The sequence below is a fragment of the Diadema setosum genome, chromosome 3, assembly GCF_964275005.1.
Source record: "Diadema setosum chromosome 3, eeDiaSeto1, whole genome shotgun sequence".
Lineage (NCBI taxonomy): Eukaryota > Metazoa > Echinodermata > Echinoidea > Diadematoida > Diadematidae > Diadema > Diadema setosum.
Window position 1 is genome coordinate 32077098 of NC_092687.1, and position 72089 is coordinate 32149186.

Below are 72089 nucleotides of genomic sequence, written 5' to 3' on the forward strand. Positions count from 1 at the left end.
AGACCTCTCTCCATGTGCGATCTGGCAGATCCGGGCGAACTATACAAGCAGTGATGGGAATCGGCCAGTACCTGTGTGTGTATAGATGCGTGTGTGTGCGTGTGTGTGTGTGCATTTATGAGTGTCATTTCATAGCTCTTCTGCTATGTCAGGAAATGTTTCCGCACACACATGCCCGTTCAAATACATGCTGTCACACTCGCCTTTGTTCTTGTGTTCGCACAGGCGTGACGTTCCTTTTGTTGAAAACGCAAGCAATTTATTGCTTGTGCGGGACAATTTAAGCAAAAGGTTATATAGTAAGGGTACTAGGTCTCGCGCAGGGACGTAATGATCGCGCATAGCGTAACTGCGTATAGCAAGCAATATTACGCGTAGGACTAAGCGCAAAATTTGCCGATACGCCCATGGAATAAAAATACCCGACAACCGCTAAACATGAGAAGAAAGCAGGTAAGAAATTTTGATTTCAAACAAATTTTGCACCAAATTTCCCATTTTTTGGAACAAATTTTTCACTAAATTTCAAATTTTTTACATTATGATTTACCTACCTTAGCTTAAAATCTTTTTTTAAGGATGTTGTAGCCTAGATGTGTCGTCTCGCTTGTCTCGTTCGTATGATCGTAGCCGATAGAATTCGTAATTTGTTCGATCGATCGTTGATAATATTCTACGAAAGCCGAAGCACGCTACAGCCGCAGAGAGGGGCAGACACTTTCACGCATGAAACTACATAGGGCAGCTGCGCGATCTTTACATACCCCGAGAAGGTGAACGCATAAAAAAAAGTCCGACATACAAACGGCGACAGCGCACTACTCCGTCATCGTATCATCAGGAGATTTTGGGAGGTGATTTTTCTGCATTTTCGTGATATTCATTGAGAAATTCAGGTACGATTATGGAATAACTTCTATTATAAGAGCATTTCAAATTTTCGTGCGCGATATCTAGACCCCTTAACCATACATATGGATTTTAGCAATTGTTTGAGCTAGACCTTTTGCTGGACGAGCTTGCGCTTTTGCTTGAAGCAATTGCTTACAAGCAATTGCTTGTTTTATGCATTCGGCCCAATGAGTGCACACTGCTAGTGTAAACATTGTGACGTCAGGCCGTGCATGTTAGTGAGAAATTAATGCACGCACTCGTGACTCATTTCAGCGCTTCCAATTTGGCTACATTCTTGAACCCATTTTATAAACCCTTATATTGGGCCGAATGCATAAAACAAGCAATTATTGCTTGTAAGCAATTGCTTCAAGCAGAAGCATATTGTAAGCTCTTCTAGCAAAAGTTCTAGCTCAAGCAATTGCGTAAATCCATATGCATAACCTTTTGCTTGTGCTTATACCATTTGCTTGTCCCTTACAAGCAATTGCTTGCGTTTTCAACAAAAGGGAAGTCACACCTGTGCGAACACAAGAACAAAGGCGAGTGTGGCAGCATGTATTTGAAAGGGCATGTGTGTGCAGAAACATTTCCTGACATAGCAGACGAGCTATGAAATGACACTTCTAACGGAAAAGTTTCTTACACTATACTTAGGAGTAATATGTTGTAGATTTATACCACTCCTGCACAGGTGTGGTCTTTCTTTTATGAATATGAAAATGATACTTAATAGGGAACGTCTTAGTTAAACAAAAGCTTACATATATGAAGAGTTTGTTTGCAAAAACCGATAAGTCCATTTTTTAAGATTTTGAAGTACGGTCTCTGTCATAAAGTACAAAATAATACCTTTTAAATGATATATTGGTCACTACATATAAAGGTATATTTTTGAAGTTATGTTCAAAAGAAGCAAAAAAAATTCTTATCATTCTCTTTATTTTTCTTGACCTTTCATTGCAAATATCTCCATTTGACAAATATGGACTTATCGGTTTTTGCAAACAAACTCTTCATATATATATATATATATATATATATATATATATGAAGAGTTTGTTTGCAAAAACCTACTTCAGAATCTTCAAAAATGGACTTATCGGTTTTTGCAAATAAACTCTTCATAAAGATATATATATATATATATAAATTATATAACCCTCTACGGCTCCCGACCCAGCTCACCACCCTGGGCTGGGGCTACCAGCGAAAGGGGATAAGCTGGGCTCGCGCCCGGTCTGTGAAGACGCGAGGGGATTTGGTTAGTGCACTCGTACTCGCAGACTCACCTGCCACATCATCATCAATTAGATAAGTTAATCTAAGGAAAAAAAAATGTTACATCAAATTCATAAAATTAATTGCCTTTTATTTAAGAGAAAAATCTCCTCTTATTCAATTAATTTCCATATGTGCTTACATACAGCTTCGGGTGCAAGTGCAAGGGGGGGGGGGGGGTTAATAGGGAAGGGAAATTGTCTGCGATTTACACCGCAACCATTCACGGAAGTCCTTCCTTCGCTCAGTCCTTATCGCTGGCGCTACTTCGCTGGTGGCCGGCTGCCTTCGTCGCCTTCGACCCGTATACCGCTTCCGCCGCGCCGGTGGCTCGCCGCAGCATCTCCCCGGCGGCTGGTATACGGCTGCGTCGATCCGGCTGTCCGGGCTCTGTTTCACCTTGGACTCATCGGGGTTATTAGTGGCGTCAGAGGTGGGGTTGTGCAACAATTCACAATTACTTTTAACACGTCAAAATCGTGCGGACAGTGGCACAAAAAGGCGTTCCCATTTGAATCAGATTCCGATTTTCCGCTAATCAAATTATCAATTCAAAGCTGCAAGCCGGTCCCTACATCAGAAAATTAAAGTTCTGCCCACGGCTTTCTCGTGGATAGACGATCTGACAGGGATCAATCATTGTTCAAGACGACACACCACCATAATTCAATTCGGTCCACATATGTGTTGCCAAACCCGGTCTTCCCCCACAAAGTCTTCAAAAGTCTACAATTATATTATCCAATCATTTCAATTAATTTCTCCCACCTGAATTATTGACAACCCCCTTTCAACCAATCCGCTTACCTGTCCCCAACTTGACCCTCTCCTCTCACCTGCGTAACCTACCTGCTTCTCGAACCCAACCTGACACTCTCCCTTCCTCCTATTATTTATAAAACAAAACCTAGCTTCGCTACGATCCTTTAACTTACTCCTCCAGCAAAATTTCCAATTTAACTCGCACTACCACAATATTCTCGTTAAACACCTCAACTCCTTGTCAAATATATACTCCTAACATCCTGCCGGTTCTATCTATTTCTTTATCCCCTTAAAAATCACCTGCATGATGTCTATCAAATGTACTTCTTCTTTATTCCCTTTGTCTGATTCCCTACAATGTCCTACCATGCCCTAAGCCCGCTGTCTGAACCTTATTCCTCCCCTTTTATTCCCTTTATTCATTCACCCTATGCTTTGCCCAATCTACTTCCTGAACCTCTAGTTTCTTATTATGGCCCTTTAAAATTCCCATCCTATTCGGAAACCCCCTATTTTTCAGCTCGTTTTATATATATATATATATATATATATATATATATATATATATATATATGAAGAGTTTGTTCACAAATACCGATAAGTCCATTTTTGAAGATTTTGAAGTACCGTCTCTGTCATAAAGTACAAAATAATACCTTTTATGTTTTAAATGATATATTGGTCACTACATGTAAATGTACATTATTGAAGTTATGGTCAAATGAAGCAAAAATTTTCTTATTATTCTCTTCATTTTTCTTGACCTTTAATCGCAAATATCTCCATGTGGAAAATATGGACTTATCGGTTTTTGCAAACAAACTCTTCATAATTATATGTATATATATATGAATATGTATAATTATTCACTTGTATTATATTAACCCTGCCAGTTAAGACGGTCTGGCAAAATGTTGCTCGGGCGTCGTCGTGGTAACTTTTGCCAAATTTCTGCCTTAGCCAGGTATATAGGGTAATTACCGCGACATTATCCCCTGACATGACCGAGACATAAATATCATGCAGAAAACCCTTCTATCATAGAACGCACCCGTGGTAACATTCCTTTGATACACTCAACACGCATGCGCAACTTTGCGGACAGAGAATGAATTAAGGATTGTAACCACTGATCTTTGTAGTTGCTCGATTGTTTGCTTTCACGATTGATAACCCTCGCTCTCTTCTGCTTTATAGTAGACTTGCTAAGGGGGTAAACGCTGCATTTTTTAGTACAAATGTCCTACTTGGCACAGATGTTCCCTAGGGCAATTGAAATATTTTCATCTAAAGAGACAATCTGTATCTACGCAAATAAGCCTTAATTTGCATAATTTATGCAGATAATACATAAAATATAAAAAAGAATATTATTATGTGCATCCAGCAGAAATACCTAATTTTTCAGAAGTATTTGATAGAGTAAGTGGAATTAATTCCTGCAAATGTTGATTTCATACCTACGTAAATAAACAACAATAAACAAATCTGCATTTTTGAGAGAATTTCTAAACTATTAAGCACTGGATCTTTTAGTACAAAGTTTGAACCTCAGATGGATGTTCCTTGGGTCAAAAGTAAATGATTCATCTGAAGAGACAAACTGTCTCTATGCAAACAACCTGTTATTTGCATATTATGCATATCAATACCTACGCATCTATAGATAATCAGAACAAACAAAAAGCCTTAATGTGACATGTCTTAAATCGCTTTGAAATTAATATCCAAAAAGTTAAATGAATAAGCCAATATTCTCACAACAACACTTTTCAGTTGCATAAACTGTTTCCATATTATTTATTTAACTTAGGCATTTTATGCATAAATTATGTAAATAAGTACATCAGACGTGAAATTTCGAAACACTCGATATCAATCTTTGAAATAATTTTTTCTATCAATTTTCCCTTTTGCATAAATGCATAAATAGCAATCGATAATGACACTCTTTAAATATGATTATGCAAATCTAAAATAGGGCCTACATATGAACAGATGCAAATCGGAACAATATTGCTTACAAAAGGACTGTTTTTCTCTTGTAAACAGTACACAACTGAGGTCATGGTTAGAAAATCATTAAAAAAATAAAAATACTACCATAGTAAAAGTGTGAATTCTGATTTTCATTGTGTTTTGTATGCAATCAAGCGAATAAGAGTCTTTTTACATCAAACTGATTATAAACGTGTGCAAATTATATGGATGCAAGGGTATCTTTACACAATACGAACTTACAAGCTTGTTAGAAGCAAAGTCTGTTTCTGAAAAAAAAAAATGTTAACTCCGTATACTATAAGCTACTATGGCATGGAAACTATGCTAGGAAATCTATGCACAATAACATTTTCATAAGGCAATAATTTGCAAAAGTTGTCATGTGAACAATATAGGAGATGTTATACTTTAAGTCAAATAATATCAGTCTCTGACTTAACATCAGTCAATTTCAACCATAAATCAAAGCAGAAATAATATGTTCATAGTCATGAAAGAGTATATTTGATGGCTCTTACAATTACTAGGATGTGATTTGTCAACAGATCGTCACAGGCTACTTTTTACGAGGATCGTAAATGGGATAATGTAACTCCCTGGCGGTCAAAAAAATGTTATATTCCACCACATATGCAGCTAATACCTGTATAGATGATCATGACCTACATGATCTTGAAGCTTTTTCCAAAAAAAAAAAAAAACATGATTATGTTAACTGGTTTAGTGTATAAATGTCAGAGGTAAAATTAAAAGAAATACACAGGTAAAAATGTAAAAGGTAAGAATGTCAGAGGTTGTACATTGTGTGCATCAAAATTAACTTCCATGCGACCCATACATTAATGTAATGATGGTGAAGACTATACCATGTCACTGAATTCCATGTCCTTTCCTACTTATCAAGAGGAAACAAAAACACTTGAGAGGGGAGGGCTTAACATTTTTTCGATAATCAACAAAGGTACCACTGTCAGGTAGAACATGCACAAATATGTACTTACTAAGTTTCATGATACCTTGATTCACATTCAAGATATGAAAGAAAAAGTGAAATATAGCACTTTCATCAGAGCTTTGACATCTTGGCAGGAAATTTCTCAGAGAATATCAATTAGGTAATACATGTATATGATTATTAAGTTTCAAGAAAAATCATACAAGCATTGAAAAAAAAAACATGAGGGAAATAGTGAAATTTTGAGGACCCAATTTACCTTGATCTTTGACAAATGACCTTTGACAAATGACCCCTAAATTCCCTAGAAAATCCCTGCCAGTACCAAGTTCCATGAAGACACCTAGAACCATTTGCGAGATGGTTATTATTATTACATGTATTACCCAATTAAGATTCTCTGGTGAAAGTTTGGGTCATGAGGTGAAAGGTCAAAAGGTCCAGTAAAAATATTAAAACTTCACCTTTTTTGTCTGTACCTTGGAAATTGTTCAAGGTATCTTCATGGAACATAGTATATAATATACATGTACTGACTGGCAGTGATTATCTAGAGAATTTAGGGTTCATGGGGTCAAAGGTCAAGGGCAACACTTAAAAATTTTACTATTTCCGTCATGTTTATGCAATGCCAGCAGGATTATTATTATTTTTTTTTTTTTTTACACTCGGTGTATGCATGTATAACCTAATAGAGATTCTCTTGAAAGTTTTTTTTTTTTGCCTCAAAGGTCAAAAGGTCAAAGATCAAGTGAAAGTGCTGAACTAAATGTTTCCTCCATATCTCGGAAGTGGCTCAAGTTATCTTGAAACATACTGCATATTTATGCATGTTCTGCCTGACAGTGATTATCTTATGAATTTTAGGGTCAAAGGCAAAATGAAAATGGCAACAATTTACTATTCAATACAGAAATTGCATTTTTTCTCCATACCTTGAAAATGACTCAATGCATAACGTATGAATGGGTCAAAGGCAAGTTTAAGTCCTTGAATCCCAATTACGTATGCTCTCCTATTCATCCAATTAAACCTAGGTCATGGAAGTTGAACATTCAACACATTTGTGACAAACTTGTCATTTTGATATTTTGCCAATTTTGTGAAAATGTAATCACACAATTTCCACATGTACTATCTAGACCTATTAGGAGAATCATGCATTACGGCGGAGGCATACCAGTCGCCATAGTGACATTTCTAGTTTGTTCTGATTATCTATAGATGTGTATAGGTCTTGGTATTGATATACCATTATGCAAATAACATGTTGTTCATAGAGACAGTTTGTCTCTTCAGATGAATCATTTACTTTTGACCCAAGGAACATCCATCCCAGGTTCAAACTTTGTACTACAAGATCCAGTGCTTAATAGTTTAGAAAGTCTTTTAAAAATGCAGATTTTTGCACAATAACTTGCGTAATTATGCAAATGTTATGTTTATTTACATAGGTATGATATCAATTTTTGCAGGAATTGTTTCCACATACTCTATAGAATACTTCTACCAAATTAGGTATTTCCACTGGATGCACATATATTTTTTAATAATTTTTATAAGTATTTTTGCATAAATCATGCAAATTAAGGCTTATTTGCATAGATACAGATTGTCTCTTTAGATGAAAAAATTCCAATTGTACAGAGGAACATGTGTGCCAAATAGGACATTTATACTAAAAATTGCAGCGATCACCCCTTTTTTCGCCCTTAGCAAGCCTAATAGCTGTTTTATTGCTCGAGGCGAGGAATTTTGTTCTTCTAACGTTGTACTTGATGGGAAGAAGAAATAAAAGAGAAAAAAAGAAAAAGGAAATACAAGAACGCAAAGAATAAGAAATGAGTGAAAAAATAGCATGTAGATAAAGACGTATACGAGCTCATTATCTAGAATCCAGTTCATGACGAGTTCAAAATGTAAATACTGATGTAGTGCATATAGTGGGAGCAGATATAGAACAGAGGTATTAATCGATCATACACTGCAGGTCGATCCAAAATACACTGAATGGCCCGAATTCACGAAGGTGGTACAAATGAAACGATTGTTTAACCATAGACAAAAACCATGGAGCGCCAAGTGTCGCATGGAATATTTCTTTACGAAATCCGTCATTTCGTATATTTTTTAACAAAATGACAACATTTTGTAACTTAATGAACATTTCGTCCACGAAATGATAATCGGTCATTTTGTCGCCGAAATATTCCTTGCGACACTCGGCGTTCTATAATTGGTTTTTGTCCACGGTTTAAACCATGGTTTCATTTGTACCATCTTCGTGAATTCGGGCCAATGAGGATACTGCAGATAACACATTAAATTTCTAATCAGGCAAGTTATATTCAGTAATTTACATTGATTTTCATATTTTTCTATGTAAACATACAAGATCATTTTGATTAAGTTTGCGGGAAGTATTTGAGTCCGGTAAAAACATTTTTTTTTTCTTTGAGCAAGGAGTGTGCTAGCAATTAGTCCACTTCCTGGACTGTATTCTATGCAGTGTGCCCGCGTATGTACGGACGTACGTTGATGGTGTCTGTATGTACACTGTACAACTCAAGATCACCCCTCCTGAATACAATTTTTTTTTTTTTCGGGAGTACCAAATTGGTGGAGTGTCGCAATCAGCGGTTGGGCGCATTGTGTGGGTGCATGCATGTGTATGCGTGTGTTAGTGTGGGGAATGCGGACGATTAAAATCGTCCAGTATCTGGACTAGCTAGTAATAATTATTATGTGGAAGGTGCAAATGAATCTCTCTGTGCTGTGCCTAAGTTGTATAAAAACAAATCAGCAGCCTAAAGGAGTCTATATTCAAGGAAGAAATAATTCGTGTGCCAGTAAAAATCGGCTAGATTGACTACGAATAGCCCGTTTTTGTATTTTGAAAAAAAAAAATGTTAATGTGTGATTTTGCCCAATTTCCCCAGGCAAGTACACCGTTACTGAGATAGAGTAATAATAAGCGTTGAATATAATTTTTTCAAACTAATACAAATGGGAAGATTATTTTTTTTTAGCTGAATTAAAATCCCAGTATTTCTGGAAAGCATCTTAGATAAATAATGTACGTGATATTTCCATATCAATCCCTGGTCAATATAAAGACGTAAAAATTTAGACTGTTAAACTTTAATCACACAATTTAATTTTTACATCGCCAGGCAAGAGTGAGTTACAGATTTACTAAATAATATCACGGTTTTGTTTACATTATTGAGAGACAGCTGTTGTTGATCATCAAAGTCTGTCAAAACCATCGAATTTTAGTTTTTGGAACAATTTTCTAGTGTAACAGTTTTTGTTTTGTTGTTATTTTTTATCATCATCTGTTGAAATTTCGAAGGTAAATGATCAAAGGAAACGCTAGAAATTAGCGGTGTTTTTTTTTTTTTTTTCTGGGCCATGATTATCCGACTTTCAACGGAAAAGAAACGTGTCCGGAGATTTGGGATTTTGCGCCGGAGAATAGACTACGCCCCTAGCAACGTACGGTTAACGGAATGATCTAATTTGTCAGCAAAGAGTATAGAAGCTAGTGCTAAGAGGGCTTATTCACGCGACTATTTCGAGTAGAAGTACGCTCATGGGCGAAATACCGGCGCCATTAGGTAACAGACCGATAGAGGGCGTATATTACGTGATCATCCGCATGGTACTGATTTCTGTCTCCCTTTCATTTTTCCCTCTTCTTAGAGGGCATACAGGGGAAGAGATGTATTTAGGACCTCGTCTTGTCATACAGAAGTATCATTCCTGTCTAATCATGAAATGCAATTGAAGAAATGTCAGTTATTTTCTAATGTGCAGTCCCACAAAGTTTGAGCTAAAATGGCCTGAGAGAGAAAGAGATAGACGGCAAACACAAACTTTGAGGGACTACAGATTGAAAAGTAAATTACGTTACTTCAATTTTTTAACATATCGACAGAATATATGTTTCTGGTGATATTTTGAGGTATGAAACACAATTTTACCGCTGTGTGCCTCCTTAAAATGAAGAAAATGTAAGGAAGGCACAGTTCGCTCCAAAGCCTTACTCGTGTTAAGAAGCTGGCGTTATCATTACTAAAATGGCCGCCATTGGGCTCCATGTGGGGCTCCATGGCGCCTCCATGGCGCGTACCCCGTTTGCGTGCGAAATCGCAAGAGTATACGCCGAGCGCCCTCTTAGCGCTAGCTTCTTGCCTATACTCTTTGTTTGTCAGTGCGTTGCATCCTGGTTGTGGGTAGACCGCTGGCGATTAGCTTGATAAGTTGAATGAACATCACGGACAAGGGCGCCGGAAGCGGGGGGGGGGGGGCAGGGGTGGCACTTGCCCCCCCAAACAAAATGTTGGGGGGGCAAAACGAGTTTTTGCCCCCCCAAAGTGCCCCCTGTAACAAATAATTAATCACTGATTTAAAGACCAAAATGAACAATAAAGGCATATTTCTTGTCTAAATGTTGTAATTTCCTAACTGAAAATGCAAAATTTTTCGCCCCTAACGGGGCGAAAGTGCACTAACAACATACATTATTGTATCTATACACTAATAATAACTTATGAGTAAATTTTGTGCATAGATGTTAGCCTCGTGTCCTCGAGTGTGCCCGCTGAAACATACCTTTAGTAAACCTTACATATTTCATTTTCTTCTTTGCTTTCTAGTAGTATAAGAATATTTTTCATTGTTCGAACGATGCGATCACGTTTAAGCTTTTAATGAGTACATTTCAGATAAATTGCAAAGTGAAAGTGGCTCGCTCTATAAAAGCGACTTTTATACTCTGTTTTTACAAAAAGTCCCTACCGTGGGAGGGGGTATCCCCCTCCCACACCCTCCCCCGCTCGGTCGCTTCGCTCCCTCGACGAGGATCTCACAACATCACATAATATACCCCCGTATGTTATTCATTTTCTTCTTTGCTTTCTAGTAGTATAAGAATATTTTTCATTGTTCGAACGATGCGATCACGTTTAAGCTTTTAATGAGTACATTTCAGATAAATTGCAAAGTGAAAGTGGCTCGCTCTATAAAAGCGACTTTTATACTCTGTTTTTACAAAAAGTCCCTACCGTGGGAGGGGGTATCCCCCTCCCACACCCTCCCCCGCTCGGTCGCTTCGCTCCCTCGACGAGGATCTCACAACATCACATAATATACCCCCGTATGTTAAGATCATGGTCCTTCCAACTGATTTTTTTCAATATGTTAATTCCATAGAAATTTGCTTTTAAATGTTCTATAAAGGCGACTTTTATACTCTGTTTTTACAAAAAGTCCCTACCGTGGGAGGGGGTATCCCCCCTCCCACACCCTCTCCCCGCTCGGTCGCTTCGCTCCCTCGCCGAAGATCTCGCACCATCACATTATTAATGTACTCCCGTATGTTATGATCATAGTCCTTCCAACTGATTTTTTTCAACATGTTAATTCCCCAGAAATTTGCTTTAATTCTCTATAAACGCGACTTTTATACTCTGTTTTTACAAAAAGTCCCCACCGTGGGAGGGGGTATCCCCCCTCCCACACCCTCCCCCTGCTCGGTCACTTCGCTCCCTCGCCGAGGATCTCACACCATCACATTATTATGTACTCCCGTATGTGATAATCACAGTCCTTCGCACTGATTATTTTCACCATGTTTAATTCCTTAGAAATTTGGTCTATAAACGCGACTTTTGTACCCTGTTTTACAAAAGCTCCCTACAGTGGGGGGAGGGGTATTCCCCTTTCCACCCCCCCCCCCGCTCATTCGCTTCGCTCACGCGCCGAGGATCTCACATCGTCACAATGTGCCCCCGTTGAGATTTTGCCCCCCCAAAACCAGAAGTGTTCCGGCGCGCTTGATCACGGAGGTTGCTATGAGCATACCTGCTTTTGTCAAGAAGTGAGAACTGCCTTGCCTCTTTTAATCACAATAAGTTGCATTTGAAGGAAAACTTTGAAGGCGGTTTTCGCGAAACGCTGATTTCCTCCACCACTCGACATGCTCTCATAAAACCATCGATAGATATCCGCAATCAAGTAATGTTATGAGTCGTACTACACATGAAATTAAAGCGGAAGAATAAGGGGATTATTATGCCATTTTCAGAAAATTGACCTGCAACTTTCGGATCCTTTTGTTATAGCGAGTCATTATATTCATTTATTTTCACTTTCAACAAACATACAAGAATGCAAAACATATCATGCCCCCCCCCCCAAAAAAAAAAAGAAAAGAAAAAGAAAAGTCTGCCGCAGATCTCCGGCAGACTTAACGCACGTCTGCAGCATACTTTTTAGTCTGCGGCAAGAGTAAGCGGGAGTATGCGGCAGAACCAAGCTTTGCTGCAGACCTGCCGCATACTAACTGTTAGTATGCGGCAGGAACAGTCGTGGCAGATCTGCGGGAAGGCTGCCACAGAGAGGAACTTGCGGCAGACTTCTCGCATACTGCATACCTGCATGTGTAGAAATCTTGCCGCAGATCTGCCACAACCTCTTCCTGAAATTGTACTTATGAATATTCATCATTAACAGCCTGCTGCAGATCTGCCGCAGATCTGCCATAGATAGTTTAGTAACCGTGCCATAAAACATAACGATTTTTTGTGGGTATTATAATTATATAAGTCATGTGAGGCATTGCAATATGTAGAACTAGCCGAGTCTACATCTATACATAAATAGGCGTCTGCTGCAGAATTGCCGCTGACTTGCCCCAGCCTTCCTGCTTAGTCTTACTGCATACCGGTAGAAATCTTGCCGCAGATCTGCCACAACCTCTTCCTGAAATCATACTTAATATGAATATTCATCATTAACAGTCATGCCGCATAGATCTGCCGCAGACTCTCCAGTCTCCCTCACTGGCCTGGAAGATTCTGCGGCAGCAGCTAATTTGCATGTGAAAATGATGCCTGTCTGCGGCAGATCTGCGGCAAGGCATCCGCAGCATATGCGGCAGGCTGATTTCTTTCCTATGCCCCCCCCCCCCAAGAAAAAGGAAATAAAGCAATGTAGACCGTCCTATCAAATATTTCCCGCATTTGGATCAAACTTGGTTCCTGCATCTATGTATAACACTGACTTCCTTCCTGAATGCCACTTACTTCCCACTGATTACACTACTTACCAGTCAATGCATGGAACAAATTTCGCTGTTTTGAGTGGCCCACATTCCTATGTACAAGCTTGTTCTTTACGTGGGTCCCCCTTTTTTTTTTTTTCGTTAATGCATATTATTTTCAACAACTATCTACATTATTATCTATATGCATAATTCCTTTGTTGTAACACATTTTATACGTTTTTAGTTTGTGTGTTGTTGTTGCTTTTTTTTTGGGGGGGGGGTGGGTGGGTGGGAATCAGCTGTATCGATTACAAACATGTGTCATTGGAAATGAAATTTCAGTTGAATTATTGAATTGATTTTTATGTAACGTTCGATTATAGGCCTGCCACTTAGTGTCAAGGGCTTGTGATACCCTTCAGGGCGCAAGCTTATACCAGTGCTCGTGATTAATGGATTTGCCATTGGGAGTATTTCCAACTGGTTTTTGTATTCCTTTCAATAGCCTATGGATACCTCGGCACCGTTTCATGAAAATTGTCAATTGTCAGCCTTTGACAACTTCAGTTAAGTCCTCGGTTTTTATTGGCTGAGAAGTTCTGATCACTGACTGTTAATTATGGTAATGATTGTGAGAAACTGACAACTTGTCAGGGCTGACAACTTTCATGAGACGGTGCGGCCCATGTGATGCAGTTCAGGGAAGAAGCCTATTTGCATATTTCAGTCAAACCTGTCTTAGCGACCATTTGTCTATAGCGGCCACTAAAAAATCCTCCGCACGAAATTACTGTATTGTAGATCCTTGATACAGCTGCATGTCCTGTCTAATGAGGCCAGGGACCACTTTTTTTTTTTTTTTTAATCCCGTGCCCTGAATATCTACCTGCGTACATAGCGGCCACAAAAAATCTAGCTGAACCGTTAATTCAGCCATGAATCTGTTGGCTTTATAGGGATTGTATCATTATAGTGCAGATCGGGATTCAGATTTTAATTTTTGAGATATAATTGGAAACTACTTATAAAAAGAGCATATTACTCTGAGAGGAAGCAACATTAATGTTCATTGACGAAAAACGTTTTGAAATGGCTGAGATCAGAGGCCTTAACAAAAGTTGGGACCCACCTTTTATTGGGACCACTTTGTATTACTGTGTTTTTGGAAATCTCAGCCATTTCAAAACCGATTTTCATCAAATAAACTTTTGGTTCCTCTCAGAATTGTATGTACTTTAATATTGTCATTTAGGTGGTTTTTAATTATCTCACAAAAAGTCAAAACCTGAATCCCTATCCCAAACAAAACTATGCCATCCCTTTAACGTTCATTGCGTGAATTCTACCAAGCCTATAGCTCAGTCGCAATCACACAACATAAAAAAGTAAAAAGCCGTCTTACCACTGGGTCTCTATACCTTGACTAGATCTAGTACTGCTGCGCTGGATGCAACAAAGGCAAAGACATTTCCTGTAGCATTTTTGAATTTTACTAAATTGCCGACATATTGATGATGTATACCGTTGATATAGGACAATGGGATACTCGTCTTGTCTGGGTATTGTTTGTTGTGTGTTGTCAGTAACATTATCGATCCCCTATAGATCTCGCTCTTGAAAACCAGTGAATGCAAAACCGTTACGAACTATTTCATCAGGCTCGAAATGTAATTGTAAAAATCAAAAGAACAGAAGCATTAGGTTAAAAGAACGTAGTGAAATGAAGTGAATTGTACCAAAAAAAAAAAAATTGTTATTTTTGTTTTAAGAATAACACACGGTGTTTGATGTTATTGTATAATGCATGCATGTACAGTTGAACCTCTCGTATCCGGACAAGTCGGGACCGGGGCTCATCCGGATAAGGGATTTGGCCGGATAAGGGAGACTCAATGCTTTTTATACACATACACATGTACTGATGTAGCCCATTGTAGTACCACATGTAGTAATGTGTATACTGCAACCTTTTCATTGTTACACTCAGTAACAGACCCCAAAATAGAGGTTCGTGTTTGCAAGAATGAAATCATTTTCTTTTATAAATTCTTGGGATGATTTACCTAAATAATTATTAAGAAATGTATCAAGTATAATACATGTGTGTTTGTGTAGGAGTTCTCAAGGAGTTGGGAATCCCCTTTTCCTCCCGTAATTATTAAAAAAAGATAAAAAAATCACGGCGAGATTGCGTCCGGATAATAGAGAGATCCGGATAAAGGGAGGCCGGATAATAGAGGTTCAACTGTATTGAAATTCAAAATGACCACTTTTATTTCGGTTTCTCTTGGGTGGCCGCTATGGAAAGGACAGATGTATATTTCTATCATGCCTACCATTTGCCATTAGCATTACTATTTGACTATATTTTTCTCTTTATGGTCCGAAAAGAAGGAGGAAGTGATATCGTTTTTTTAAATAATGTCTAATATAGTGATGATTTACTGTATTATCCTTCCCACAGACCACTTTCGTATTGTGTTCATTCCTTTCCCGTGGAAGTGGTCTTTTATCACAGTAACATTGTTGATTTGCTGGTTTGTTTCGTTTTTTTTTCCTGTCAACAATGATTCCGAGGTATACTCTTTCAAGATTTTTACAATAGCTAGGTTAGCTTATGCCTATATAAGCATTACATTACCAGTTCCGTCACATGACAATTTAGCCAGTTTCTGTCATTATTTTGTACGATGAGACACAGGGCAACTATGGAGCGTGTGTGTGTGTGTGTGTGTGTGTGTGTGTGTGTGTTGAGAGAGTGGGGGGGGATCGAATAGCACGATCCTAGGATTCCTATTTGGACCATTTTCCCCAAAAATGGTGAACATCTGAAGAGTTTGTTTGCAAAAACCGATAAGTCCATTTTTGAAGATTTTGAAGTACGGTCTCTGTGATAAAGTACAAAATAATACCTTTTAAATGATATATTTGTCACTAGATATAAAGGTACATTTGTGAAGTTATGGTCAAAAGAAGCAAAAATTTTCTTATTATTCTCTTTATTTTTCTTGACCTTTAATCGCAAGTATCTCCATTTGGCAAATATGGACTTATCGGTTTTTGCGAACAAACTCTTCATCTGTTGGTTTTATTGGTCGGTTACATTAGTTTTATTTTCATTATTATTGTTATTATTATTATCATTATTGTTACTATTTATTATAGGTGACTGCAAAATTATTATTTTCACATCTCAATAAAATCTATATTATTTTATCACCATCACCATTTATTGCTCCAAAAATAGGTCATCTTTCTTTTTTGTTTCGACATATATCTAGCCAATATCTGATGATTTATAATTTACCTACATATCATTAATTTTGTTTTAATCTATTTACACATCGGAAGTATGTACTTATATATCTTTAATTCAGTTCATTACTATAATTCTCAAAATCATATTGTCAGTAATCATATAATTTGTATTTATTTTTCAATCATTATTATATCATTGACATTAATACTTGATAATGATAATAATAATAATAAGAAGAATAATGATTAAACAATTAATTGAAGACTTTTAAAAACCGACCAATACTACCGACTGATGTTCTGGGGGAAATCGAGCAAATGTGATCATATATCATAGTATTCCATATTACCCCCTCCCCTCACGCACACACACACACACACACACACACGCTCCATGACGCCGCCCTGTGTCTCATCGTCCACTAATGACCACCTCCTTAAAATGACAGAAACCGGTTTAATTTCCATTTGAGGAAAACTATGGTTTAGTAGAAATCCAGTCGAAACACTCTCAGTCTTTTGCTGTTTTTAGCAAAAATAACGGAACAACGGTGTAAAAATAATAATAATGATAAATAAATAGATAAATAATAATAAAATAAAATAAAATACACGCTGCCCGGGATGAATATTACGCATGTAAATACATCCTTTTTGCATTGCTGCTACTAGAGCAATGGATGAGTAGCATGTTATGATTCTGCTCAACTGCAGAATACGCACCCCCAAATTCCTCTGCTTGTTGGTTCTGTATTGAGAATGGGAATATTTTTTGTCGCGCATAAAGAAGAATTTTATTATACAATGTACGTACCATTCAATGTCTGGGAAAAGACTAGGTTCTTCGCTTGCGTCATAATTGTCCAATCAGCACTCTGCTTTCAGCCGCTGAGCGTGCAATCATTACTCACCGCGCGCAAATTCGACTCATTCATTTCGTTCCTTCCGGGATCGCAATAGACTTTGCACGCAGAATGTCATGACAGATCTGAGGTTGAAGCCCTTGGCTGCTGGCTGGAGGCGCCCTACGTGTTTTACGTTTATGTGCACTCATTCATTCAGCAGCCGCCGCCTAAACAATAAAGGGGACGCCATACAATGAAAGCAGGAAACTTGACTGTCCAGGAACGCCTTCTGTTCAACTTCACGTCATAGTTGAAAGACGGATCTAGTGGCATCGCTTTGACAAAAAGACGATCTAGATGTCGACACTAAAGCTCGAGAGAGTACTCTACATATGCCGCGCAAGCTTTACATGAGTTTTCGACATGTTTTCCCGAAAACCAAATAGGTAAGTCGGCTGATGATTTGACAACTATGCAGTGCACAATTGCCGATAGAACAGGCTATAATTTCGATCGAGATCGAGCGAGAATGGGCTCTAGACGTGGAATCCTGATCAGTCATGTATGATTTGTACGTAGTAGGCACGTAAAATTTCTACATTTCCGATTCTGGTGCATAATATTGTAGATCTATGAGACTCATAGTATGAGTTTCTAGTGGCGGTGGCTAACAACACACGCACTGCACTAAACAGGGCTGGAGATCACTGGAGTGGATATGAAACATTTACACACTGGTCACTGTGCCTTGGCTTGTGGAGATGTAGACAGAAAGACCTCGGCGTAGGGTTCTATAATATCCAGTCTTTGACGTTGCTGAGTATCCACGTAGGAGTAGAAGAAGATCCGTCTGTCCGGAGGAGTCTTTTATTTTTTGCCATTAACGCTCCCCTCCGGGGATCCGTGAAGCCAGACGCAGTCTCCGTGGAACATTCCCCGACGGACAGATACAGACCGATCTTTCAGTCAAGTGGAGATGTTCTTTCCTTTTTTATCAATAGCACTAACAACAATGCTGTAGCCTGTAGCTTGCACTTGAGCTTTGCGGCACTAGTACTGGGTACTGCCCGGTAACCTAAACCATAGCCTCGACATTGGCTACCTGTGATCCAAATTTTCTTGTTTTCTTTGGCACACATAACGTTAACTTGACATGGTGGCAATAATGCCTCATAAGTTCTGCCAATATGGCAGTAGTGCAGAATTCTACAACATTGAAACAGCAGAATCTCTCCTTGTCTTAAAGACATATAATTAAAGAAATGCGCTGATCTTCAAACACGGATCTTCAAATACAGAAGAAAAAGAAGAAGAAGAAGAAGGGAGATTGATTCTATTAAATTCAGAGTCACAGAGAACCAATGTCAAACAAAGTTTGTTTTCTTTCCATGTAGATTCTGTGTCTGTATAGCTCTGTGGACGCCTGGTCTGACTCATCATGACATTACTTCTTTCCCAAGATGTGGTGTGGTGGTTGCGTACCTTAACCTAGCAATGTACAAGCATGTAGGCCCTACTTTGTGGAATCACTGCTCTGTCCTTTTATCAAGGAAAAAAAGAAATCAGAGAATGAGTATGTCTCATTGTCATCAAGAATACATTGATGTGCATGTATCATTCAATTCATTCATTCATTGACTGTCCCCTCGCCCTCCTATTAATCTACAATTGTACATTGTATTTTGCATAGATCACTTCCATGGCTAGACAGAGAGTTTTTCTTCACTTTCTCTCTCCTAAATGTGCTTCCTTTTTTGTCTGGTTTGTGCTTCTTTACCAGTGAGTACGAGGAGACAGACAGCGCCAGCGATGGCGAAGACTACACCGACCAGGAGATGAGCGACTCCTCGATGTCCTCATCGTTTTGCTCATCCAGGAAGGAGATCAGCCGATCAAGATGGACCAAGGATGAGGTGAGTAAGAGGAGCAGGGAAGGGAAGTAAATTGTAGTATAGTGAGGTGCCCGTACCTTGTCAGGGGCCTGAATACCGTCACCCTGCTTAAAATTGTTTTGAGCGCACTAAACAAAAATGTATGCCCGGGACTGTGTTCTGTACCCTTGAATCTTGGCAGGGCTACCACAACCAAGCAAATTGTGATGAAAACCGAACTAGTTTTTCACGAAAATCTGAAATTTTTATAGGGCTATAGGAATACGTGTTATAAGTCACCCGCACGCATCTTTTACGTGTATGTCTATGGGAACATCATGGTCATTGCGGGCCCCTTCCTTAGCGCGCAACTTTTTCGCATCGTTCGCGTTCGACGCCGATAGCCGGTGAACTTGTGATTCCATTGGAATTTTCAGCATTTTTCCTGTATGTGAATTGGATTTCAAAGAATTTCAGTGGCGAAATGTGATTCAAATATTGGCAAACATTAACTATAACGAGGTGCGGGTCACCCAACTATACCCCTCCCATACATTGTATATCTCTGGAGCTCATTTGTAGTGGGCTTCCCTGAAAACATCAATTACAGTATCCTTGGCTTACTCTGGTAGCGTACTAATCAGAGCATTTTTTTTTTTTTTTTTTTTTTTTTTTTTACATGACTGGAGTGCCAGATTAACTGGACATCTCATTTCATTCACAATGCAGCTACCACATGATAATCACACACCTTTCTGCAGCAGATACACAGCACACAGTACATGTACACATCACTTTACAAACTGTTACAGTTGTTCTTAGATCACAAAATATCCGTAGTTTAAGCGTCTGCAGCTTAATTTTGCCTGCAGTCCATTTGTATTAGTCTGTGATGGTCTGTAATACAATATTACTTTATTCTGAGTATCAACTGAATTGAGCTGATGTCTTAATGTTTAATAATAGAAATTTATTTCTCTATGTGGAATTTATGATTTTTTTTTCTAGCGTCTTAGCTGTTCCATTTGACACCAATAAACAAACATTTTTTTTTTTTTTTCATTTACTGAAGTTGATCTTGATCTTGATGGTGTACGTTGATCAGCCCTGGTAGAGCAACACTCAACTTTTAAGGTGACCTATGCAACAGATTGCTTTCATACAGGTTTCCTGATCCCTGTAATCTGTATAAATGTCTTCAACTAAAATCTGAATTATGCACACATAATTCACGTTTGACGGTGCCTCATCTTCGTAGGACGACCAGTTGAGGCACGTCATCGAGCTGCACGGCACGATGGACTGGAAGGGCATTGCGTCCTTCTTCCCCAACCGATCTGAGTTGCAGTGTTACCATCGGTGGCAGAAGGTCTTAAATCCAGACCTGGTCAAGGGACCTTGGACAACTGAGGTATGAATTGTTTGGGTTATTATGTTTTGGTATATGAAATTTAAGACAAAATACCAACATCAATGTTCAAATTTGTTCAGACAATCCATTTATATATATATATGTATATATATATGTGACCCGCTACAACAAAATGATCCTAAAGTCGGGCGAGGTCGATTATTTGAAAATTGCATGACATAAATCCCTAATCCTTCTGCTTGAAATTGGTATATAACACATCATATAAAAATAATCGGCTGCGGAGATATCGATGTTTAAAAGAGAGCATGTCGATACGTCTAGGAAATCACTGTTTCGAGAAAAGCGCCCTAAAAGTTCTCCTTGCGACGCAATCACGATCAAAGCACACGCAAGTCAGTTTTCACCTCCGAACAATAGAAGGTAAGCCCTAGCAACCCCCGAAATGCTCATTCAAACACAGCGTCGGCGGTCTCCTCACCGACCAATCAGTGACCAGGATGGCAGGAGAAGCGTCTGGGCATAGCGCAACCCGCCAGCACGCACCTGGCCCAGTCGACTGGGCAGTGTGCGAGCTTCACGCTTCGGTAATAGCGGCAAGCAGCAAACTGACCAATGAGATCACTCCGGTCGTTGTTAGGGGCGGAGCCTACAGTATGTGTGGCGCTCACTCCAAAATTTGTTCGAACCAGTTTCTGCTTCGTTGAAACACCAAAAACATGGTCCGGAAAAACGCTATTTTTTGGTCTTTCCTTTCATCATTTTGCTTCAAAATTTCGACAGATGATAGAAGACATGTCAGACTCTGATAATATGTCAAATTCAGAAAATCGTAAGTTTTGAACAATTTTGATGCTCTGACTTCAAACTCGATTTTCACGGCTTCGACCGTGCGCGACTTTAGGACCATTTTGTTGTAGCGGGTCACATATACACTTGTATACACACACATATATACAGGACAAACAAACACAGAACTTTATTTTGTTGCTGTTGTATACATTTTACAGGCTCTCCTTTTTGTGGACACATAATTTTTTATACTCTTTACATCATGCCCTTTCAAATTTATTTCAAATTATGTCCATTTTCCAAATGCAAGCTGACATTGTAACATCTGCTTTAATGTCGATTTTTTATTTTTTTTAAAGCAAATGCTCAAGTGTTCAAACATAGAAGATAAGGAGGGAATTTGCTACAATTTCCATCACATGTGCCTGCAGTTAATGTTGAAGGTGAAAAATAGATTTAGCGGACACAGGGTGAGAACAGATACCAGTATTTGTGATGGGAGCATGCTGCTTTTGTAGTTGTTAGCATGACCAGTGGCATATCAAATGATTTTGGACTGGAATGTGACAAATGGCTAGATTGCAAGGGCTTGAAACTTATTGCACCAAATTTTAACACAATTTAAGACAAAGTTTTGAAATTAAGGGTAAAAGGGCCACTTGGTATGATTCCAGCTTATCTTTAGACTGTTCATGACACATCTTGAACAGCTTGCATAATATCCTACCATGTGAGAGAGAGGTAGCTGCAATGTAAATTAACACTTGCAGAAAGATAGGTAGCTGGATAGATGCTCACATGACAATTTTTTGATCCAGGTGGTCTATGAGAGTTTTTGCATGTCACAGCAAGATACTAAAACTTTGTGACAAACATCCTTTTACAAGGGAAAAAAAGAAGGTTTTTTTGTGTCATGCCAAAATTTATGACATGTTGGAATTGTTTGTTTAAAAAGGGGACACTTTGATCATTATACAGAGTCAAACATTAAATTGGAAAAACTGCATCTGGCTTTTGTCCAGTGATATCGCAAACACTACATTTTAGTACACAGTATGATCCCTGCATACTATTTACTAGTGCACATGTAGATTTGAGGACATGTCCATAGAATGGAGACTGGTAACTAGTTTCTCACCATATCAGGAGGACCTCTTAATTAGGGAGCTAGTGACGGAGCTAGGCAGCAAGAAGTGGTCGATTATCAGTCAGCACATACCTGGTAGGATAGGGAAACAGTGTAGAGAAAGGTGAGGGTGTCTTCTCTCGATCCCATCGTTCTGTTCACTCACAGTTGTTGAGAGTCAACATGTTTAATGACTTTCCTTGGACTGTGATTGTTTTGTTTGTTGGTTTATGTTACAATGTACGTATTATTAATCAGTGTTTTTGTTATCGAGACGGTACATGTGTTTTCTCTGAGATGGAGTTTTTGTTAGCCATTGCAAAGAGTCAGTGATATGTCACTTTGTTTTGTTTCTTGTTCATGTTGTGTATTATTTAAAGTGTTATATTTGATTTGTTTTCACCATACACTGTGGAAAGGTGAGGTGTTTTCTGCTCATGATTGTCAATAGTCAACCTTTTGTTGACTCTTTATTGAATTTGCTTCTTTTTGTGTGTTTTTTGTTGCTTACGTATATTTGAAATGATATGCATCCATCCATCCATGTGCTCACACTGTTTGGTTGTCATAATTTCGATTTAGATTTGTGCTTAGAACTCTACATTTTTAATAATCCATAATTGATGGACGCCACTAGTCCACATGTTTTCTTGCTTTGGGCAGTTAAGTAAGTGCTAGAGTGGGATGAACATTTAATACAACTCCATCGCAATGCAAAGATGGCCAGAGCTAAAAATATAGAAACAGACTTATCCACTGGTTACAGAAACTGCCGTTAAAACTCACTGCTTCAAAAGACGTTTGAATTCAAGGATATTGTCACTTTTTGTCTTTTCGAAGTGTAAACCACTTCCCAAATGCACAAAGCAGGGAAAATATTTGTTGTAACTTCCAACATCATACACTGGTTCCTTGGCCACCGTGTGGAAGTTGGAGCTAAAGGTTTTGTGGCACATTTTCTGTTGACAGTACCATAATAGAAATAGACGTCTTTGAGCATATATTTAACTACTTCCAGTTCCTCTGTTTTGTTTGTTTGTTTGTTTTTTTTTTTTGAAAAAAAAAGCAGAACAGAAAAGATGTAAAGGTGTGTTCTTCATTGTGTTGATTGGTTCGTATCACTGTTCTATCAGTTCTGTATTATTTAGCAGTTCTTGTGTTGATTCCTTGCATTTACCCAATTCATTATTAAACATAACAACCCATGTTCTACCTCGTTCTTGCATGCTACGTTACGCCTTGTTGTTTCTGTTTCGAATTGCGCCCTCGCGATTCGGACCCACAGGAGGATGAGAAGGTGGTGGACCTGGTCCAACAGTATGGACCGAAGCGCTGGTCCCTCATCAGTAAATACCTCGTGGGCAGGACGGGCAAGCAGTGCCGGGAACGGTGGGTCAGACGAGAAAGTCCATGATAGAATCCAAGACTACATAGAAATTATGAAGAAACGAGAACAATGAACGGCACCATCAACCTCAGCTCTACCCGAAAATTGAACTCGCGCATAAAAACATGCAAGAGTTGGCTCCACATGCACTTTACACGAAGCAAAAACAAAAATGAAACACAGCAAAGTCCCCTTTCAGTACCACAGTAGTCCATTTGAGAATTAACATAGATATGCCTAATATGATAATATGTTACTAATGTATATTGCAGAATAGGGTGAAATCTTTGCACATACTTTTTCCCAAAAGCACAAACATTAAGATTTCTGTGACTACGTGTACTGCAATTTGTGACTCCTGCATGTGTACTTTAAATATGGAATATGCTGGGATTAATTTGCTCAATTACTCTGACATGAGTTTTGAGTATACTTTTCTCCCTACCAGTTACTGTATGATACCCCTTTTACTCAACACAGTTTATTAATGTACTGTTTTATATTTTAAACTGTTTCATCTTTCTTTTCAAAAGCCTCATCTTCATGCAAAGTTTGAATCTCCTATGTTCTTGATTTTATTTGATTTCATTATTGTGCACATGTTGAATTGTTTTGTTGCTTTAGTGGACACATATGTTCTGAATAAGTGCTGTTTTATTTTCTGTACATGCAGACATGCAGGTAGGCATCTGCTTTCACTAAATATTGAGCATCAAAAACAAATAAGGAATATCAGTGATTGAAGTTTACTAAGTGTACTATTTGACTTCATGTCGATGGGATTCATTGCTACCCCGTTACCCAAAAATGAAACCAACCAACCAACGAACAAAATACAAGGCATTAGGCCATAGAAAAATTTGATAAAAATTATGTATCTCCAGCAAATCTTTGTGGAATTATGAAAGCACACATTCCACCCTACTAATTTGATGTGCGTGTACATTTTATTATAGCTGTTGCTTTCAAACCACATGTACATGTATGTTGCAAATTTTAGGAAATTTTGTACTGTCTTCTTCTTCTTCAGCCATATCTTGATTGCTATTGTCTTGTTTTGCTCAGTTTTCAAATGTTTATCAATGTTATGTAAACAATGCTTTATTTGTCATGTGTAGATTTTTATTATTAGTGTTACATGTAGGTTTGTTTGTTTTAGAAATTTTCATATTTTCGTTTTCCATTTTGGTTGGCAGGTGGCATAACCACCTCAATCCAGACATCAAGAAATCAGCCTGGACTCAGGAGGAAGACCGAGTTATCTACGAGGCTCACAAGAAACTTGGAAACAGATGGGCTGAGATTGCCAAGCTACTACCGGGCAGGTATGGTTATTATAAGATTTTGCAGTGTACATTGCGATATGACTTGTTAACCCATTGAAGACAGACTGACATTCCTATAACAGGCATTTCCCAATCACCCGTGCCAGAGAATACTGGGGACTCGTACTCAGTGGTTTAAAAGCACATCTATAGCAAACTTTTGGTAAGGTAAGTTTCCTTGCCTCGAAATGTATAAACTTGCTTTTGTTTTAATATATTGTTTGAAGTCTTAATATGAACAGCAAATGTTGGATATTACCATGAAGTGATTTCACGGATCCCTATTCCTACAATTTGTATGATTCTGCTATACTGAGAGTTCACATCATCGGTTGCTCAGTTGTGGAACATATTGTTGGGGGAGAATGAATATAATCACCCTGCCACCCCCCCCCAAAAAAAAAAAAAACAACAACAACAACAACAACAACAACAAACAAACCAAAAAAAAAAAGAAAAAAAAAAGAGAAATTCAAAATTGCCCTATTAATAAGAAAGGGAAAAAAAATTATTTATATCCACCCATGCAAGATTTCAGAAAAAAAAGATCGTCCCTGTTTTGATAATGGGTTTTCAGATTTGTTTATATGGAAATGCCAAACTCTTTTGCAGGATTTAAAACCTTTCTAATAGAGGCCAAAGATACTCTGATGGAAACTGCTGCTCTTTTGCAAAAAAGAACAGGAATATGCCTTGTCAGCCCTATGAATCCTGTGTTTAGTTATGTATTTACTAGGTTGACATTTTTGAGGCAACTCACTATTAACCCGTTGAGGATGGTTTGATTTTGCTACAACACGCATTTCCCATAGACACCTGCCCGAGTATACTCAGGACTCGTCCTCAATGGGTTAAAAGATCAAGATGTACATTGTACATATATGTATCTTTACAACCAGATTGTCCTAATGAGAGGTATGAGAAAACTGCCCCGATCTGTGGAAAAAAAAAAAGAAGAAAATTGTAATGCATGCATGATACTCACAATTGTCTCTCTGATAGCTCCTAGGAGCCTCCCTGGCTTTGGTGTGTAAATTTTGGCGGCCCTATTAAGTAACTCTGTGCCCTTGTAACTCTACAGGTAGCATGTTCAATAGCTGTGAGCATTCTCTCTCATTTGGTGAACGTGGACCCAAACTGTCTTCATGTAATATCCTCTTTTGTTTTTGTTTTTGTTTTATTTTGACAGGACGGACAATGCGATAAAGAACCACTGGAACTCTACGATGAAGCGAAAAGTGGAGACGTGTAATCCGTACACACCCAACAAGGCCCCTGTCTTTACACAATTGAATGAGAGTTTGGTAAGTGATGCCTGTATAATGATAGTTCGTCTGAATTTAAACTTTTCACCATTCCACACACTGATAGGTTATATGCTGCTTTAGAATCTACAGTGTGATTTTTATACAATATTGTTGGGTTTTGTTTAGATTTTGTGTGATACAGTTGGTACATGTGTAAGTTCAGAGCTATGTGCCAAGGCAATGTAGCTTGAACCCATTGAGAACAGACTGATTTTGCTACAAAGTGCATTTCCCATAAACACTTTACTGAGTATATTCCAGACACATCCTCAACTTGTTAAGCTATGCCTGACTAAAGCCTTTTCATTGGCTTTTTATTGATCCCCCAAACTTGACCTTAATAAAAGCTAGACAGACCGTTCAGGATCAACAATGACTCTGCCTCAGTCCTACAGGAAGGACAGGGTGACACAAAAGGGATTGGGGGATAGGAAGCCATTCTCATAGGCATAGCATAATCCTTTCCAGACATACCATGTATGTGCCTATTGATTATAAGCAATTAAGTACCACAGCAGGTATGCTCATGGAATGAGCAGGAACTAATCGGGTAATTAACCCATTGAGGATGGGCTGATTTTGCTACAACACGCATTTTCCATAGACACCTGCTGGAGTATACTCGGGACTCGTCCCCAACAGGTTAAGAATAAAAGCACTGTCAGATGTATTGATTAGTTGGTGTTAAAAGGGATCGTATAGTTTTGGTTGAGACCTACCTTCAGGTTTCTAACAGTTGTTGAAAATAAGAAACCTCTCACAAATTTAATGTGAAAAAGCATAGATAAAAGGTAATTCCAAGAGGACTTGAACGTTTGTTTGATGAAAATTAGTTTTGAAATGGCTGAGATATCCAAAACAGAGCCATCCTAATAAAAGTGGGATCCAGCTTTTATTATGATCGCTTTGTTTTACTTGGTTAAAGGATGTCTCGGCCATTCCAAAACTGATTTCCATCAAATGAACTTTGAATTTATCATAGAATTGTATGCTTCATAATAATATGTGTTGTCATGTCTCACAGAAAGTCAAAAGCCCAATCCTCATCTCCACCAATGCTAAACCATCCCATTAAAAGTTATTTTTGATTTTTGTTTTTGTTTTTTTCATTTTCCTTCTTTTCTTCTCAGTCATCGGGAAGCTCCTCAAAGATGTACACCCCTGACAGTGACTTCATGAATGCTAATTCTATACGAGGTGAGTTCAGTGGTTGTGCTTGGTGAGAACACTATTAAAGCAGAATACTTGGCTTTGAGAAGGCTATCCACATTGTAATCATGGCTAACAACAAGGACTTAGGGTGAGGGTTGTGATAGGGTTTTAAGTTTAATTTGATGTGAGGATTAGGAGTAGCTAGGGTTTTGGTTATATTTGTGGGGAGAATTTTGTGCCTGGCTTTGTCAAATAGCTTTCAGATATTTCATGGGAGCAGCTGGTTGCTGCAGGAGCAAATGACATGGAACCAGTATTAGCATGTATCACTTATTCCAGTAATATAAACTTAGGCTGCGTTTATAAGATTTTGCATGCCGTGAATCACCGTTTTGAAACACTGTTTTGAGACACTGTTTTGAAACACTGTTTTTGTCAGAACTGCGTTTATAAGATTTTCTCCCGAGCATGTCGGGGCTCTGTCGGACTGCGCCACTGCGCAACTCAATCTGCACAGTTTCTTCCTCATGCAAAAGGTCAAACAGGGCGCGCGCAAGGCGTTGTGACGGTATTTAAATAGTATTTGAGATCACGGTCACGTTTATAAGATTTTAAAAACACTGTTTCTACAGAATCACTTTTTTGAAATGTACTATTTTGTGCTTTTCAAAACAGTGTTTCAAAACACTGTTTTAAGTTATGGCTAGTGTTTTTAAGATTTTTTTTTTCTTGCTAGAAACACTTTTTGGCCAGAAACAGTGTTTCAAAACACTGTTTCTGGCCAGGAAAAAAAAAAGAAAAAAGATCTTATAAACGCACTTAAGGTTTTTAGTTTCTCATCATATCTTTATCCATTTTTGCCCCCTCCAATAGATGTCCTGAGAATGCGGGGGCAAGGTCAAAGAGTCGTCCGCACACTCTACCCAATGGGCTGCGACTCGGCGGGACAGGATGGGGGCCAGGCGAGTACGTCGAAGGTCAAGGCAACGATCCAGGAGAGCCCCTCGAAGTGGTTCATTATGGACAACGAGGGCGAGATATCGCCATTTCAGTGAGAACACAATTCTATTTAAATGTATTTCCCCCCCCCCCCCCATTTCAGTGTACTAAACAATCTAGTGCACATTGGTATCCACCTCCATCTTCCTACTGTAAAAGTGGAAATTTTCAAGGTGTTCAGTTGAAATATTCGCGCATTTCGCGCAACCAGAAACTAGCGCAAAAATAAAAGCACGTGAGAATTTTTGCTTGCCATAATGTTCCTGTGCGTGATGTCTTGATTCCGCGGATTTAAAAACATGTGATACCCTTTTTACCTGGCCAAGCGCAAAAAATTAGTTGCGCAAAAATATCCACTTTTACAGTATTTGATAATTATTGCCTAGGGGCATGCAGAAACCTTGAGCAGATTCCTTCCATGCATTACAGTGTTATATCCTCAGAGGTTTCACTTTAACCTGTGCACAAGCCTTCACCAGACATATCCCATTTTGACATGAAATGATTATTAAAGACTAATTTGTATTCATGGCAGAAAATGAATAAAAGTCTTGCAGTATCCAACTGCAGTGGACTCCCGTAATAAAGGAGTCCCCGGGACTGGCAATTTTCTTTTGTTATATCGAAATGAGGTTATGACTGTACAAATGAAAAATAGAAATACATAGAGACTGAGTGAATAATGTTGTGACCTGAATTTTTTACTTTGTTTCATGCGGAATTTCATTCGAACTGTGTCTTTATAACAGGAGTGCACTGTACTTTTAGACTGTCTGAGGAAATGAAGTTGAACATGAAATTGGAAACATGAACCGAGAACATAATATGGTGGTACAAATGTATCTTCTTTTTTTTTTACAAACAAGTTAATTTGAGAGTTTTCAAGAGCTCACATCAAATATGTATATTTTGTTTATCTGTACATGCACTTGTGTTTTCAACTTTGTTGTTTACAGTGATTTCACTGATCTGGTTGAAGTTAACCAAGTCTTTGACCTGGATGGCAAGACTACCGGCATCACAAACTTTGACATGGCCCTCGGGGTCAACTCCAGTACCCCAATCAAATTCACTCACATGACCTCCAAGGGATCCACAGGTAAGGATTTTTTTATACAATGCATGTGACCCTTCATCACAAAACCAACAAAAAGTCGCCAGATATGGATTTTTAGTTAAGGGCAGATTCTGGAAGAGCGGACTCTAAGCTTTCAAATGATGTTTAATTCAATTCAAATGGACTCTCCTCTGAACCTATCTAAATACTGGAAAGAAAGCACACACTCTGGAAAATTGTGAACAGAGAAAAGGGGCTGTGAAGTACAGGGTCTATTCAAGCGCTTAATCTTTAGACAACCGTGCTAGCTGTGCAATGAATGGGACCAAAAAACAGGATATAAACCACTGGAGCAACAACAATAAGGGGATTATGTGATTAAGCTGAAATTGAGCATGCTCCATATAAACATTCTGTCCATGGTTTTAGAATGGCAACTTTCAAAGCAGATTATCCTTTCAGAAGTTACATGTATTGGAGCTGAAAGTGAAGAGTGTGCAAGGGATTTTCAAGAAATGAAAAAGGGCCTCTGAAACATACAGGATTTCACAATTCTAAAAAAAGGAGGAATTAGAAAAACTGCTGAAAACATGCTTTCCCATTCATTTTATGATCCCAAACTTATGCATAAGTTTTTGTCGGGTTTTGTGATGCACAGTCCCAAGTGTAGTTCTGGTATCACATTTCAACTCAAAACTTGTGCATCTATTAGGTTAAAGTGAAGATGGGTAGACACATGTGGATAAGCAGAAATGTTTCATCCGGTGATTACAAATGATTTGTTGGATCTTATCTATTCTCTACCCTCAAGACTAGGAAATAAACCATCCATTTCCAGGGATCTAATTCCTTGACAGCCATCGATGGCCATGTGGTGGCGCCATCAATGCCTCTTTTGTTGGCCGTGATGTCCCCCAGATCAATCATATTCTCAATGCTTACCAGTTCTAACCAGGCAAAGACCAAAATTTTCCATGATGACCTAAAAGATCAGCCGTACATAATGCTTCTCTCCTTTGACAATCTTACAAGTAGTTTCTAATTTGTACAAATATATGATGAGAAATGCCCTATTTCTACAGCCCCTCATCCAGTGTTAGAGTTGAAGTAATGTGCCTAGGAAATGTTGCTGCAAAATATTATCCTGTTACAACCTTATTCTGTTTTTCCTTCAATAATCCTGATCAGGCATTGATTCTCCCCAGTCTGTTTCAAACCTTCCCTTTTCTGCTAGTTGCAAAGTTTATGATCCTGTGAAAATATTTCCCTCTCTGCCGTTCTTCTAGGTTACCGCTTCGACAGCCAGGCTCTGACGGAGATGTCCCGAGAGACGTCCGGGGCACTCATCCCCATCACCTCTCCAGTCACCTCCAAGTTTAGCACCCCGCCCACCATCCTCCGGAGGGCCAGACGCAAACAGGTATGAAATATAGGAAGCGTGGTGAATCGCAGTTTGGATGGAGATGACACAATAGGGAAACTCTGCTCTGCCTGTGAAGTGTACATGTGTACAGTCACACCTGCCTTAGCGGTCCCCTGTCTATAGTGACCACCTGTAAAACCTCGTATCTCAAAATTATTGAATATTTAGGGGAGCAAAAAAACGTGGCAGCCAAAGCACTTTAACAAATGGGATTACCTGTCCTTTGACATGCCATGGTGGCTTTATATTTGGGGTAAGACGGCTAGGATTTGGACTAAATCTAAATCATCTGAAAATTAATCAAAACAAGTGATTTTCACTGAAATTCGAGGTGAAAGGTCTTATCAAGCCAGCAAAGGTATACAACTCAAACAGAAGAGCCAATATTTTAAAAGTATTGCACGAAAATGAATTAAAGGTTAATTTGTTCATTTTTTTTGTTTTTTTTTTGAGGATGAGTCCCAAGTATACTTGGGCAAGCATTTATTGGAAATGCATATTGTAGCAAAATCAAACTGTCCTCAGTGGGATAATATCACTATTCCACAAGCAATGTTGCCACTACAAAGTGATCATCACCTTTCAAAACTGTGTGTCCCCTCCCCCCCCCCCCCCAAAAAAAAAAGGAGAAAAAAAAAAAGAGAAAGATGAACTAAAATAGAGGCAGTACCATTTATCAAAGGTTTGTGGGAAACAAATGAAGAGGACATGATTTCATCACCACCTAGTATCTAATTTCAATACATGACAGAGACTATTGTGACCGTGCACCACAAAACGAACATAAAGTCGCACACACTGATTTTGCGTGAGGACTGAAAATAAGTGAAATGGGTCAACCTAGCCGATCTTGACGTTTTCATACTTTCTGAAAGAGCAGGTCTTCTTTTGCATTATGCTAAAATTGGGTTTCATAAAACGGGCTGGAAAGTGTGTTTTTTAGCAGTTTATTTCGAGCGTTTTTTGGTAGAATAGTGTGATTAGGTGTGTCTTTAGAGTCCCTTTTTCATTTCTGAAAAACCTTGTGCACACTCTTCACTTTCAACTCTAATAACTTTTGAAAGGATAGTGCTACTACTTTCAAAGTTGGCATTAAACATGGACAGAATGTGTTAATGAGGCATGCTTAATTTCAGTTTAATCTGATAATCCCTTCATTGTTGTTACTCTGGTGGTTTACTTCCTGTTTTTTGTCCCATTCATCACACAGCCAGCACGGTTTGGTATTAAAGATTAAGCGCTTGAATAGACACTGTACTTCAGAGCCTCTTTTCTCAGTTCGTACTTTTCCTGAGTTTGTGCTTTCTTTCCAATATTTAGATAGGTTTTAGGAGAGTCCATTTGATTTGAGTTATACATCATTTTAAAGCTAAAATTCTACTCTTTCAGAATATGGTCTTAACTAAAAATTCATGTCTGGCGACTTTTTGTTTGTTTTGTGGTGCAGGGTCATTTTACATGTATAATCTCTTCAGCAAAAGTATGTGAAAGTTTTGACATTCCTTAATTTTTTCGGTCTTTTTCATTGTTCTCAAGAACATTGAATATTTTTTTTCTTAGTATGTGACATAGCATCATGTCCCTGTTAATTTAACCCTATCCTTCTTTTAACCTTTGTGAATTTTGCAGCGTAACAGTAACCAGAGCTCAACGTCATTCGACATCTCCTTGAATAGCTCCCTCGGTTCGGCACTCGAGACCCCTACCAGGTCCCTCGTGGGGGGCAACAGCACTCCCCAGGGGACACCCATCAAGATGCTCCCCTTCTCCCCCTCACAGGTGAGACAATGGCCGCAGTTACACCCTGGCCAAAAAAAAAAAAAAGAAAAAAAAAGAGAAATTTTAAGATGGCAATCTTTTAAGATCTCTGAGTTTTGCCAGTGTGACTGCAAACTTCCTGTTAAACTTTTCGCTACACTGTAAAAATTGATATTTTCCTGTGACTAATTTTTTGTGCTCGGCTGGGTAAGAAGAGTTTCTCGTGTGTTTAATTCTACGGGATCAAGACATCAACTATGGGAACATGTAGCAAACAAAAATATCTGCGTGCTTTTACTTTCGCACTAGTTACTGGTTGCACGGAATGCGTGAAACTTTCAGTAACATGAAAATTTCCACTCTTGCTATTCTTCCCACTCAAACTAGGGATAGATATTTGCCCAACCCCCCGTCAAACTTCTTAATCTTATTCCCATGTGACCGCTAGAAACTGAAACTTTGAGGTCCTTGTCACTTGACCAGTCCGCCACCTCTGCCCCCCCACGGAAGAAAGCAGTAACTGCATAACTGCTGAGCTGAGATAAATGCGATTTTGTGTTTTTTGCAGATTCTTTAAAAACACAGAAACATTCAAAAATAATTTTGTGGTATGATTATGCACCATACCTAGTTGTCTAACAATACCTAGGAAAAAAATATGTTTCCATTATTTTTTAAATGTTATTTAGGAAAATGCAGTTACTGCGGTGGCTCACCCTTGATTCTGGGTAGTTTCCCCACGGAAAAAAGCAGTAACTGCAGACGGCCAGGAGTCTGCTGTTTTCCCCATGGAAAAAAGCAGTAACTGCACATGTCACATGACCATAGGAGGAGAATTGTTACCACCACCAGGTTATAAAGTTCTTCTACTTTCTGGTTAGTCTAGATCTATAAGATCTAGGACCTAACGCTAGACCTAGACTAGGTCTTGTCAATTGAATGGCATTCTGTGTAAAAATAAGGTACATGTAGGCCTACCCTAATTGAACTTTGAAGTGCCCGGCCTTGCCCCTGACACATGACCCTGGACTAGACAATAAAATATCAAGTCTCTTCGTCTTAGATCCTAGTCGAACTCTGACATTACACTTAAGCTAGACTACAGATCTATGCCCAATGTTAGTGCTAGACCTAACAACGTTAGATCTATTACGTTAGATTAGGCCTACTGACATTTTGTCTAACACTAAACAGTTAACAATAGATCTACTCTGTAACGTTAGATCTGGTACGCGGTAGACCTATAGGGCCTACATCTAACGTTAGTGTATTAATACTAGTGCTCATCTCCCTTCAATATATTTTCAGCTCACCTAGATTTTCTTGTTCTGGCCAAAGCCATGGCTACCATGACTTTTCCTCTGCAATTCATGATAGATTTACAGGCATGCCTGGACCGCAGAAACTGTGTGACAGCATGGTTAGCACTGGCAAGATCACTCAGACTGTACCAGACCTGCAATACTGTGCAAGTGATGACTGTGATGTGATGCAGTGTTTAGCTAGTTACTGTGCAGTATGCTGCAGAATTTACGCGCATGAAGCTAGCTGCACGCGTATTCTACACTCTGAGCGCGCTGAGTCTGCCAGGTTTGCTAGTCTCCAGAAAGAAGCTTTTTCTACAACTTGTCATATGATTCCCTGCGGGCAGAGTCAAGTTACTGGTGAAACACTCTTTTTTATATCTACTCCCCTAAATTATGGAAGAAACTGCTGTTTACATTGTTAAAAAAAAAAATAGTAGAAAAAATAAATGGTATTAGGGAAAAAAATCTACAGGAAGGACTATACAGAGTCTGAATGATTAGACTAAATTGTTAGTTACTGCTTTCTTCCGTGGGCTTTGTTAGTTACTGCTTTCTTCCGTGGGGAAACTTGCAAAGTTGAATCAACTGGATGCAGTTACTGCTTTTTGCAAAAGTGAAAAATTGCATTTTTGGTCACTTTCATTTTTTTTTTGTGCAAAACTGACCTGTTAACATTGGAGAGCATTGGGTAAACTATTCATTTTTGCAAAAAAGTAAACATCCATAAAAATGTCAGTTACTGCGTTTTTCCGTGGGGGGGCAGACCTGTTTGCCGACGATTCCTCCCGCAGCAAATGGCCATTATGATTCACAGGTGTTCATCGTGTTTATGGTCACTGGCCATCAGACGGTGTACCCTTTCTCCTTTCTTGTTCACATGCACTAGTGTCACAAACTTCTCAATTCAAAGATTGAAAAGTTTTGATGCCAGTGTGAATGGATGACTAAAGATCGCGAAGACTTCGCAATCGTGAATACCACAAACTTTTGCCAATGCAACTGTGGCTAAAAATAAGCTTTAGATCTGTGTTCGCTGCCCTGTGGGGTGCATTCGAAAAGCGCTTCTCTAGCCCCTGTCTGGTTAAACAGACTTGCCCTCTACGGAATGCATGCACCAAAGCGCAGCTCATCAATAACATTCAACGCCAGTGAAGATTCTTCTGCTGCGCGAGTGTTGCACATAAAGCCGTACACAACTTGTCACAAGAATTTGCAGATTTATCTGAGTCAGGCTGTCCTTCCTACTGTATGGTCTATCCATTCTACCTGGTCTTGTAAACCAGATGGTCCCGAAGTTGCTCGTTCACGCTCAATGAACGTGCCCTCATTGCCCATGTTAAACCAGTCATAATTCAAATCTATCGGATCAACTCCTGACTCGTTCTAAGAACCTCCCTAGTTCGATATTTGACCTATAGTTTGCCATTTAAAGGGATGGTATGATATTGGTGGAGATGAGGATTTATTTTGTGAGATACCAAGAAACCACTTATGAAATGATTCATCAGATAAACATTGAATCTTACTTCGAATTACATTTTCTTTCATATTTCACAAGAGGTTTCTCATTGTTTCACCTAAAAAAGTCTTAGAAACATTAAGTTAAATCTCAACCAAAACTTATACAATCCCTTTAACTGAAGTCATTCATAACCCTGCGTTTTCACTGTTATGCTGATGCTGTACTCTTCTTCTTTTTCTTCTTCCAGTTCCTGAATGTCAGCACACCGGTACCCATCTCTATCTCCTGCCAGCTGACCTCCACTCCCATTGGTGGAAACCATCCCAATGCCACGCCCACTACCATGACAACACAGGCTGGGTAGGTTCACCCTGCTTCTCTGAAACCACACATGATTTAAATCACCATCTATATTTGAGTGAGAGTACAGGTTGCAGTGAGTTTGTATGATCAATGATCATGTGAAGGACCAAGACAAAAATCTTCCAGAGGATGCATTTTATGTCAATATTTAACCTGAGTCATCGGGGTCCTCCCACAAGACCGACACCTATGAATCATACAGCCCATGAGATCGATTGTGAAAAAAAGGTCCACGAGTCATACTGCCTACGAGTCATACAGCCCATGAGTCTGACACTAGGCAAATAAGGCCTGTGAGTTCAACACTAGCTAAAAACAGCCCTGGAGGTTAACATTGCAACATGTTTCACTTGATATGTCCATCTCATGGGCCTTTTTTGCTTATAGTTTCAAACTCAGATGTATGACTCATGGGGTGTATGATCTATGGGTGACAGTCTCGTGACGTGCACCCAATGTAACACCTGTATATTGAGATATTAATATGCTGATGGTGAATAGAGAACAGCTTATCCCTTCCTTGCTTTGTTTTAAACCATAGTTATGCAGATATACTGTATTTACCTACCAGTAGAAAAGGACTCCCCTCTGTCATTGACCACTTCACTGGATCATTAACTAAATGCAGTTTTTTCTTTGGGCACACCTGTTCCCAACTAACTGAATTTTTAAATGAAAGTGATAGATTATTAAGCACAGGATTGAATATACAAGGAGGGAGCTTTCTTTAGTTTGTCTGCCCTCTGTACAAAGAGTGAATTATTTCCAAATTCTCTTGAAATTGCAGCACATTCCGAACGCCACGGATCCGACGGGCCTTACTGGACTCCACCCCTCGGACACCAACCCCTTTCAAGGATGCCCTTGCTGCCATTGAGAAGGCGGGAGGACCGCTGAAAAAAATGGTGAGGTTCAAGCAGTTCATGCTTTGTGTATACACAAGCAGAGATTTCAAGTAGGGATTTCAGTGTGTCTAAAGCCCGCCACATACTATACGATCAGACCAGTCGCAGGACTCTAGGACATACAACCAGTTGCACGACTTGACACTGCACACTATACAATCAGACAACAACGATTGCTCTGGCTACGGTGAATCCATCAAAGAGTGTAGAAGTGCACACCTTGCCCACTGCGTGCGCTTGCATTTTACTGTATTGTGATTGGTTAAAAGCCCATGACCAGTTGTGAAAATTTCACAAATCTCTACGACTGGCACTAAGACCCAGTCACTCGACTGGCAACTAGCAAAGCTGAAGTCACACTTCCGATCTTACCCCGTAGAGGATGAGTACGTCCCGAGTATGTAATACTTGGGCAAGTGTCTAGGGGAAATGCGTGTTGTAGCAAAATCAGTCTGTCCTCAACGGGTTTCGGTCGTATGATCGGTCTGAACATCTAGTGTACGGCGGCAGGCTTTAGGGATAATGTGATGCTTGAGAACTTCTCAGTCTAAAAAGTATTATTGGTCAAAGTTTGGGTGCATTCAGATTGTTCTCTGAACTATAAGTATGCCTCCGAACGAAATGACACCAAAGGCATTATGTTTTGGGGTCATCTGTCTTTTCTCACCTTTCCATCAGTCCAAAATCAGCTAACGTTTGAGGTATCCTAATGACTTTTCTTAAATACATTGTAAGTGGAGGAAGTTGTGCCTATCAACTTTTGGTGCACATGCTCCAGGTCAAATTGGTAAAATTTCACTACTTTTCCCTATATCTCTGTAATGCCTGAAGGTATATATCTATAGGCTACATGTATTACCAGATAAATATTTTTTTTTAATGAGAGTTTTGGTCTATGGGGTCAAAGGTCTAGTGAAAAGGCTAATTTTTTTTCTTTCTTTGTACATTACACAAGTTTCAAGTTTATTTTCCACATCTCATAAAAAAGAAAGAAAATGAAATCAATGTGATTTCATGTAAGCATAAAATATGCATACAGAAAAAACTATCATTAGCAAAATAATGCAACATTATATATGATATACATCGTGATAATGATATAGTAACGACAGCGAATTATTTCCCATATATTCGCGAATGTTTGCACATTTTTGCACATTATACATGCATATTCGCGCATCGTAAATTCGAGAATATTCGCGTGTTGCAATGCGCTGTGTGCTATATTTTACTTCGAATATCAGATGCCCATTATTTCTGAATATTTCCGAATATTCGCGAATGTGCGATTCGCAAATATTCAGAAATATTTCTGAATGTTCGCGTCGAAAATAATTGGCTGTCGCTACTGTATCTTGTGAAATTGGAGCTCATAGGGTCAAAGATCAAGGGCCAAAGGTCAGGTTAAAATGCTAGAATTCTGCTATTCAAAGTTGAACTAACACTTCTTCTCCATACTTTGGAGATTACAGTTACACATTAATTGATATTAAAAGAAGTCTATCAGTCAGGCTATCCATGATTGCACCCTCCAGCCTCACACACCCAACCAGCTGGCGGACATTTCTGAAATCATCGCCCGGGACGAGAGGGAGGGGCAGCGGAGGAACGAGATGAGAGCCAAGAAACGTGTTGTGGTGGAACAGGTGAGTGCGCCCTCAACGGTTAATCCTTTAGATAGTGGGGAAATGTACTCATAAAGTGGCATAATAATGCATAACATATAGACATTGATTAAAGAAAAACAACAACAACTACTCTATGCCATCACAGGGTTCAGTGTATGCATCAGATGAAATTTACTGCAGTATTTTTGTATGATCATATATTTTGTGTGTGTGTGTGTGTGTGTGAGTGTGTTTTTTTTTTTTTAATCCCCACTCTAATAGATATTATAGCTGTGTCAGTGTGAGTACAATATAGTACCTTAAAGCAGATTTATACCGTTTTATTTTCAGGGAGTCCCTGACTTAATATTTCATGTGTATTGTACTTTGCATTTTCTAAGAATGTTTTCTGATAGTATAGGGCTCAGTTAAATCTAGACTTAATTTTTTAGTTGAAAGAGTTTTCTCCTGTAAGAGCCTAAATCTGTATGTCCGTTATCACGTCTTCTGAATTTATGCAAATTTCTCACCTCCAGATTGGGGTATCGCCAGTGAAGAGAGTGCGAAAGTCACTGTCAAGCTGCATGCAGGGAGATAAAGAGAATGTGGCTGGGGAGGAGACTAGGCAAGAAGGGGATGTAAGTATCATGGCTGGAACAATATTGCGGCTGTTTTGCAGAAAAAAACTATTCAGGCTTATACTGCATCGGAGCAGGGTGCACTGAAAACCCTTTAGCCCACAACTAAAACTCGCTCGTACAACGGTAGGCAAGGAGAATAAATGGCCGCTTGCCCAATCAAAGTAAGGGGCAGTTGTCGTAATGTCCATGGCTGGGTGGGATGAGTCCCTTTTTGGGAGTCATCTGAGTTGATACAAACCTGCAGCTCTATCTCAGGAAACTTCTTTTTTTTTTTTCTTCTTTTTTTTTTTCTTTTTTTTTGGGGGGGGGGAATGCACTGTACAAGTACTGTAATACACGCAACCAAAAAAATGCTCATGATACATGTATATGCTCCTTGCTTGTAAAACCTCAGTGGCACTAATGCAGTGACTTATACCTAGTTACCTGACTTAAATTTCTAAAATTAGGCATCACTCAGATAAGACATTCTGATGTGTATAATAATCATGATTACAGAGATGATAACATAGTCCTTGGCATTGGCCAAAACTTTTTCTTTTTCTTTAAAGGAAAAAAAAACGATCAAATCCTCTAACAGTTTCGAAAATGAGGGAGGCTGAAGAGTGATGTCAAAAAACCTTTCATTTCTGCTGTCGGTAGTGATTGACACTCGTTATTATAAAATTTGTAGAAAGAATCCTGCAATCTCATTGGTCAAGAGCAATGTATCAATTTTTTATTGGCAGCACACTTGATCACTTGTGATAGATGCAGCAAACTTTTTGTTGCGCGTACCTGCAACAAAGATTTCGCGTACTTTATAGTGAGAGATGGCTTATACCATACCTGCATAGACTGGCTTCGTGCACTTGGCAATGGGTGGCTAGCATGCACCAGTACCTTGCATCAGTAAAAATGTTTAGGCGTCAGTAATTACTAATGTATGGTTTCATCTACTGTATGGGAAGCTGAAAAGAGAGACTTGCAAATTGTTAGAAATATGATGAAACAATGGTTTTTCAGGCAAAATTTGTCACTGTTTTATAAAACAAATGATGTACGTGTCTTTTTATGTGCCAGAATGAATTGTGCGCATGCAGTAACTATGGAATTTAGCCTAAAACCCACTCACCTTGTGGATTAAGCACTCCATATTTATCTTTATGCACACATTTCCCACTGTGCATCATTTGTATACCAAGTTCTGTCCAAGGGAGACACTGTCTTGTTTCTGATATCATTTATTTTTTTCTCTTCACTACCCCGCTTTCTCTAATTAGGAGAGCGTCCTCGCCTCCAGTTTGATGATGTCGCCCCCTACGGGCTCCAGGGTGCAGACCACCACCATCGGCAACCTCTTCGGAGGAATCAAGTCTCTTAACGATGCCTTCAACGTCCCGAACACACCGTCCCCCAAGCCGACCACCAAGGGCCCCCAGCGCAACATCAGGCCGAAGGGTCAGGCACCGAGCAAGCCAGCGCCAAGCATCACCAGGGTAACTGCCCTAACCACTCTCTGATTATTCAATTTTGTTTAATAGCAAGCATTTATTTTGTCTCTTGTGCAATTCACTTTGTTTTTCTGGAAGAGATATTTTTCAAGTACAAACAAAAGGAAACTGACTCATTTTCATGTACAGATATTTTTACGAATGGGGAGGTCACAGACATTCTCACGAGATGTTGTTTTCACAAATTGACACTGAAGCTATCCTAAGTACACTATTTTCTCAGTGCATGGTGACGGTCCAACAATGATTCTCGAAATTCACAAGAATGAAACCCTCCTTCCCCCCCCCCCCCTCCAAAAAAAAAGCTCATACAGTATGTATAATAACAGTTTATACAGTAATATTCAGGGGTCGCACTTAACTTTTTTTTTTTAACTAGCCAGGCGGACTACTTAGAATCAATTTTAACACTGAAGCAATATTTTGGCTAGCCAGACGGACTAGTAACTTCATAATTTTATGATTTTTAGCTAGTCCGACGTGATTTTGGGTGGCCAATGGCCAGCGCGGACCATCGCCAATTTCGAACCCTGAGTATGTATGTAAAACTGACCAAGGGATTCAATCCACATTCAATCCTGGTTCCATTTTCATTCCTTGAATTTTCATGCTGCAGATAAAGATTTCTTAATTACAGGACAAGTTCACCTACATTAGCATAAGGATTGAGAGAATGTAGCAATATTAGTAGAACACATCAATGAAAATTTGAGGAAAATCGGACAATCCGTTCAAAAGTTATGAATTTTTGAAGTTTTTGTGCAGTCACCGCTGGATGAGAAGACTACTGCAGTGTATGATGTCACATGCGTACAGCAATATAAGGAAAATATAAAGAGAATTTCCCAAAATTTCATCTTTTGAAAAAATACACTTTCCCTTGACTCGTTACTGACATATGTTATGGGTAATATTATTCCCATTGCCTTTAGAAAGAGGCAAGTCCGCTCTTTTATTATGCGAAAAAAGTGAAACTATGTTGAATTTTCTTTACATTTTCTTTATTCTGTTGTACTCATACGACATCACGAGCCTTAGTAGTCTCCTCATCCAGCGGTTCCAACACAAAAGTTTTTAAAATTTGTAACTTTTGCATCGATTGTCAAATTTTCCTCAAACTTTCACTGATGTGTTCTACTAATATTGCTATATTCTCTCAATCCTTATGTTAATGCAGGTGTACTTGTCCTTTAAGTCTTACTCTGTTTGTGCATGCATTTCACCTTCTCGTGTACAGTATCCAATAAGAAGTGCAATTTCACATCATGTCAAAGTTGACTCAACTGAACAGAGTATTACTCTCAACTTGTGCAGTTTATCATACTATATAATTTCAATCAGATTCAAAGGAAGATAGTCATGAGATTTTAAAAAAGTTGCAACAAGTATTCGCCTGGTAGGAAGGCCACACGAACAAATTTGATAATACAATAATGTCATCATCGCATGGTTCTCCAATTTGTATTTGAAAATGTTAAAATCATGTGGTACATCTTTTTCCCCGAGAATGAATCAAAACTGATTGCTACAAGTCTACAATAATCCTATTTGAAGGGTACATCTTATTTGTTCTAGATACAGTGTAAAAAAAATACAAACAAACAACAAGTTGAAACCTAGTACAAAATTGGACACCATATGTACACAGTTTCTTACCTGGGATAACGTAATAACCTCCTGTAGTTTGCATATGTGATTGCTCTTGACTTAGCACTTTCATAAAAACTTATGAAACTTTGAAATACAGTGTATATAATTTCATTTTTAGGTCTGATTTTCTTACCCTGTCATGAGCTGCATTAAAAAAAAAATGGTAAAAACCTACCTGATTTGGGAATAATTTTCACCTATTGCAATATGGAGCACACATACAATTGTATCCCTGTATTGCATGTTGGAACCTCCCACATTTTGATCCGTAGATGTTGCCAGTCCTGCTGCTACGCATTATATAATTAATGACGCACCACCCTCTTATTTTACTCCCAATCACTTTGGCTGCAGGGTACACATGACAGCGAGTGGTGGAAGATAGCGTGCGGACTGACTAACGACCAGAGGTTCATGAGCAGCCAGGCGCAGCGGATGGTGCTCCGACAGCACAAACCTCGCTCCCTTGTCCTCTAAGACAACCCAGCTCCTTCGTCATATGGTGACGTCACAGCCTTTCCCTCATCAACTTAGGTGGCTCACCTCTAGCTTAGGACATCCTAGCCCCTTTTTATCATCTGTGTTGACTTAGCTCCTCCCCCATCCTCAGGAGAGGCTTAGCTCCTCCCCGTCCTCTTCAGGGACATCCTAGCTCTTCCCCTATCATCTTCACTGATTAAGCTCCTCCCCCATCATTATGGGAGGCTAAGCTCCTCCCACATACTCTCTGCTTTAAGGACACCCTAGCTCCTCCCCTATCATCAACATTGACTAAGCTCCTCCCTCATCATCAGGGGAGGCGTAGCTCCTGCTTACATCCTCTGTTAGGACATCACACCTGACAACATCCTGTGAACCACCTTAGCTCCTCCTTCATCATCAGTGGAGGCTGAGCTCCTCCCCTTTAATATTTCTCTAGAACATTCTGGCTTCTACCATATTATCCTCTAAGCCATCACAGCATCTCCCTCAACATGAAGACAGGCTTGGCTGTTCCCTCATCCTCGAGTTCTGATCAGCTTCTAATACAAATGTACATCCATGGATATATGCTCAGGAAAAATTGTGTGCAAAGCAATCCCAAGTCGCACTTCAAATCATCGCCAGCATCCCTCTTATTGGCAAAACATTCCAAAGGGTTCTCCCAGAGTGTTGACTAAGCACGGTGGAGCCATCTTTAAAATGTGAACGAACTTCATGTGCACGAAACTGATATCTAGTCAGGAGTGGATTATCATCATGGCTGTCACCAACATCTGTTAGTGGAATAATTGTGAAGCTTTTAGGAAAAGTCAGAGAATGTTTTGGCAGACTGTTGCCCAACTTGTAGAATGTTTAGGAGTAAGAATAATATGAAACTTGCTGTGATACTTATAGCTGTGTAACTATTTGACTCTCTCTTGATAAGAGACTGTATTTGAGCCATTTTTGATGTCAGAATATTTGGATGTTGTGGAATTGAAGACTGTTTTCTTCTTTCATAAAGCAGGGATATTTGATGAAGTTCTTCTGTCAAATTAGCGACACAAAGCCAAGTCTCAGTTAGAACATGCAAGAGTACAGACTCTTAGGTGATATACATGTGCATGTATTAGTGGATGTAATTAAATAAGAGACTGTATTTAAGCCAAAAAAGGGAGGAATAAGTATTCTTCCAGGCTTTTGTCCTTGATTCCAGCCAAGCAGGGTTCGTGTGAATCGTTTCTTGTCATTTTCACACAGTCAGTGCTGTGCAATTTAATGCCCCGTCACTGTACAGGCATGCTAGCCTGGAAACATTAAACTGCAAATTACTTGAATATGAGACCATTCTGAAGCAAATAATTTTCACACAACAATAGATATATATTGTACTCGTAAATGAATCCCACCAGAATTGGAACAATCATCCCCCAGCATTCCAACTGATTCCCACTAATCAGTTACTAGCCATCCCCTTTAAATATTTTGAAATGTGTGGAGGTTGGAGATTTTTTGAATAATTTCTCCTTCACAAAAGTTGGGTAAGATTTGTAAAAGTTGTAGTCGGGTATGTGTACAGCAAATAAACAATGATAGCAATGTTTGTTTTTGTGTGTGTATTTGTTTGTGCATTAGGGTAAAAACAGTTTTTTCACTGTTGTAGGTGAAATGAGGAAACGGCTTGCACTGTAAATACTCTGAAATACACTACAATCCCACAGTCATTGTGAGTAAATCTGTTCTAGTCCCAAGATTATTTTGCTCACAGGGAGCCAGGTAATCAGAGGAAGACGACTTAAACAACAATTATGAAATGCTCTGCAGTGACATGTGGTATAAATGTACATTTACACAGAACCTTTTACAAAAGATCTTTTTGTAGTTTGTAAGCGAGTGTGCCGTGTTTGATCGTGCAGAGCTGTTTTTTATTCTCTCTGTATTTTCCAGCATACTAGACGAGCAAGTTTCCTACACTGTACATAAATTTGTAAATTGCAGAGTCTTTTTTTCCTCCTCTAAGGTAGTGAGCGTGCACCCCTACGTAACCAATTATGCAGTGAATGATTTGTGCTGTTTCTATGCATAAGAAATCTAAGCCGCAGGTCTTGTGAACTTGTAGATATTCAACTGCTTGTTTTATTCCACACATACCTGTCCTGTAACAGTGAGATGTTCACTGCAGCTTTTACTTCGGTACTGGCAGGATCTATCCCTCTGAACGTAGAGTCGAATGAAAGCTAATGGATGAAATGTGATCAGAGATGAAGCACCTGACATTCTTGAAAGTGTGGTTTGGTGATGCCTTGTCTATTTCAATCTGGTCACTTTCAGGGAGGATGTTGACCATGGTGGTATGGTCTGTAGTGTAGCTGCACTTTAGAAGGACAATTTATGATCTTGTAGCAATATCAATGTATAGTTACTTATCGGGTAATTTCTCATGATATTTCTTGATAATATTGTTAACGATGCTAAAGCAAACTCGGCGTCTAAATTTCTGTTATAATGCATTTATTGATGGAACACAATTTTTGATGCCAAGAAGAATGACCCTGGCGTATGTGTGATACCCACACAAACATCATTCCAATTATCCCCATTGATGAAATGTGAAACTTTGTAAATACCGGAGAAAATTAATGATTTGCCAAGTGACCTCTGACCTTTGTTTGTGCCCAACGTTTGACGTAATCACCAAAATCTAGATTTACTTGTATATCAAATGAAGCCATGGTTCATCTTTACAGGCTTAAATCTGTGAAACTAGCTACTGTACCTGGAGACATTGTAAATGGAGTACTTTCAGCAAAAATCTTTTAAAAGATCTATAACAAAAATAAATGGCCTTAACCACGCAGACAAAGATGGTCTCTACAAGCAGTAGATCACTGACAGATCTATGACTAAAATGTTTTTGTACAAATATTACAGACATCATGACTTTGCTGTAATTACAAACAAAACAAAGACACACATGCACACAAAATGAGTTCACTTTTCTAAAACAGATAAAAAGTCACTTTGTAGTCATATTTTTTTTTTCAGCATTTTCTTGCTTTCTGGTTGGATGATTTGTTCAATTTTGATTACATGGTAGGCACATACTACACAAGAGACTTCAATTTTTCTTTGTCAGAATATTTCTGGAAAACTTATTTGGGAGCCATTAACATGCACTGGTACATGTTTGGTGACACATACTTGTAGTATACATGTCAGATGATACTGTTGCATTGTTCTTGTGAAAATGGATCATTGCAGGAAATTCATGTCAAGGTATTTTTGATAGTAAGCTCTGTGCAGATAGCAGCTATTCGATCTACCAACTAACCTCAATGGGCACATTGTGTTTTGTTTCATAGATGCCAACATCTTTAAAGACAAGTGTCACCTTCATTAACATAAGGATTGAGAGAATTCAGCAATATTAGTAGAACACATCAGTGAAAGTTTGAGGAAAATTGGACAATTGGTGCAAAAGTTATGAATTTTAAAAACTTTTGTGTTGGGAACCGCTGGATGAGGAGACTACTAAGGCTCGTGATGTCATATGAGTACAACAGTATAAAGGAAATACATCTGTATAAAGAAAATTCAACATATTTTTCACTTTTTTCGCATAATAAAAGAGCACTTGACTTGCCTCTTTCTGAAGGCAATGGGAATAATATTACACATAACATATGTCAGTAACGAGTCGAGGGAATGTGTACTTTTTTCAAAAGATGAAATTTTGTGAAATTCTCTTTATATTTTCCTTATATTGTTGTACGCATGTGACATCATACACTGCAGTAGTCTTCTCATCCAGCGGTGACTGCACAAAAACTTCAAAAATTGATAACTTTTGAACGGATTGTCCGATTTTCTTCAAATTTTCAATGATGTGTTCTACTAATATTGCTACATTCTCTCAATCCTTATGTTAATGAAGGTGAACTTGTCCTTTAATAAAGAAAGTGTGTTCTATCAAATATCCTCAAACCGCATGCTGTGTCTTGTTTCATAGATGCCAACATCTTACATAAAAAGGATGTCTACCTTGTTCTTCATTTGTGCATTTCTCTTTGTAATATATATTTCATTGGTTTAGTTGGCAGTGAGTATGCCAAGGTATTACTGTGTTCTGTGTCTATATTTTTGTGAACACAGGTTTGTAATTACTATTTTGATGTGAAAAAAAAAGTGACATGTATATACTTGTATTAATTTAATTTGCAGATTATCGAGTGCATGTACAAGTTTATTTTTGCTCCTTTCAGCTTTTTTGGCTTCTTCCTTTTCTTTTCTTTTCTTTGCTGTATAATATCTTCTGTGTTTTCTCATGTACGTAGGTACACATGTATGTCTGTGTGTTGTAGGGAATCAACTGAAGCTATATTAGAAAGATGTCTGTTTTTTGTTTGCTTGTTATTTTTTTAACTACTATATCACCTGACAATTTTAAGTTTCTCCACATGCATGGGTAATATGTATTCCTGTGAATTGTGTGGTGAAAAAAAAAAAAAAAAAAGGTTATTATGGGACAATTTCTGTGAAGACTAAGTCTCTTTATTGAAACAAGGAGATTTTGCTGGACCCAATTATTTATTTGGCTTTGTCCCTCCTGATACACTATAATTTATTATTTAACGACAGTTGCAGTTTGAAGGTCCTCACAACACTGTTCCTCAGTGCAGTGGAAATTCAATACCGTAGATTTACTGTATTGAGCGCTACTACACCAGCACATGGGTAACAAATTTTAATTGAATGCTAAAAGAATTGTTTGAAATGATATTTTTCCATCATTGTGATACACTGTTATACAAAACAGTTGCAGAATAATATTTTGTCGCATGTAGCTTGTGTACATGGTGTTGTTTTTTCAGTTTTTTGCATGAATGATTTTCCCGATTTTCTCTCAGCACAGCCTGTGTAGGAACTAGAATCGAGCAGTTTCTATTGTACCTTGTTGGATAGGTCCCTGTAGATTTATTTTAAAGACGGTTATAACCTTGCATTGTAATGATATGAAATTCACTTGCTTGCTTTGGTACAAGTATTAACTCGACAGACTCAGCCATCAAATGTCAGGCTATTAGTAGTCTTTCACTGTATGTAACTGTTAAAAGATCCACAAGGGATAGTACAATTTAGTTCTGCAATTAACTGAAAAGTATACCAGTTTAAAAAAAAGTAACAGCTACATGTGTATTATTTATTAATTACGCCCGAAATAATTGTTTTCATGTAGTTCTCTTGCAACTCTGCAAGTGATAACTTCAGCCCAACCAAAAAACAGTGCAGTTTTTATTAAAGGGCAACTTAGGGAATAACCGAGAGAGAATAAATAAGTTTTGTGTACGTCACAGATCCGAAGTCTCAGTCCGGCATATTCACATAGACCTAATATTCTTGTGTCAAGTATGGGCGTGATTTTTCTACTCCTTTAGCTGTACGATTATGATATGCTCGACGTAGACCAAAATAATGCGATGATGTTACATTGTACTACCGTGTGCGATAATGCGTGATTACCTAAAATTGTTACCAAACTTCCAGCAACGTTTGCTTGTAGCACCTATGTAAGATGGAGCACAAAAGAATAAAGTGTCCCAGAGTTGCGAATTTGGTGCCCAAACCCAAGTGTGTAGACACCTAGGGCACCTACATTATGTATGGTGTATTTGTAATAGCTGGCATTGAATGTTTGCTGTATAATGGGTTTTGTCAATACATGTATGAGGCCATGCTTATTTTCCTCTCAAACTATCCCAACCCCCCCCCCCTCTCTCTCTCTCTCTCTCTCCCTCGCTTTCTCTTCCTCTCGTTTCATGTACCACATCACTCACTCTTCAAAGATAATTATATTAACTGCTTGACTGTGCGTGATGTACCTGAAGTGAATAATAAACAAAACACAAAAGACAAAACAGTGATTCCAGTATGAATATAGTATGTATTGGTGTCATTTTTCAAACAATTGGAAAATGTATTATAAATTTCTTTCTTATGTTTCGTACGGTTGTTAAGTTGTAGTTTGTTCAACCTCGTTAATACTAATAATAGGGAGCTTTGGCCTAGATATGTGACGCGGGCGTAAACATAGACGACGATTGCGTTGGCCGTTTTCCTCTCCCTGCGTCGTGTTGCAAACGCGAAGACGCATGTGTACAACCATACAAAGTTAAATGGCGCCCCCCAATATGATCACTCCATCAGATTCATCATGCCACTCGTGAATTTGAGCGGACGCAAAAATTGCCCAGAACTAATCGTGAAAAGTTGGGACGACGCGTGATCGGTTTTGATATTAGCGATTTCGCGCATGCGCAGACATTTCTTTTCTTTCTTTTTTTTTTTTCTTCTGAATGTCAGCGTCGCGAAAATCTAAAGCTACCTAATACTGCCTAATGTGGAATCATTTGGAGACGCTTCAGAAAAAAAGAAAAAAAGACGCAAAACTTGTAAGTGAAGTACTCGCCAGTTACACGAAAAGTGTAGTGGAATAATTTGGGTGAATGACATACCAGTGTAGTGCACAATTCAAATAAAGCATTTAAATGAAGAAAGTTTAACATGCACATTGTTTAAAGCCGAATCCCTTTCCATGATCTTTGGGTGAAAATAAGTAAAAGTGAAATTAACAAAATGGTAAAAAATTTCATCCAAACATCACATTCAGAAATAAAAGTAAAGTTTACAATGTCATGACGGTACAACATTTGACTTCAAAGATTAGCACGACTGACAATTTTGTGCATAAGAAATATATCATATATTTAAAAAGAAAGAATGTCTGCATGTTTACAGCTTTAGCCGCCTTTCCCTATAACCACCATTGTGAAGCAATATCTTGTGTAATTTGATCAATTCAATTACATTTTTGGTCAGCAAGAAATACCCTAGGTGAAACACAGAAGTGTCAAAACTTCTTTGTGACCGATTTTGGAATATCGACCACTTTGGTTGATTGATTTCGCTCTTCACGCGCAGACTGAACATGGACAGAAGGAGGTTCTCCCCCTGTCAACGGTGAAATAATTCCACACTTGCGGATTTGTATCAACCTGCGTTACTTTGGTTTGTAGCTGTGAAATCTTTGGGATGTGTACTGGTCTTGGATACGGGATGGACCCACAATTACGTAATGTACATTCTCTGAAGGCGCACTAAAGGAAACGCAAACCCAAATTATGAAAATGTGAATCGAGTGAAAGCGGCAATATTAATTCGAGGAAAATAGGACATTAAATTCTTCTTATCAAGCGATGCGGCACCGAAATTATATTTTCACTTCTGATTCTTTTGGCCGTGATTCCTCAAGTTTTTCCCTGATCGTGTTCCGCTAATATTGCTGCTTTCACTGGTTTGACTGTCAACCCTTTCTGGGCCAAATGCTGTGCACAATGTTCACACACACGGAGAGTAAAAGTACAGTAACGTGGCACGCACAAAATTAAACAACATACATAATTTACATGAACGCAGACCAATAAATTTGCTAGCACCTTGAAGTAATCGACTATTTATAGATGTTAATTAGTGCTTTACCTTTCCTGATTGAGATAGGCTAAATTCAACATCTTTCTTTTTCACTGAATGATGTTCCTGTCGTTTTTTCTACTTTCAGCCAGTTTGGTGAAAATCTTGTTTAATGCACAAAGTCAAAGTTTTATGCCTTTAAAACATCGATTTCATGAAGTCCTATACAAGGAAGTTCTCTTCACTCGCTGTCATAAAATCTAACTATGCTTAAGCATACATGTGGCATAAAAAGCAAACAGTCTTAAAACAGGGACAAGCGATTCACTCTGAACGCATTAGTGTATTATATAGGCCAGAGTTAACAAAGACTGAATAAACTCAACCACAACCAAAAAGTTTATATCGATGAGTATACTTTAGTTACTGCGTGTACCGAGATAATATCTTTGACCTCTCAATTATCTTTTTTTTTCTTCTTCTTCTTCGTGCTCTTCCCATTTTTTTTTTCTTCTAAATTCTCTCTTTCTGTCTTTCCTTCTTCTTTCTTTAGACCATGGTGTAAAATTCGGACTCTAACAAGTGTAAGGCACGGTTCAATAACGGTTTTCATGTGGGGCTTTGTAAATTACAAAAAAAAAAGTAACTTTATTAGTAAACCGAAATCCAGCTGCGTCGTTTAATAACCTAAACTGTAATAATAATTACATTGTACGATCTATGGCTTCAAAGCAAACGGGCGTAACCTTACTTAATCACTTATCAGCATAAAAATATAAAGGCAAAGCGATGTGGTTTCATAATCCCAAAGAAACTGAAAAAAAAAAATAATGGCATAACAACTGATACAGATATCTTTATGCTGGCTTTATTAGAGGACAACTGGTGAATAAATCGAGTTCAATGTTGAAAATTATTATATTATTATAAATACAGCTATCATTTCTACGAATCCATGGATTTGATTAAAAATAGATTACTTGTGCGTTCGACATGATTAAGTGACCAATAAGAGATACACAAATCTATAACGATTGTTTTGCTCGTCAGTGAGCGACACTGTCATGATAAATAAAATACACTGTAATTACATTGTACAATGTAGGCCTACGTATGGATTTTAAAGTTCAGCAGCGTGGGGAAATAATTCAGATTGTCCCGATCAAAGCCATCTTCAATCGCTGCTCATCGGAGTTAGGCATATTCGAAAGCTACGACTAGCGCAGACCTGCCCGCAAGGGAATAATAATTATTATGTACATGTTCATCGAAAAGTTCGCTCATTGATAACATTCGAATGGTCTCGAGATTCTCTTACTGTGTGTGTAATAGCTTTACTCATTAAGATTCAGTGGTAAAATTACACACAATTCGTTACACGATGATTCTCGAAAATACCCGAATCGGACCCGAGTTCCCCTTGCGCGAATCCCCACGCTACCGGTTACCACACACTGGGCAATTTACATCAAGATGACTCGTAATCTACATAATATCTTCGGCACAAGCATGATAACCATGTCATTACACATAAAACAATTACAATGTACCATCAATTTGTCTCTTGTGGCATACGCCTAAACCCTTGCTGTGCCAGAGACATAAGACATTTATTGTGTAAACCTCAACGGGGTTTTCTCAGTGTCAATCGGGAGTCAGAGCAAACAAAGGATTAATTAGTTGAACACATCAAGTTATGCGTCGCGGGGGGGCCCTATCAAATCGGCAGCACAGAATTGCTGGGAATAATTGGGTTGTACTAAATTGCAGCGTTGTGAAATCTCTACCTCTCAGACGAAGGCAAAGAAAGGATTAATCTCAACAAGTGTTTTCAACGAAAAAGTACAGCCAATTTAAACAAAACAAAAAAGTATACACGATATTAAAGGTGACCTTAGAGGTTATCTCAGATAAGGTATCACCAACGTTCTTCCAAAAAAATAAAAAAATCGTCATTCCTCAAATTCATAATAATCATTTCTTGAACACGAACGTAAAAATGCCCGTCCGGTCTATGCAAGGACGCCTCTCTTCATGTTAGAACATTCCGTATGTCCCATTCGCGATTTTCCTGTGCCGTCTAAAGCCAAAACGACCAGGCGAATGCTGTGCACACCGCGTGATCGGTTTACATGATTTTTTTTTTTTTCAGTTTGGGCGTTCAGATTGCTGCGCACATTGTCAAGTAAACCGAACATTATGCATCCAGAGCTGCTGCTATAGAAACTGTTCTTTCTTCTGCATGGGGTTCCACCGCGGCAGCATACTGATGAAGGGAAACTAGAAATGTTTGATAATCATTCATCGGCACACAAGCAACATAACAAACGACAAACAAAAAGGAGGATGAAAAAACAAAATAATGCAATCACTTCACTGGTCGTCGCAGTAGTTGCGTTATGATGGCTCTACACGCTGAGTATAACTGTATTTTTAAGCATGATAAGACGCGTACGTTTCCTGACAGACCAAAATACTGTCCAAAAGCTGCTGAAGGAACAATAAACACCATCAGTGCGACGGAAGGGTGGAGAGCGGGTAAGGCAGGACGAAGTAAATAATCGCATGGACTCGTCAATAGTGCTCCGATCTCCATTTCAATGGCATACCAAGCACCCCTTACAGCCGTCCAGGTCTCGGGGCTAGTTAGCATCCTACTTCTCAGCTCAATGTAAAAAGTACAGGAAGTCTGGACAGCTCTGGATACATTCAATCTCTGGTATGCTTTCAAGTGGGGCCACAGTGCGACACAAGGGCGAGCATTTTGGCACTTCTTGCTGCGTTTCGTATTACACGATTTTTGGTCTACTGACTTATTGCCACTTGATCCTCACAAGGTAAAGCTGATGGCAACGAGAAAGACTGTGTACAAGTTGTCCTTGAGTCTGAGCGATGGAATCGTGTCATATGGAAGGAATATTCCAAAACGAAGACAACAACAGAAGATGACATCGCGTGCTACACAGCAGCAGGCTCGTCGGTTGGTACGGGCTCGCGACCACCGCGCCGCCGCCACCTCCGGCAGCATGATGCGAAGAGGGGCGCCGAGATGAGGAAACCGCAGATGACGTCGATGAAACCAATTACGCAGAAAGACACGTCGTAGGACTTCGTTTGGTCGTATATACCACCTGGGGTAGTGAAGAAAAGAACAGACAAAGCGGATAAAGACAAATTTTGCATAGAGAATCTCTGAGTCTCTGTTTCCTTAGTTAAAACCACGCACTATTTTATCAATATACACAACTTACCGCAAAAGAAGCGTGCAGGGAGTTCTCAGGGGGAGGAGTTGAATAACAATCCGAAAATAAAATGAATACTTAAACATGACATTTAAAGTCCTCGTTAGGGATTACGGCGACTTAAAATGTAACAGAATGTCACAGAAATGCAAATGTTAATGAGATCAAGTAAACTCAGGCATAAAGCCACAGGACATTTGAGCAGTTTAATTCAGAGTCAATCATTAGAATCTCAAATTCAGATAAGCACTAAAAAAATTATCGTTTTCTTTTTCGATCTGTTATATCTATATGACATGGGACATGAACCGGTATCATTAAAAAAAGAGTGGTAACGCAAAAGATAAACCTGTAGCACAACTCACCGAGGAGGGCCCCACTAATGGGGAAACCAACTCCAAGGGACACCAGGAGCATGGAGACGGCAGGTTTGTAGCGTTCAGTCGCCACGGCACCGTTGACTATGATGAACTGCAGCGAGGTTTTTGAGCCGAGCGAGAAGCCGTTGATGAAAGACAGGATGGCCAAGAACCAGAAGGTGTCGGCCGCGAAATTCAGGCAGAAGGCCACCGCGGACATGAGGTTAAGGAGGAGGTAGGTGAACTCGTTTCGCAGGATTCTCTTCGCCGTGAAGAAGCCGATGAGGAACCGCCCAAGGATGTTGCCGACCCCACCGGCCGTGGCGATGTAGACGGCCATCTGAGAGCTGAAGCCCTTCGCCTCGGCGTTGGGAATGACGAAGAGGACCCAGCCGTCATAAGAGACGCCGAAGAGGATGGTGGCCAGGCAGATGCCGAAGAAGATGGGGTAGTCGACGAAGAGGAACAGATCAAAGAGCTTCGCTATCCCGCGGAACCACCGCACAACGAAGTTCTGCTTGTTTTGCCGCTCCTTCTCGTAATCCATCGCCGCAATGTTTTCCTTGACGGCGACGCTGTTAGACGTGGCGTCGTAGCAAGCCACAATGTCGCAGCTCTTCGCCGCTGACGACTCGAATTCGGTTGCATGGGCGGCAGAGCCATTGGGCGTCTCACCATCGCCACTGATCCTCTGTAAGACGTTCTTCCCAGTGGCTTTGCAATTGGAGTTCGTGTTTGCGGAGGAATGGCCACCGTTGGGCGCCTTCCGGTGGTCATTCAACAACTCGTGCACTTCATCGAGTTGGTCGTCACTTGTACTTGCAGCACCCTCTTGCGACTGACTGTCAGAGGCTGAGTGACACGCACCGCTGTGTCCTCCTCCCTCCTTCTCCTCCTTTTCCATCATTCGCCTTTGCAGATCCTCTTCGCTCGACGTGGTGGTCGCCTCGGCTTTTGGGATCGGCTCCATCAGGGCCCCGCTCACCATGGTGTTCAAGTTGATGGCGCCGAGGATCATCAGGGCCCCTCGCCATCCGTAGTTTTCCACGAAGACCTCGAACAGCAGTGGAAGAATCATGAGTCCGATGCCGCCTCCAGTTAAGTTTATGCTGGAGGCGATCTCGAAGAGGTCTGGAAAGTAGTCTACAGGGCTGGAGTTTGCTGGCAAGACGACAGTACTAAAGCCGATACCTGGGAAGAATGTCAAAAATACGATAAGAGAGTTCACAATTTCCTCACATGTTAATCAATTGCAACAGGAATTTGCTTGGTCTAGTACAAAATCTACGGTGACAGTACTATCTCGTTGGCTGTAGAGAGCAGGGGAACAAATATCAGCACAGAGTTAGCCAATTGTCGAGCAGATCCTTAACCGCTGGAATTTATAGAATCTGGTTTTCATTATGGCTAATGTTGCTATTATTGTTAAATTGTAGAAAATCTCGTTAAGGTTATTCTGTTCACTATCTCTTATAGTAACAATATGCGCGCCACTTGAGGCACTAGATATTTTATGTCCATGTAGGTGTGTGTGCGTGTGTGTGTGTGCGCGCGCGCATGTAAGGCGCCCTCTATGGATAATCTCTACTGACAGGACTCACCGAACATGAAGAGAGCCGCTGCAAACTGGGAACCGATGTTGGCGAGCGACGACAAAATGAGTCCGGCAGAGCCCACGAGACCGCCGGCCATTACCACCTGACGAACCGAGAACCTTCGCAGGAGAGGGGTGTTCATTACCGCTGTTATAAAGAAAGGACAAGAAGGCGACGGAGAAGAAGAAGGAAGAGGAGGTGTAGAAGAGGAGGAATAATGAGAGAAAAGGAAAGCGTATCAAAGTTCATCTAATTAAACGGGATGGCAGAAGTTTCAACAACATCAGCTGTATTAAAACACACACCAAACCACAAACACACACATACACTATACTGTGCAATGTTTAAGCCTTACATGTTTTCGCCGAAATAAAAAGGACATATTGTCACAACTTATATATTTTACACGTTGGGGACATAAAATGGATGAATGCATAAGGTTAACATCTTGAAAACTGCAATTATAGTCCAGAATTTAGCCACCACAACCCTTACCCATAAAAGCCGTCAACGCTCGATTAAGAGCACAAACAGGAAAATAGATAAACCAAGTAAATAGATATATGTATGCTGTTCAGGCTGTCAGGCCATGGATTTTCTTTGTAAGTTCGTGTCAAAAGAAAAAGGAGGAGCATAACGAGGATCTTTTTAGAGACGTTCTGTTGACAAGTTTGCGCCATACTTAACTTCACACCTGTGCTGCACGCAAACAACTACATGTATATGAAGAGTTTTATCGCAAAATGAGCTAAGCGTCATTATTCAACATTTCAGAGTAAGTCCATCATCAGATAGAGCTGCAATCATTAAACCTTTCCAGTAATATCTTACTGCAATACCTTACTCGGAAAATAACAAGGAATATTCTAGAAAAAAAAATCCTGTATTTTCGTATAATTTTCTTTGTTTTCTAGCAGCTTTCATCACAGATATCTCAACTTAGCAAGAATGGATTTAGCGCGATTTGCGATAAATCTCTTCATAAATACAATACAGTAGCAGAGCCAATGACATCATCATGTCCCAACTCTTTCTGACTCTCCTCCCTGTTCCTACACAAGATGAATCGTTAAAGGGATAGTATAGTTTCGGTCGAGACCTAATTTCAGGTTTCTAACATTATTTGGTGATATAATGAGAAACCTCTTATGAAATATGAAAGAGCATGTAATTCTATGAGGAATTCAACGTTTATTTGATGAAAATTGGTTTTGAAATGGCTGAGATATCCAAAAAAGAGCGATTCTAATGAAGTGTGAGACCCACACTTTATTACGATCGCTTTGTTTTACTTTGTTTTTGGATGTTTCAGTCATTCCAAACCCGATTTTCATCAAATAAACTTTGAATTCCTCTTAAAATAGTATGCTCTGTACTATATCATAAGTGTTTTCTTGGTATCTCGCAAAAAGTTAAAAGCCCTATTCTCATCTCCACCAATACTGTACCATCCCTTTAAGTGATCGATTATGACCGTTCTGTCATTAAAACCCCTTTCTCATTAAAGTTCTCGTTGATGGCAGGTTGGTACGGGACTACAATATTCAGATATGTTTGCTCTAAAGGATAATATGTAATTGTATTATTTAAACACAAGGCACAAGAAAAAATCGAATTGCAGTCAGGTGGCAGTTGAGAAAAAAAAAAGTGTGTGACTGTAGCATCAACTTTTCGAATGATGAGTCAGGAAACTGAAACAATCTGGTGGAGAAGCTCTTCCGAGTGAAAACTTCCTGAAGAGTTTAGGCTCCTCCTTAGCCTTCTTCTCGTGTCTCTTTTGTTCAAACAGGGTTATTATTGGTCGATTGCATGTTTTCCCTGTGTCTCGCCCATCCCCGGCCACGCCATATAAAGGACAGTCTGCGTGTAGCCTTTTGTCAAGGCCATCCCGCCATATGACGGCTATGACTGGCAAACGACGCGACACAGCCGAGCGCGACAGAATACTGCGCAACCCACTCCGCTGCCGTCAAGGTGGGCTCTCTTCACCATACAGCGAGAGGCCCTTGACAAAAGGCTACCTTGAGTGGGGAAAGTCAGCTCGAAACAATAACAACAACAACAACAACAACAACAACAGTCACCTGTCAAGGAGGCTTTGAGGAATCACACAAAATGACTGTGTTCAGCGTTACTACGTCACCTGTCGGAGTGCACACTGCACTTTCCACAGCTGATGATACCGACAGACACGCCACTGCCCTGGCGTGACATTTGTGTGTTAACCAATTTCTCGATAATGGATCATTGTTCTTATGCTGTCGGAGTGACAATGTTACGCAGCGTTTCGTAGTACACAATGCTTGTGTTATGTACTGGAATTATGGGAACGGACATATGTGAATACGCACCAATTGCTACATTACAGGGGAAGTATGGAAGGGATAGTCCCTTTCCTGTACAGAGCAGTAGCGGGTTTATTTCAGGTTACAGACACGGTTCAGCAAGATTATGGTTGCCTGGTTTCAAGAACTGTTGAACTTCGATGAATGCGCTTTTCAAAATGTTCATATTACTGATGTACAAACAACAAACAAACATACACATCTACTTACACTCCCTAATACGCTTTCTCATCATATTTTTTTTTTTCAGGGAACAACCAATGACTATCTCAAAAGGAAAGCAGGTCAGTGAATTTGAGCTTTCCGGCTTCTCTGCGATCGTATCCAAACCTTCACCGGTATGTATACTATTGCACTTCCTCATTTTTGTTATTTCTGTATACCGCTTCCTTCATAACCGATACAGTCATATTGTATTTCTTCTTACAGAAAGCCACCAAATAACATCACCGAATGTTCGAGGTTTGGTTTTCACACGGGTGTAAACAGGGGCGGCGCAGCCGTGGGGGCCGTGGGGGCTCGGGCCCCCACACTTTTTGTGCACCATACAAAGGAATACATAAGGTGTCATCACTTTGGGCCCCCCACACTTTTTTCAACCCGGAAGTACGTAAGAGGCACTACAATGGGAGGGGAGAGAATGAGCTGAGGACCCTTTTTTTTTTTTTGCTTGTTAGCTCATGAAACCCGGAAGTGGGCCCCCACACTTTTGAAAACAGTGCGCCCGCCCTGGTAAAAGATAGGTCCTACCTATCTTTCCTGCGCTAGGACGGTAAATAATTCTTCCTTAGCCATGCGTTTCACCTCCTTTCCTATTTACCTACTGAAAAAAAAAAATCACTCTGCTCTGAAATGTGGAAGATTTCATTACAGTAATCGATCTTATTGCTTGTTGAAAAGCATGTACTTGGAATGCACGTGAAAATACCATTAGAATACAATGTAACGCATCAATAAATCTCTGGCAAAACCTGAATAAGACCAGGCCGCCTTTTATGAATACAAATCCTTATTTTCCTTGCACTGTTAAATACCGGCATATGAAATTAATAATTGGTCTATAGCATTGAGAGCAAGTTTACATAAATCAAAATTTGTTTAATCCCCCCCCCCCCTACAATAATCATATGATGTTTGTATTCATAATCGTCTGTATACACTGCAAAAAGTCCGGTGTTAAATATGAAACACCGAGCTGGTGTTAAATTTCCGGTGCTCATTCATGGTGTTAGATTAACACCTCCGGGTGTCATTTCAAAATTCAAAATTGTTTTTTGAATAGTTTCTTAGTTACTGCACTTCTTGTTAATTTTGAACTTCAACAAGACGTTCAAGAATTTTCCGATAAAGTACTTGATTTTTGAAACTAGAAATGTCGCTTTGGCGACTGGTATGCCTCCGCCATAATGCATGATTTTCCCAATAGGTCTAGATAGTACATGTGGACAATGTGTGATTACATTTTCACAAAATTGGCAAAATATTGAAATTACAAGTTTGTCACAAATGTGTTGAATGTTCACCTTCCTTGGCCTAGGTTTAATTGGATGAATATGAGAGCATGTATCTAGGGATTTAAGGACTTTAACTTGACTTTGACCCATTCATACATTTAGGCATTGAGTAATTTTCAAGGTACAGGTGTGGAGAAAAAGTAAAATTTCTGAATTGAATAGTAAATTGTTACCATTTTCATCTGGCCCTTGACCCTAAAATTCATAAGATAATCACTTTCAGGTAGAACATGCATAATATGTACTAAGTTTCAAGATAACTTGAGCCACTTCGAGATATGGAGGAAAAAGTTAGTTCAGCACTTTCACTTGATCTTTGACTTTTTGACCTTTGAGGCAAAAAAAAGAAGAAGAAAAAAACTTTCCAGAGAATTTCTATTAGGTTACACATGCATACACCAAGTGTAAAAAAATAATAACCCTGCTGGCATTGCATAAATATGAGGGAAATAGTTAAATTTTGAAGTGTTGCACTTGACCTTTGACCCCTGACCTTTGACCCCATGAACCCTACATTCTCTAGATAATCACTTCCAGTCAGTACATGTATATACTATGTTCCATGAAGATACCTTGAACAATTTTCCAAGGCACGGAGAAAAAAAAAGAAGTTTTGATATTTTTACTTGACCTTTTGACCTTTGACCTTTGACCTCATGACCCAAACTTTCACCAGAGAATCTTAATTGGGTAATACATGTATACACTAAGTTTCAAGAAAATATCTTCAGGCATTTAATAGATATGGCGAAAAGAGTGAAATTTCATGTATTTGACCCTGACCATTTGACCTTTGACCTTTGACCTCATGACGCAAACTTTCACCAGAGAATCTTAATTGGGTAATACATGTATACACTAAGTTTCAAGAAAATATCTTCAGGCATTCAATAGATATGGTGGAAATAGTGAAATTTTATGTATTTGACCTTGACCTTTTGACCTTTGACCTTCAGCATGTGCACCCAAAAGTTGATAGGCACAACTTCACCCCCTAATACACATACATGCCAAGTTTCATTAGGATACCTCAACAGGTTTTGATAGTTACCTTGTCCACAAAATTCATTATGGACGGACGGAAGGACGGACGGACGGACGGACGGACAACCCGAAAACACAATGCCTCCGGCACCACTTCGTGGCGGAGGCATACAAATCTGTAAATACATTTACACCACAGTAACACCAGTTGGTGTGGTCCCCTATTGAAGCTGGACGGGTGTTATACCACTAAATTAACACCACCAATATCAAATCAACACCAGGCGGTGTCATTATTGAATTAACTCTAGCGCAGTGTCAAAAATATCACCACCCACAGTGTCAAATTAACACCACGAAGTGCCAGGCGAACACTTTTTAACAACGTCACAATACATTTTCTACACCTGTGGGTGTGGTCCTCTATTGAAGTTTGATTGGTGTTAGATTTAACACCCATGGTGTTAAATCTAACACCGATGTTTTTACAGTGTAATGTATGCGTGTATAAATGTATGTATCGTGTATCCATGTGTGTATTTTAAAAGAGATAACAGAAGAGAGAAAGATTAAGGGAAGGGGAGGAGAAGAGAGAGGGGGAGGTGGGAAGAGAGGGAGGGGGACGGAGAAGAGGGCAGTGGTATACTTACAGAGCCAGTACGTCGCCCCGTGGGCCATGCCGATGATGGTACCGATGTAGGCCGTCGACGTGCCGAAGTCCGACGTCATGTCGTTCAGGATGACGCCGAAGGAGCGCACGGTGCCTGTCTCGAGGAAGGAGACGAAGAAGACGCCCATCAGGATGAACCACCGCTTCACGCCCCGCGTCAACCGATGTCGCACGGGCTCCATCCTCCCTCGCGATCACGACCTCGTCACGACGATGAAAAAACAGCGGTCCCTATGAGTATTATCAAAACGGAAGAAAAACGTGATAGAAAAGGTTTTTATAGCGCTTTCTTAAAATTTCAAACAACAATGACACTCTTTGAACATGAAACCTGTAAACTTTACCATCAACTTACTATGCAGAAACATATAATTCAATACAATGTTTGAATAAAACAATGTTTCTAAAAACTATAGAATATAATACCGTATGATAGTGTAGTTAGGTAGTAGACCAATGAATAATATACAATAATGTCATCTCATTGTTTTCATCAAACATTATGTACTACAATGTGAGACAACATGGCCTTAGCAGTGGTTAGCACGTAACACATCGTAACATGACCACACATCGTTAGTGGCACCAGCTGAGTGGCCTAAGTTAATACGAGGGATTTCATCGGAGTCATCCCACGAGTTCGTCACTTACAAGTCCACGAACAAGACATTGGGGGGGGGGGGTCCATGAGTGCAAACCTTGCCTTGAATATGTCTTTGTGGGAGTGACCAAGTTATCGACAACGCGGCCATGTTGAAGGTTATGGATTACAAACAACCCTGCAGTCGTACAGGCTGGCCGCCCTATTAATTAATTTAACCACTTCCATACACAGAACTCATACATTCAGTGATACATTCATTGATCCATCACAATAACACGCAAACTTGGAAGAAGTGCACTTTGTCATTGGTGTTCACTTGCTCATTCATGCATGACATTTGTCATCACAATTAGGTATAAATGGAAAGAGGAAGAGTTCCCCTGTCCTCGCAACCAACGCGTTGCGCTCTCTTTAGCTATCAATAGTAGCCCTCAATATTTGGGTTACCCTTTTTTATACGTACTGTATGAGGAATTTTCTTCGTGGAAGCCCATTCGTCAAGATTACTGCACTTTTGACGATTGAAATCTGCGTTCGTTTGTATACAAAAATGTGAAGTTTATGGTCATGCATATTACCAAAAACAAAAAAGAGTTAATGTATGTATGTATGCGCAATTACGGTTTGTCCGTATTCAGGAATGAAAGAGCGGGGGAATTTGATGAAGCGTTCTGATTCGTTATGTATAGACTCGAAACTTCATCTAATGTTAAACTTGATGCACTTAATAGGGATTACAACAACGGATGACGCATAGACAATAGCTGAAAAAGTTCAGCTCCATTTCAACCCAGCCTCACATTTACAATGGGAGTGATACAGACGGCGCAAATTTTGATATTCACCGGTTCAGCGGATATAGACGTTATCAGTTTTGGTTCAAGTGTCACTCGTTATCACGGATTAGCGGCAAGAGATAATCCGTCCGCAGACGATGATGACGGGCAAGGGGTATATGTGACTGTATTATCGTGTTCGTTTGTAAGATTATGCCCTCATTATCTATCAACTCGTAACACAGACCAGTAATACTATTATTCAGAGGAACATGAATGACAAAATAGATTTGCAATATTCATATGCTAGATATTGACAGACAAAAAGCTGGTAATAAGATTGGGGAAATGTCTGGCGACTGTGAAAAAGCAAACAAAAAGATTACAAAATGTACTATCATTCAGAAATAAGGTCAAATTAAAAGGACGCATTGTTTAGATGAGAAATAATCATTTTTAGTTTCAAAAATAGTTTAGCTGGAGAGCACAGACACATAGTATCATATCGCAGGAAAGTATACAAACGTGATTCAAGTTAGAATACACAGCAGTAGCACTGTAAAATTGACTTTAAAATGTTAATGTTATTGCCCTCGGAATTAAGAGAGAGAGAGAGAGAGAGAGAGTGCTTCCTGACGCTCGAATCTGATAATTCATTGTAATGACTGGTGCGATTTTACAACAACAACAAAAAAAGGCAAAAAACAATACGAAAACCCATATCGACATAGCGAACAGGTTTCTTGAATAAGGCAAATTTCACATACGGGATAGCCTACACTAATCTAATACATGGTGGAGATGTACAATATCTGAGAAAAAAAAAACAAACAACAACAACACGCAAGTAAGAATTCAGCCAATTTGGGCCTACACAATGTTCTCAACTCAATGAATGGAGTCGTTGCGAAATTCCAAATATGGATCGTAATTTACCAAGCCTGCATGTTTAATGGTACATATCAGTCATACTAGATAACAACTGGTCATATAATAATTGTGTAATTTCTCGTTCACTTTAGTTAATTTACAGTGTTTTAGCTCTTGTATTTTGAAATAAGATATAAGGTGATTTATTACAATTTCGTTATAGCAATGATGTATCATAATTACTGTCTCACTATCGTCGCACACTCTGTTTCTGTCACAATGTGCCCTTTACATATTTCCCATCAAAAAGCGTGAAATGTATACTATTTTGTCTTGTCGAAAAATAAAGAATAAATTTGAATTGAAATGAAATGAACTGAATTGGATAAGGCAATGGAGATACGTTTCTACTTCTTACATACCCCAAACCTCTGCAACATCTGGTGACATACAGTGAGTAGGTTTCTTATACTGTATATCTTTATATAAATATTTTGGTCAGGATATATCGACGTCATAGCACGTACACAACACGGTGAAAGACCTCTTGTATCTACGTTTTTACAATAATGCCTCAGATTTCAATGCGATTGTGAAGTCGACATACCAGAATATAATAGATATAAGAAAAGATTGGTTACACGAATATAAATGACACGTGTGTCCTCTCCATAGAGCTGTATTTACATAATAGAGCTCTATGGTCCTCTCCAAGTAACTGCATACGAAAATGGAACATATGGAGCTCGGACAAGCGCCGGTGCAAAGTACGCGACAGCGATTTGAACCCTTTGACGGTGGGGGGGGGGGGGGGGTCATTACGTAATCGTTTCATTGGATAAGAAGTGCATTGACGCCTCCACTGATTATGCCGAAACAATAGGGATGTAATCCTTATGTCATTTGATGCTTGATAGCAGTAGGCCTATTTAAATGCCAATGCCGCTATTTCTTTTTTTCTTTTCAACAATCCATCCGTCCCCAAAGCTGAGCGATACCTTCAGGGATGAAGCGGAGGGGGGCGGCAGGGATCAGTTACAAATGAAGTGAATATTCTACGTTCATAAGTGTCGTTACCGATTTTTATGTTGTTCAATAACGATTATTACGTACGGTTTTCCTTTCATTTAGATAAATGAATTAAATTTACGGAAGAGTCGAGAAGATTCTTGACTTTCAAAAACGGAGCCCCCCCCCCCCCCCCCCCAGTACCATCCCCGTCAAGTGCCTGTATAGTCCTTGGATGAAACGTCTTTTATTTTTAGACCGAGGTGTAAAATCCGTACCTGACAACGCTGGGGTACTGATAACAGGCGCGACTCTCTGGCAAAGCATTTCTATCACTTAAAACACGATTATACCCTAGGTTAATAGGACCATGACTTCAATGAACCAGAACTTGTGCAATGGCAAAACCCTATACAAAGGGGGCCATTCGCATTGCCGTTCACAAGTGCAACACACGTGTGTAGCCATTAGTTCAAACATTTTTAAGTTCTCCGGGGTCCACGTTAGCATCCTTTTTAAGGAACCTCGGTCGCAATAATTATTGTCCCAACACTCGTGATACAAAATGAAGGCAACTCTCTTTTCGAAAACAACCTCACTCCCAAGACAACCTCTTTTTTACCCCTCTGCGCGATATTACCTGCCCGTATTGACCGATTCGGGTTTGTTGAGGGCAGCAGACATTTTATGGCACTGGGCGCAGCCATGAGCTCAAATTGCGGTGTCTCAGCCGACCCCCCCCCCCCCTGCTCTCCCCCACCCCCAGGGCAACATATTTATCGCGCACTTGTAACAAAGGTTCGCGCACAAGGCAAACATTCGCGCACTCGGTACGAGACGCCCATTGGCTATGCCAAGCAACCATGCATCAGTTTTTCATTCTGCGCGCGTGCTAATGTAGGGAGAGGGGTGGGGAGTGGGAAGGGGGGAGGGGGTCGGCTGGCGTTTTTTTTTAAGACGGCACAGATTGGGGCATGGCGCGTGTTAAACCTATGGGAAAAACGTTGGGTTAGGGTTTTTGGTTATGGTTATGGTTAGGGTTAGGGTTAGGGTTGGGGTTAGGGTTAGGGTTAGGGTTAGGGTTAGGGTTTGATGGTTAGGGTTAGGATTAGGATTAGTGTTAGGTTTAGGGATAGGGTCCCCGATAGATTTTTAGTTTCCCCAATCTGTGCCGTCTAAAAAAAACACGCGGGATGCGCTGAGACACCGCGTAATGGCGCTGCCCATGCCAAAAATACACAATATAGCGCGTCACAGAATCGGTCAATAGGTTTGCGTGTGAAATTTGTGGACATTATTGATTCATTGGCACAGCAAGTGTCAAAGGGGCGCGACACAGTAGTTCCTCGCCAGTACTTGCATGCATATTCCCCTACTCCATTAAAGACACCGGGATCAAGGTAATATCAAATGAAACAAAAACCCAAAGAAAAATGTGGATTGAGTGAAAGGAGCAACATTAGTAGAACACATTGGTGAAAGTTTGAGGAAAATCGGACAATCGATGCAAAAGTTATGAATTTTAAAAGTTTTGGTGTTGAAACCGCTGGATGAGGAGACTCCTAGAGATTATGACGTCATGTGTGGACAACAATATGAAGAAATATAAAGAGAATCCCCCCCCCCCCAAAAAAAAAAAAAAAAAAAAATCACTTTTCTAGCATAATGGAAGAGCACTTGACTAACCGCTTTCAGAAAGCATGGGAGATATATTGCTACCCTCAACACTATGTCAACATCAAGTTGATTGAATGTGTAATTTTCATGAAAAATTATTCTTTGTGGATTTCCCTTTATATTTTCTTTATACTGTTGTCCACACATGACGTCATAGCCTCTAGAAATCTATAGTAATCTCCTCATCCAGCAGTTCCAACATCAACATTTTAACAATTCGTAACTATTGCATTAATTCTCCCATTTTCCTCAAACTTTCACGTATGTGTTCTACTGATGTTGCTGCTTTCACTCAACAATTTGCTCAATCCACATTTTTCTTTGAGTTTCGGTTTCCTTTAAAGGTCTTGTTTACCACTGAGAGCAGTGATTAAAAAAAAAAAATCAAAATATTACATTTGATGCATAATAGTCAGCTGTATCACAAAACAACCCACCATATACATATTTTGCAATAAAACCTAATAAAATATAAGGAGATATCACTATTTTTTTTTTCTCGATATACCGTAACTGTAGATGGTCTTATCGGGAAACACTATGATAACCATTGTTCACATTTTGCATACTTAATAACACTTAACATTGATTGTAATAATTCAATTTTCTTACATTTGTTGTTTCTATCTCTTACTCACAATTTAGAACTATTTGAAAGTACTAATGCTGGGTTTTTATTTCATCTGCAAATGACAAATTATGTCTTTAAGAGTTCACACAACGTATGTGATCTCAAAATCTGCAATCAAGCCTTTCGGCTCGAGGGAAAACTTTCGCTACATGACGCACGTGGATGGGGGTGAGAGGAAGGAAGTGAATATGACACATGTTGTATACGGAAACCTGAGCCCATTTTTCTAATCCTTGGAAAGATCTAGTTGGCGGGGCGTCTTTCACTAAAATACTTCAAAGAGAGGGGTGCCATTTCGAGGAGAAAGAGAGGGAGAGAGAGAGAAAAAAAAAATAATGCAGTTTCCTTCCTTAGCAGATCGCTGGAAACAAACGAAGAAGAGCCATATGGGTGATATAATGTCTAGCGTTATTCAATTAGAACATTGTTGTGCCCAAAGCAAGCCATTATTGATGCCTTTAGGCCTTCCTGCGCTGACCTTGTGCATCTATTCTAGGTATATATCATGCACATCTGAAAGGAGTTAGTGGGACTAGGGAGGTATGATAATTTTCTCTCACCTCCCTGGCGGGATTATTGACGGGTGAATTACAGAATAGCCAACTCCAAAAACATTCGTTAAAGAAATATTAATACTTACCATTTGCAGGTGAAACAAAACCCCAGCATCAGTGTTCTATAATAGTTCTAAAACTGGTGAGTTTGGGGTACAAACAAGCACTGTAAAAATTGAATCCGTATACAAACTAAGAATAATAGTTATAATGAAAATAGTTTCAGACCAAACCGTCTACAGTAATGGTTTAATGACAAAAATACTGATATCTCCTTATATTTTAGGCTTTATTGCAAAAACTTGATGTTTTGTGATACAACAGACCTACACATGCATCGAATGTGATATCTTGAACTTTTTTGAAATTACTGTTCCCACAGGTAAACTTGAAGTTGAGGACCTTTAACATATAACATACAAAATACCTTCAACAGTAACTTTCTTCTTCGTTTTCTCTCCCGTCTTCCTCTCAACCTCTCTTCACTTTTCCATCTCCCCTATTCTCGTTCTTCTAAAATTCTTTTTCCTATTTCTCTCGAAAAGAGTCTAATATCCACGTTCGCAATATGCGCGGAGTTTAAAATCGTGTCTGAATTCAGTTGTGTTTCGTTTTGCTATCCTACAGATTGAACAATCAGATGAACTCAAAATGAACTGTCTCTTAAAAACAAACAAACACACTTGTTCAAACATTGGGGTTGTAAAGGTTACGGCGAGCAGGACAGTTACATTGTTCAGACAGACAGTATAAAATGCTTCACAGTTAAGGTACATTGTGCTTGAACATAATGATTATAATGAGGTACAGAACATGACATGAATAGTAACATCTTACCTCGAAAATAAAGAGAGAGAGAAAAAAAAAGGTGCAACCCAAATAGCGAGGTCAAGATGATTGTCTCCAAACAAATTTAACACAATCGACACTCCTCGAACGGTGCAAACTTGACGGATTGTGTAGCCGACGGACTAAGTGCGTTACATCCCACATAGCTCGTTTCAACTTGTCCAGATCGGTGATGTCCAAACATCGGTGATCTGTTCTATTCAAGTGAAAATTGAAGTTGGTGTTCTCTCTGAAACGTCAGCCGTACACTGCTTGAACAGTGACTTGCACATCAATCGATGTTGGCTCGATTTGCAATTTATCAAGATACAATACATATGCTTTGTCAATGCAATGGTCATTGTACATTAATCACCCGTCCACCACAACGCCTGCGCGTTACAAACGCAAACACGCGCGCGCAATCTGTTCCTATTGGGAGCAGATAGGAGGCAAAGGTGGCACACGTGTTGTACACAAGCCACAAGCCCTTCAATTTCTATGTTATTAAATTTTCCATCAATCTGCGAGTGTTTGATTTTATAAAAAGAAGCTCCCCGAAAAAGTCAAACCGTTGTTTGTTTGATTTTTTTTTTCATTAAAGGGAAAATCGAGGAAATTTTTAAAACAAAGAGCAAAATCTTACAAGTTTGTACAGCAGTGAGAGTTTGATCAAATCCGGATACAAAATAATACAGGAAGATATGAAATCAAAAAGTCTTGCTGATTTTCACAAAGGAGTTCTTGTACAGTCAATAATATGAACCATTATGCTAATAATTATTCATGATGTCATCCCTGTTCTCACAAGATGACTAACAACAGGCCTATGTACATTAAAGGGATCGTGTAGTTTTGGTTGAGACCTTATTTCAGGTTTCTAACATTATTTGGTGAGACAATGAGAAACCTCTTATGAAATATGAAAGAGCATGTAATTCTATGAGGAATTCAACATTTGATGAAAATTGGTTTTGAAATTGCTGAGATATCCAAAAAAGAGCGATTCTGATAAAGTGTAGGACCCACACTTTATTACGAACGCTGTGTTTTACTTTGTTTTTGGATGTTTCAGTCATTCCAAATCCGATTTTCATCAAATAAACTTTCAATTCCTCTTAAAATGGTATGCTCTGTACTATATCATACGTGTTTTCTAGGTATCTCGCAAAAAGTTAAAAGCCCAATTCTCATCTCCACCAATACTGTGCCATCCATTTAAAACTTTAAATTAAAATGTAATTGACATAATCAGCGGAATCTCTGGCGCTTTGGAACGATACTTACTGTTCTATGAGCTAGAAAGAATGGAAGAATCGAAATACGCAATTAACATTATATCCTACTCCGCAATGCCATGAGGAAGAGGACAGTGCCATTGTGATCAGTCAAATTAAACCTATTGCAACTGATAATAATTTATTTTCCACGGACTCCCGAGGTTGATGGCTGGCCACCATTTATTATCAACAGCTGACAACTTGCTGGCCACGACCAGGCATTGATCTTTGTACCTCTGGGAACATCTCACGAGAATGACGCAATCAGAGAAATAAAAAAGTGCATCACCCGCTTCACGTCAGTGCAGCGCCAATGACTCGTGCACTACATAATAACTAATCGTGTGTTGTTTTTGTGTATTATACAATAATATTTGAGGGTCGATTGACTTGTTAATTCCGCTACCGCTTGAAGGTATATGCAGCAGGCGCTATATTCGAGCGCTCACTTCTCATTTTTTTTTTCGATTACACTTTCACGAGATCAAGTCCAAAAATACCCTTTTGACAGTCAGATATAAGGAAAACTCAAGACGTATATACAGTGAAACTTTTATTAAAATGTCAAAAAGAAATAATATTCACGAGGTCAATGAAAATCACCTTATGTGACCATGTGTTTAACTTCAATTCGAACTTTTCTCCATATTAAGGGAAAGATATATAATAAGCCACAGCAGTGATAATGTCTTGACCTTGGATATGGTTTCTAATCCATGCTGGTACTATACTATTCATAATTATTTCTTTTTCTTCTTTTTTTCACATAATATCCCTCTTCTTCCCGTGTTTGTTTGTTTTTGTTTTGTATTGTTTTTATGTCTTTTTTTTTTATTCATTTTGATTTCACTCTAATCGACCCTGTAACTTCAATATGGAATTAATTAGTTTGTTGGTTTTGTTTTGTTTATTTGTTTCTTTTTTGTATTTAACAAGAATGTATCTACCAACAGGACTCGTGGGTGTATTTCAAATCGGGACTCGGTAGCCACAGGGAATTGGACTAATCCTGAAACTAAACGAGAGGAGGCAAACAGGGCGAGAAGAATCTCGGCGGGATTTTTATTGGACTGATGATTCGAGGGCGGGACTCGATGAGAGTGGCCGGGACTGAGGAGCAAGTGGCGGGAATGGAAATTCACTAGAACCATGGATATTGGTAGATTAAAGGAGAACTTGTAGTTCGAAGTTTTATCTTTATTTTATGAATATTCAGGAGGAAGTTATTACATGAGACCCCGCTCGAGCATGCGCAGTCGTTATTCAAAGCTTTGAATGTGGCTCTATACTCTCAGTAGATCAAATGGGAGAGCTAACACTACTTGTTCATATTGTAATGTAATTACACTGCTACATATTGTGAAATAATAATTATATGAGGCTCCTATGTCATCAACAGTGTTCAGTATAATTTCCTAAAGATTTTCAGATTATTGATTTCTCTGTTCAAGGGCCACAACAAATGCCGCAGGTCTATATAATATGGAGCTGCTGATTTATGAACTATACATGAAGATGTGAAATTATGAAAATCGTCTGGAATTCCCCTTTAAGGAGAAATTTATCGGCATGATGATTGAAGTAGGCCATCTTGCCAACGCTAGCAAAATGTACCAGAAAGCAAACAAACAAACAAGCAAGTTAAAAAAAAAGTCTATAATCTTTGCGCCATTGTAGTTTGACTGTTTGCATCTTGATTGTTGTTTGTTTGTTCTTGTTCTTATTTTATCAAGTAGAGCATTTCAGCCCTTGTGGGTATACGCCACTAAAAGTATATTCTAATATCGTCCATGTACAAGTCACCTAATACGTGAACTTTAACCCCTAGCCATGTTCACCTCTGACCCACAATCCCTACAGTCATGAGATTAATTCGTGCAAAGGACTCTCGCTATTGATATAAGTTTACCACATAAACCGCATTGACATGATACGGGTAAATGTAATGCCCTTCAGGAAGACGTAGGTTAATGAGGGGTCAGATTGTGTTAAATGTTCAATACACTTTCATACGTAGGAGATTAAGAACAATCTCAATGGATAAATGGACGAAGATTTTTACCAGTCACGTTACATTGTCTACAATATTATCAGACTTATCGGCTACGTACACCACTTCGGTGCTTATTTAGGTCAATATCCCAAAAACCTCGTACCCCTCGGGTGCCAATCAAAATTATCATAGACTGTGCAAAGCACGTTTATCTGCCTGGGTCAACACACAGCCTTTCAAAGCAATGTCACTGATATTAGCATTTTGATAGAGTAATCGTCCATACAGCAAACACACAGTAATAAAGAAACAAAATATGGAAGGATTTGTCAGCGAAAAATCAGCATCATAAATCAATGAAATTCAGCAATTAATGTCCAAGCGATGACGCAGCAGATACAAAGTCTGACCCAATCTAAGGCATTGTCAAACGACCTCTAACGTGTCGAGATAGGATATTCAAACTCAGCTAAATCTACACAGAAGACATTCTCATGAGAAATCGGAAGAGCGGCCGTTGGGGGCAGTTGACCGTTCTCCTGAAAGCAGAACTATGTCAGTCACTTTGCTGTTTAGACTTATTCATACGCCGTCATTAAAAAAAAAAAAAAAAATGACATAAGCAGGGAAGCTACATTAGCATGGTACATACAGCATTGAGCGTGGACATTCTTTAATAGATGATTTGGTGCATTATGCAGATGATTACGTCCTTGTCGTATCTGCGAAGGAAACATAATGAAACGTTGCAGACTTTTCCCGTCTTTGTCAAGTCTGAGTGTCATTTCTGTCACATATCAATATAACTTCAGCAAGGTCGACACAATCTAGATATAAAAAAAAAGGGTCCTCCAAAGTTATTGTGAAAGAAAGCTCGTCTTGCTCTCAAATAGGATGCGCCATCGTAAAGATATGCATCCTTATCCACAACACATTATCCGTTCTTACCGAGGCGGTATCGCATAATCCTTTTTTTTTTATCAAAGTTCAATGTTCAAAGTTTATTTCATTTTTCAACAAAAACATATGTTTCACTTCATTTAGTAACAGAAAATAAGGTAAACAGAACATAGTGAAATAAAAAGACTACAACAATTGAGGACCTATAGTAATCATACATTGTATTGCAAGAAAGAAACAGAAGTGATCAAAGTGAAGTACATGTATACCGTTGTTTTTTAAA

At 39.2% G+C, this 72089-nt stretch overlaps 2 protein-coding genes across 2 annotated transcripts; one reads left to right on the forward strand and one right to left on the reverse strand.

Annotated features, from left to right (window-relative positions):
* The first annotated feature begins 17330 nt into the window (after nt 1-17330).
* LOC140226342 (myb-related protein A-like) lies at nt 17331-43773 on the forward strand. Its single transcript, XM_072306832.1, has 18 exons — nt 17331-17496; nt 18831-18963; nt 20180-20332; nt 23497-23600; nt 24795-24923; nt 26113-26227; nt 27255-27257; nt 27361-27427; nt 28256-28433; nt 29338-29480; nt 30725-30858; nt 32491-32640; nt 35636-35748; nt 36539-36656; nt 38192-38302; nt 38800-38901; nt 40167-40382; nt 42402-43773. The coding sequence occupies exons 1-18, from the start codon at nt 17474-17476 to the stop codon at nt 42522-42524; spliced, it is 2115 nt and encodes a 704-aa protein (XP_072162933.1). The 5' UTR covers nt 17331-17473; the 3' UTR covers nt 42525-43773.
* An 8639-nt stretch (nt 43774-52412) lies between these two features.
* On the reverse strand, nt 52413-60893 carry LOC140226344 (monocarboxylate transporter 9-like). The gene is made up of 4 exons (XM_072306833.1): nt 60666-60893; nt 55179-55319; nt 53584-54768; nt 52413-53107 (listed from the first exon to the last, which is right to left on the reverse strand). Exons 1-4 carry the CDS (start codon nt 60865-60867, stop codon nt 52935-52937), a joined length of 1701 nt encoding a protein of 566 aa, XP_072162934.1. The 5' UTR covers nt 60868-60893; the 3' UTR covers nt 52413-52934.
* Between the last annotated feature and the right edge of the window lie 11196 nt (nt 60894-72089).

What these genes read in the sequence shown, in the direction of transcription:
- LOC140226342 (XM_072306832.1), top strand. Translation starts at nt 17,474, where the DNA reads ATGTTTTCCCGAAAACCAAATAG. An exon ending in TTTTCCCGAAAACCAAATAG is followed by an intron (nt 17,497 to 18,830) that starts GTAAGTCGGCTG and finishes CTTCTTTACCAG; the next exon opens with TGAGTACGAGGAGACAGACA. An exon ending in ACCATGACAACACAGGCTGG is followed by an intron (nt 35,749 to 36,538) that starts GTAGGTTCACCC and finishes TTGAAATTGCAG; the next exon opens with CACATTCCGAACGCCACGGA.
- LOC140226344 (XM_072306833.1), bottom strand. Translation starts at nt 60,867, where the DNA reads ATGGAGCCCGTGCGACATCGGTTGACGCGGGGCGTGAAGCGGTGGTTC. An exon ending in CGGGGCGACGTACTGGCTCT is followed by an intron (nt 55,320 to 60,665) that starts GTAAGTATACCA and finishes TCTTTATAACAG; the next exon opens with CGGTAATGAACACCCCTCTC. An exon ending in CATTAGTGGGGCCCTCCTCG is followed by an intron (nt 53,108 to 53,583) that starts GTGAGTTGTGCT and finishes TCACTACCCCAG; the next exon opens with GTGGTATATACGACCAAACG.